The following is a 70427-nucleotide window of genomic DNA, read 5'->3' as shown; positions in this document are numbered from 1 at the left end:
ACCCGTGTTAACACTGCTGCCTCACAGTGCCAGGCACCGGGTTTGCACTGCTGTCTCACAGTGCCAGGGACCCGGGTTAACACAGCTGCCTCACAGTGCCAGGGACCCGGGTTAACACTGCTGCCTCAGTGCCAGGGACCCGGGTTAACACTGCTGCCTCACAGTGCCAGGGACCTGTGTTAACACTGCTGCCTCGCAGTGCCAGGGACCCGGGTTAACACTGCTGTCTCGCCGTGCCAGGGACCCGGGTTAACACTGCTGTCTCACAGTGCCAGGGATCCGGGTTAACACTGCTGTCTCACAGTGCCAGGGACCCGGGTTAGCACTGCTGTCTCACAGTGCCAGGGGCCCGGGTTAGCACTGCTGTCTCACAGTGCCAGGGACCCGGGTTAACACTGCTGCCTCGCAGTGCCAGGGACCCGGGTTAACACTGCGGTCTCACAGTGCCAGGGACCTGGGTTAGCACTGCTGTCTCACAGTGCCAGCGACCCGGGTTATCACTGCTGTCTCACAGTGCCAGGGACCCGGGTTATCACTGCTGTCTCACAGAGCCAGGGACCCGGGTTATCACTGCTGTCTCACAGTGCCAGGGACCCGGGTTAGCACTGCTGTCTCACAGTGCCAGGGACCCGGGTTAACACTGCGGTCTCACAGTGCCAGGGAGCTGGGTTAGCACTGCTGTCTCACAGTGCCAGGGACCCGGGTTAACACTGCTGCCTCGCAGTGCCATGGACCCGGGTTAACACTGCTGTCTCGCAGTGCCAGGGACCCGGGTTAACACTGCTGTCACAGTGCCAGGGACCTGGGTTAACACAGCTGTCTCACAGTGCCAGGGACCCGGGTTAACACTGCTGTCTCACACTGCCAGGGACCCGGGTTAACACTGCTGTCTCACAGTGCCAGGGACCCGGGTTAACACTGCTGCCTCACAGTGCCAGGGACCCGGGCTAACACTGCTGTCTCACCGTGCCAGGCACCCGGGTTAGCACTGCTGTCTCACAGTGCCAGGGACCCGGGTTAACACTGCTGCCTCACAGTGCCAGGGACCCGGGTTAACACTGCTGTCTCACAGTGCCAGGGACCCGGGTTAACACTGCTGTCTCACAGTGCCAGGGACCCGGGTTAACACTGCTGTCTCACAGTGCCAGGTACCCGGGTTAACACTGCTGTCTCGCAGTGCCAGGGACCTGAGTTAACACTGCTGTCTCACAGTGCCAGGGACCTGGGTTAACACTGCTGTCTCACAGAGCCAGGGACCCGGGTTAACACTGCGGCCTCACAGTGCCAGGGACCCGGGTTAACACTGCTGTCTCACAGTGCCAGGTACCCGGGTTAACACTGCTGTCTCGCAGTGCCAGGGACCTGAGTTAACACTGCTGTCTCACAGTGTCAGGGACCTGGGTTAACACTGCTGTCTCACAGAGCCAGTGACCCGGGTTAACACTGCGGCCTCACAGTGCCAGGGACCCGGGTTAACACTGCTGTCTCACGGTGCCAGGGACCCGGGTTAACACTGCTGCCTCACGGTGCCAGGGACCCGGGTTAACACTGCTGTCTCACAGAGCCAGGGACTCTGGTTAACACTGCTGTCTCACAGAGTCAGGGACCCGGGTTAACACTGCTGTCTCACAGAGCCAGGGACTCTGCTTAACACTGTTGCCTCACGGTGCCAGGGACCCGGGTTAACACTGCTGTCTCACAGTGCCAGGGACACGGGTTAACACTGCTGCCTCACAGTGCCAGGGACCCGGGTTAACACTGCTGTCTCACAGTGCCAGGGACCCGGGTTAACACTGCTGCCTCACGGTGCCAGGGACCCGGGTTAACACTGCTCTCTCATAGTGCCAGGGACCCGGGTTAACACTGCTGTCTCACAGTGCCAGGGACCCGGGTTAGCACTGCTGTCTCACAGTGCCAGGGACCTGGGTTAACACTGCTGCCTCACGGTGCCAGGGACCCGGGTTAACACTGCTGTCTCACAGTGCCAGAGACCCGGGTTAACACTGCTGTCTCGCAGCGCCAGGGGCCCGGGTTAACACTGCTGTCTCACAGTGCCAGGGACCCGGGTTAACACTGCTGTCTCACAATGCCAGGGAGCCGGGTTAACACTGCTGTCTCGCAGCGCCAGGTACCCGGGTTAACACTGCTGCCTCACAGTGCCAGGGAGCCGGGTTAACACTGCTGTCTCACAGCGCCAGGTACCCGGGTTAACACTGCTGCCTCACAGTGCCAGGGACCCGGGTTAACACTGCTGTCTCACAGTGCCAGGGACCCGGGTTAGCACTGCTGTCTCACAGTGCCAGGGACCCGGGTTAGCACTGCTGTCTCACAGTGCCAGGGACCCGGGTTAACACTGCTGTCTCACAGTGCCAGGGACCCGGGTTAACACTGCTGCCTCACAGTGCCAGGGACTCGGGTTAACACTGCTGTCTCACAGTGACAGGGACCCGGGTTAGCACTGCTGTCTCACAGCGCCAGGTACCCGGGTTAACACTGCTGTCTCACAGTGCCAGGGACCCGGGTTAACACTGCTGCCTCACAGTGCCAGGGACCCGGGTTAACACTGCTGCCTCACAGTGTCAGGGACCCGGGTTGACACTGCTGCCTCACAGTGCCAGGGACCCGGGTTAACACTGCTGTCTCACAGTGCCAGGGACCCGGGTTAACACTGCTGTCTCACAGTGCCAGGGACCCGGGTTAACACTGCTGTCTCACAGTGCCAGGAACCCGGGTTAACACTGCTGTCTCCCAGTGCCAGGGACCCGGGTTAACACTGCTGCCTCACGGTGCCAGCGACCCGGGTTAACACTGCTGTCTCACAGTGCCAGGGACCCGGGTTAACACTGCGGCCTCACAGTGCCAGGGACCCGGGGTTAACACTGCTGTCTCACAGTGCCAGGGACCGGGTTAACACTGCGGTCTCACAGTGCCAGGGACCCGGGTTAACACTGCGGTCTCACAGTGCAAGGGGCCCGGGTTAACACTGCGGCCTCACAGTGCCAGGGACCCGGGGTAACACTGCTGTCTCACAGTGCCAGGGACCCGGGTAAACACTGCTGTCTCACAGTGCCAGGACCCGGGTTAACACTGCTGTCTCACAGTGCCAGGGATCCGGGTTAACACTGCTGTCTCACAGTGACAGGGACCCGGGTTAACACTGCTGTCTCACAGCGCCAGGGACCCGCGTTAACACTGCTGTGTCACAGTGCCAGGGACCCGGGTTAACACTGCGGCCTCACAGTGCCAGGGACCCAGGTTAACACTGCTGTCTCAGTGACAGGGACCCGGGTTAACACTGCTGTCTCACAGCGCCAGGGACCCGCGTTAACACTGCTGTGTCACAGTGCCAGGGACCCGGGTTAACACTGCTGCCTCGCAGTGCCAGGGACCCGGGTAAACAATGCTGCCTCGCAGTGCCAAGGACCCGGGTTAACACTGCTGTCTCATAGCCAGCGACACGGGTTAACACTGCGGCCTCACAGTGCCAGGGATCCGGTCTTAACACTGCTGCCTCAGAGTGCCAGGGACCCGGGTTAACACTGCTGTCTCACAGTGCCAGGGACCCGGGTTAACACTGCTACCTCGATGTGCCAGCGACCCGGGTTAACACTGCTGTCTCACAGTGCCAGGGACCCGGGTGAACCCTGCTCCCTCACAGTGCCAGGGGCCCGGGTTAACACTGCTGCCTCACAGTGCCAGGTACCCGGGTTAACACTGCAGTCTCACAGCGCCAGGTACCCGGGTTAACACTGCTGTCTCACAATGCCAGGGGCCCGGGTTAACACTGCTGTCTCACAGTGCCAGGGGCCCGCGTTAACACTGCTGTCTCACAATGCTAGGGGCCCGAGTTAACACTGCGGTCTCACAGTGCCAGGGAAACGGGTTAACACTGCTGTCTCACAGTGCCAGGGACCCGGGTTAACACTGCTGTCTCACAGTGCCAGGGACCCGGGTTAACCCTGCTGCCTCAGTGCCAGTGGACCGGGTTAGCACTGCTGTCTCACAGTGCCAGGGACCCGGGTTAACACTGCTGCCTCGCAGTGCCAGGGACCCGGGTTAACACTGCTGCCTCGCAGAGCCAGGGACCCGGGTTAACACTGCTGTCTCACAGTGACAGGGACCCGGGTTAACACTGCTGCCTCACAGTGCCAGGGACCCGGGTTAACACTGCTGTCTCAGTGCCAGGGACCCGGGTTAACACTGCTGCCTCGCTGTGCCAGGGACCCGGGTTAACACTGCTGCCTCGCAGTGCCAGGGTCCCGGGTTAACACTGCTGCCTCACAGTGCCAGGGACCCGGTCTTAACACTGCTGCCTCAGTGCCAGGGACCCGGGTTAACACTGCTGACTCACAGTGCCAGGGACCCGGTCTTAACACTGCTGCCTCAGTGCCAGGGGCCCCGGTTAACACTGCTGACTCACAGTGCCAGGGACCAGGGTTAACACTGCTGTCTCACAGTGCCAGGGACCCGGGTTAACACTGCTGTCTCACAGTGCCAGAGACCCGAGTTAACACTGCTGTCTCAGTGCCAGGGGCCCGGGTTAACACTGCTGTCTCACAATGCCAGGGGCCCGGGTTAACACTGCGGTCTCACAGTGCCAGGGAAACGGGTTAACACTGCTGTCTCGCAGTGCCAGGGACCCGGGTTAACACTGCTGTCTCACAGTGCCAGGGACCCGGGATAACACTGCTGCCTCGCAGTGCCAGGGACCCGGGTTAACACTGCTGTCTCACAGTGCCAGGGACCCGGGTTAGCACTGCTGTCTCACAGTGCCAGGGACCCGGGTTAACCCTGTAACACTGCTGCCTCGCAGTGCCAGGGACCCGGGATAACACTGCTGTCTCACAGTGCCAGGGACCCGGGTTAACACTGCTGCCTCACAGTGCCAGGGACCCGGGTTAACACTGCTGCCTCGCAGTGCCAGGGACCCGGGTTAACACTGCTGTCTCACAGTGCCAGGGACCCGGGTTAGCACTGCTGTCTCACAGTGCCAGGGGCCCGGGTTAACACTGCTGTCTCACAGTGCAAGGGACCCGGGTTAACACTGCTGCCTCGCAGTGCCAGGGACCCGGGTTAACACTGCTGCCTCGCAGAGCCAGGGACCCGGGTTAACACTGCTGCCTCGCAGTGCCAGGGACCCGGGTTAACACTGCTGCCTCACAGTGCCAGGGACCCGGTCTTAACACTGCTGCCTCAGTGCCAGGGACCCGGGTTAACACAGCTGTCTCACAGTGACAGGGACCCGGTCTTAACACTGCTGCCTCAGTGCCAGGGGCCCCGGTTAACACTGCTGTCTCACAGTGCCAGGCAGCGGGTTAACACTGCTGTCTCACTGTGCCAGGGACCTGGGTTAACACTGCTGCCTCAGTGCCAGGGATCCGGGTTAACACTGCTGCCTCACAGTGCCAGGCACCGGGTTAGCACTGCTGTCTCACAGTGCCAGGGACCTGGGTTAACACAGCTGCCTCACAGTGCCAGGGACCCGGGTTAACACTGCTGCCTCAGTGCCAGGGACCCGGGTTAACACTGCTGCCTCACAGTGCCAGGGACCTGGGTTAATACTGCTGCCTCGCAGTGCCAGGGACCCGGGTTAACACTGCTGTCTCGCCGTGCCAGGGACCCTGGTTAACACTGCTGTCTCACAGTGCCAGGGATCCGGGTTAACACTGCTGTCTCACAGTGCCAGGGACCCGGGTTAGCACTGCTGTCTCACAGTGCCAGGGGCCCGGGTTAGCACTGCTGTCTCACAGTGCCAGGGACCCGGGTTAACAATGCTGCCTCGCAGTGCCAGGGACCCGGGTTATCACTGCTGTCTCACAGTGCCAGGGACCCGGGTTATCACTGCTGTCTCACAGAGCCAGGGACCCGGGTTATCACTGCTGTCTCACAGTGCCAGGGACCCGGGTTAGCACTGCTGTCTCACAGTGCCAGGGACCCGGGTTAGCACTGCTGTCTCACAGTGCCAGGGACCCGGGTTAGCACTGCTGTCTCAGTGCCAGGGACCCGGGTTAACGCTGCTGTCTCAGTGCCAGGGACCCGGGTTAACGCTGCTGTCTCAGTGCCAGGGACCCGGGGTAACACTGCTGCCTCGCAGTGCCAGGGACCCGGGTTAACACTGCTGCCTCGCAGTGCCATGGACCCGGGTTAACACTGCTGTCTCGCTGTGCCAGGGACCCGGGTTAACACTGCTGTCACAGTGCAAGGGACCTGGGTTAACACAGCTGTCTCACAGTGCCAGGGACCTGGGTTAACACTGCTGCCTCACAGTGCCAGGGAGCCGGGTTAACATTGCTGTCTCACAGTGCCAGGGACCCGGGTTCACACTGCTGCCTCACAGTGCCAGGGACCCGGGTTAACACTGCTGTCTCACTGTGCCAGGGACCCGGGTTAACACTGCTGTCTCACAGTGCCAGGGAACCGGGTTAACACTGCTGTCTCACAGTGCCAGGGGCCCGGGTTAATACTACTGTCTCACAGTGCCAGGGACCCGGGTTAACACTGCTGTCTCACAGTGCCAGGGACCCGGGTTAACACTGCTGTCTCACAGTGCCAGGAACCCGGGTTAACACTGCTGTCTCACTGTGCCAGGGACCCGGGTTAACACTGCTGTCTCACAGTGCCAGGGGCCCAGGTTAACACTGCTGTCTCACAGTGCCAGGGGCCCGGGTTAATACTGCTGTCTCACAGTGCCAGGGACCCGGGTTAACACTGCTGTCTCACAGTGCCAGGGACCCGGGTTAACACTGCTGTCTCACAGTGCCAGGGGACCGGGTTAGCACTGCTGTCTCACAGTGCCAGGGACCCGGGTTAACACTGCTGTCTCACAGTGCCAGGGACCCGGGTTAACACTGCTGTCTCACAGTGCCAGGGGCCCGGGTTAACACTGCTGTCTCACAGTGCCAGGGGACAGGGTTAGCACTGCTGTCTCAGTGCCAGGGTCACGGGTTAACACTGCTGTCTCTCAGTGCCAGCGACCCGGGTTAACACTGCTGTCTCACAGTGCCAGGGTCTTGGGTTAACACTGCTGTCTCACAGTGCCAGGGACCCGGGTTAACACTGCTGTCTCACAGTGCCAGGGACCCGGGTTAACACTGCTGCCTCACAGTGCCAGGCACCGGGTTAACACTGCTGCCTCACAGTGCCAGGGACCCGGGTTAACACTGCTGCCTCACAGTGCCAGGGACCCGGGTTAACACTGCTGTCTCACAGTGCCAGGGACCCGGGTTAACACTGCTGTCTCACAGTGCCAGGGACCCGGGTTAACACTGCTGTCTCACAGTGCCAGGGACCCGGGTTAACACTGCTGCCTCACAATGCTAGGGACCCGGGTTAACACTGCTGCCTCACAGTGCCAGGGATCTGGGTTACCACTGCTGTCTCAGTGCCAGGGACCCGGGTTAACACTGCTGCCTCGCAGTGCCATGGACCCGGGTTAACACTGCTGTCTCGCTGTGCCAGGGACCCGGGTTAACACTGCTGTCACAGTGCAAGGGACCTGGGTTAACACAGCTGTCTCACAGTGCCAGGGACCTGGGTTAACACTGCTGCCTCACAGTGCCAGGGAGCCGGGTTAACATTGCTGTCTCACAATGCCAGGGACCCGGGTTCACACTGCTGCCTCACAGTGCTAGGGACCCGGGTTAACACTGCTGTCTCACTGTGCCAGGGACCCGGGTTAACACTGCTGTCTCACAGTGCCAGGGAACCGGGTTAACACTGCTGTCTCACAGTGCCAGGGGCCCGGGTTAATACTACTGTCTCACAGTGCCAGGGACCCGGGTTAACACTGCTGTCTCACAGTGCCAGGGACCCGGGTTAACACTGCTGTCTCACAGTGCCAGGAACCCGGGTTAACACTGCTGTCTCACTGTGCCAGGGACCCGGGTTAACACTGCTGTCTCACAGTGCCAGGGGCCCAGGGTAACACTGCTGTCTCACAGTGCCAGGGGCCCGGGTTAATACTGCTGTCTCACAGTGCCAGGGACCCGGGTTAACACTGCTGTCTCACAGTGCCAGGGACCCGGGTTAACACTGCTGTCTCACAGTGCCAGGGGACCGGGTTAGCACTGCTGTCTCACAGTGCCAGGGACCCGGGTTAACACTGCTGTCTCACAGTGCCAGGGACCCGGTTTAACACTGCTGTCTCACAGTGCCAGGGGCCCGGGTTAACACTGCTGTCTCACAGTGCCAGGGGACAGGGTTAGCACTGCTGTCTCAGTGCCAGGGTCACGGGTTAACACTGCTGTCTCTCAGTGCCAGCGACCCGGGTTAACACTGCTGTCTCACAGTGCCAGGGTCTTGGGTTAACACTGCTGTCTCACAGTGCCAGGGACCCGGGTTAACACTGCTGTCTCACAGTGCCAGGGACCCGGGTTAACACTGCTGCCTCACAGTGCCAGGCACCGGGTTAACACTGCTGCCTCACAGTGCCAGGGACCCGGGTTAACACTGCTGCCTCACAGTGCCAGGGACCCGGGTTAACACTGCTGTCTCACAGTGCCAGGGACCCGGGTTAACACTGCTGTCTCACAGTGCCAGGGACCCGGGTTAACACTGCTGTCTCACAGTGCCAGGGACCCGGGTTAACACTGCTGCCTCACAATGCTAAGGACCCGGGTTAACACTGCTGCCTCACAGTGCCAGGGATCTGGGTTACCACTGCTGTCTCAGTGCCAGGGACCCGGGTTAACACTGCGGTCTCACAGTGCCAGGGACCCGGATTAACACTGCTGTCTAACAGGTCCAGGGTCTCGGGTTAACACTGCTGTCTCACAGTGCCAGGGACCCGGGTTAACACTGCTGTCTCACAGTGCCATGGACCCGGGTTAACACTGCTGTCTCGCTGTGCCAGGGACCCGGGTTAACACTGCTGTCACAGTGCAAGGGACCTGGGTTAACACAGCTGTCTCACAGTGCCAGGGACCTGGGTTAACACTGCTGCCTCACAGTGCCAGGGAGCCGGGTTAACATTGCTGTCTCACAGTGCCAGGGACCCGGGTTCACACTGCTGCCTCACAGTGCCAGGGACCCGGGTTAACACTGCTGTCTCACTGTGCCAGGGACCCGGGTTAACACTGCTGTCTCACAGTGCCAGGGAACCGGGTTAACACTGCTGTCTCACAGTGCCAGGGGCCCGGGTTAATACTACTGTCTCACAGTGCCAGGGACCCGGGTTAACACTGCTGTCTCACAGTGCCAGGGACCCGGGTTAACACTGCTGTCTCACAGTGCCAGGAACCCGGGTTAACACTGCTGTCTCACTGTGCCAGGGACCCGGGTTAACACTGCTGTCTCACAGTGCCAGGGGCCCAGGTTAACACTGCTGTCTCACAGTGCCAGGGGCCCGGGTTAATACTGCTGTCTCACAGTGCCAGGGACCCGGGTTAACACTGCTGTCTCACAGTGCCAGGGACCCGGGTTAACACTGCTGTCTCACAGTGCCAGGGGACCGGGTTAGCACTGCTGTCTCACAGTGCCAGGGACCCGGGTTAACACTGCCGTCTCACAGTGCCAGGGACCCGGGTTAACACTGCTGTCTCACAGTGCCAGGGGCCCGGGTTAACACTGCTGTCTCACAGTGCCAGGGGACAGGGTTAGCACTGCTGTCTCAGTGCCAGGGTCACGGGTTAACACTGCTGTCTCTCAGTGCCAGCGACCCGGGTTAACACTGCTGTCTCACAGTGCCAGGGTCTTGGGTTAACACTGCTGTCTCACAGTGCCAGGGACCCGGGTTAACACTGCTGTCTCACAGTGCCAGGGACCCGGGTTAACACTGCTGCCTCACAGTGCCAGGCACCGGGTTAACACTGCTGCCTCACAGTGCCAGGGACCCGGGTTAACACTGCTGCCTCACAGTGCCAGGGACCCGGGTTAACACTGCTGTCTCACAGTGCCAGGGACCCGGGTTAACACTGCTGTCTCACAGTGCCAGGGACCCGGGTTAACACTGCTGTCTCACAGTGCCAGGGACCCGGGTTAACACTGCTGCCTCACAATGCTAGGGACCCGGGTTAACACTGCTGCCTCACAGTGCCAGGGATCTGGGTTACCACTGCTGTCTCAGTGCCAGGGACCCGGGTTAACACTGCGGTCTCACAGTGCCAGGGACCCGGATTAACACTGCTGTCTAACAGTGCCAGGGTCTCGGGTTAACACTGCTGTCTCACAGTGCCAGGGACCCGGGTTAACACTGCTGTCTCACAGTGCCAGGGACACGGGTTAACACTGCTGTCTCACAGTGCCAGGGACCCGGGTTAACACTGCTGCCTCACAGAGCCAGGGACCCGGGTTAACACTGCTGTCTCACAGTGCCAGGGACCCGGGTTAACACTGCTGTCTCACAGTGCCAGGGACCCGGGTTAACACTGCTGCCTCACAATGCTAGGGACCCGGGTTAACACTGCTGTCTCACAGTGCCAGGGACCCGGATTAACACTGCTGTCTCACAGTGCCAGGGTCTCGGGTTAACACTGCTGCCTCACAGTGCCAGGGACCCGGGTTAACACTGCTGTCTCACAGTGCCAGGGACCCGGGTTAACACTGCTGTCTCACAGTGCCAGGGACCCGGATTAACACTGCTGTCTCACAGTGCCAGGGGCCCGGGTTAACACTGCTGTCTCACAGTGCCAGGGACCTGGGTTACCACTGCTGTCTCACAGTGCCAGGGACCCGGGTTAACACTGCTGTCTCACAGTGCCAGGGACCCTGGTTAACACTGCTGCCTCGCTGTGCCAGGGACCCGGGTTAACACTGCTGTCTCACAGTGCCAGGGAACCGGGTTAACACTGCTGCCTCACAGTGCCAGGGACCCGGGTTAACACTGCTGCCTCACAGTGCCAGGGACCCGGGTTAACACTGCTGCCTCGCAGTGCCAGGGACCCGGGTTAACACTGCTGCCTCACAGTGCCAGGGACCCGGTCTTAACACTGCTGCCTCAGTGCCAGGGACCCGGGTTAACAATGCTGTCTCACAGTGCCAGGGACCCGGGTGAACACGGCTGCCTCACAGTGCCAGGGATCTGGGTTAACACTGCTGTCTCACAGTGCCAGGGACCCGGGTTAGCACTGCTGTCTCACAAAGCCAGGGACCCGGGTTAACACTGCTGTCTCACAGTGCCAGGTACCCGGGTTAACACTGCTGTCTCACTGTGCCAGGGACCCGGGTTAACACTGCTGACTCACAGTGCCAGGTACCCGGGTTAACACTGCTGTCTCGCAGCGCCAGGGACCCGGGTTAACACTGCTGTCTCACAGTGCCAGGGACCCGGGTTAACACTGCTGTCTCACAGTGCCATGGACCCGGGTTAACACTGCTGTCTCGCAGCGCCAGGTACCCGGGTTAACACTGCTGTCTCACAGTGCCAGGGTCCCGGGTTAACACTGCTGTCTCACAGTGCCAGGGACCCGGGTTAACACTGCTGTCTCACAGTGCCAGGGATCCGGGTTAACACTGCTGTCTCACAGTGCCAGGGACCCGGGTTAACACTGCTGCCTCGCAGTGCCAGGGACCCGGGTTAACACTGCTGTCTCACAGTGCCAGGGACCTGGGTTAACACTGCTGCCTCACAGTGCCAGGGACCCGGGTTAACACTGCTGCCTCGCAGTGCCAGGGACTCGGGTTAACAATGCTGCCTCGCAGTGCCAGGGAGCCGGGTTAACACTGCTGCCTCACAGTGTCAGGCACCGGGTTAACACTGCTGCCTCACAGTGCCAGGGACCCGGGTTAACACTGCTGTCTCACAGTGCCAGGGACCTGGGTTAACACTGCTGTCTCACAGTGCCAGGGACCCGGGTTAACACTGCTGTCTCACAGTGCCAGGGGACCGGGTTAACACTGCTGTCTCACAGTGCCAGGGATTCGGGTTAACACTGCGGCCTCACAGTGCCAGGGACCCGCGTTAACGCTGCTGTGTCACAGTGCCAGGGACCCGGGTTAACACTGCTGCCTCGCAGTGCCAGGGACCCGGGTTAACACTGCTGTCTCACAGTGCCAGGGACCCGGGTTAACACTGCTGTCTCACAATGCCAGGGGCCCGAGTTAACACTGCTGTCTCACAGTGCCAGGGACCCGGGTTAACACTGCTGTCTCACAGTGCCAGGGACCCGGGTTAACACTGCTGCCTCGCAGTGCCAGGGACCCGGGTTAACACTGCTGTCTCACAGTGCCAGGGACCCGGGTTAACACTGCGGTCTCACAGTGCCAGGGACCCGGGTTAACACTGCTGTCTCACAGTGCCAGGGACCCGGGTTAACACTGCTGTCTCACAGTGCCAGTGGACCGGGTTAGCACTGCTGTCTCACAGTGCAAGGGACCCGGGTTAACACTGCTGCCTCGCAGTGCCAGGGACCCGGGTTAACACTGCTGCCTCGCAGAGCCAGGGACCTGGGTTAACACTGCTGCCTCACAGTGCCAGGGACCCGGGTTAACACTGCTGTCTCACAGTGCCAGGGACCCGGGTTAACACTGCTGTCTCACAGTGCCAGGGACCCGGGTTAACACAGCTGCCTCACAGTGCCAGGGACCCGGGTTAACACTGCTGTTTCACTGTGCCAGGGACCTGGGTTAACACTGCTGCCTCAGTGCCAGGGACCCGGGTTAACACTGCTGCCTCACAGTGCCAGGCACAGGGTTAGCACTGCTGTCTCACAGTGCCAGGGACCCGGGTTAACACAGCTGCCTCACAGTGCCAGGGACCCGGGTTAACACTGCTGCCTCAGTGCCAGGGACCCGGGTTAACACTGCTGCCTCACAGTGCCAGGGACCTGTGTTAACACTGCTGCCTCGCAGTGCCAGGGACCCGGGTTAACACTGCTGTCTCGCCGTGCCAGGTACCCGGGTTAACACTGCTGTCTCACTGTGCCAGGGATCCGGGTTAACACTGCTGTCTCACAGTGCCAGGGACCCGGGTTAGCACTGCTGTCTCACAGTGCCAGGGGCCCGGGTTAGCACTGCTGTCTCACAGTGCCAGGGACCCGGGTTAACACTGCTGCCTCGCAGTGCCAGGGACCCGGGTTAACACTGCGGTCTCACAGTGCCAGGGACCTGGGTTAGCACTGCTGTCTCACAGTGCCAGGGACCCGGGTTATCACTGCTGTCTCACAGTGCCAGGGACCCGGGTTATCACTGCTGTCTCACAGAGCCAGGGACCCGGGTTATCACTGCAGTCTCACAGTGCCAGGGACCCGGGTTATCACTGCTGTCTCACAGAGCCAGAGACCCGGGTTATCACTGCTGTCTCACAGTGCCAGGGACCCGGTTTAGCACTGCTGTCTCACAGTGCCAGGGACCCGGGTTAGCACTGCTGTCTCAGTGCCAGGGACCCGGGTTAACGCTGCTGTCTCATTGCCAGGGACCCGGGTTAACACTGCTGCCTCGCAGTGCCAGGGACCCGGGTTAACACTGCTGCCTCGCAGTGCCATGGACCCGGGTTAACACTGCTGTCTCGCAGTGCCAGGGACCCGGTTTAACACTGCTGTCACAGTGCCAGGGACCTGGGTTAACACAGCTGTCTCACAGTGCCAGGGACCTGGGTTAACACTGCTGCCTCACAGTGCCAGGGACCCGGGTTAACATTGCTGTCTCACAGTGCCAGGGACCCGGGTTAACACTGCTGCCTCACAGTGCCAGGGACCCGGGTTAACACTGCTGTCTCACTGTGCCAGGGACCCGGGTTAACACTGCTGTCTCACAGTGCCAGGTACCCGGGTTAACACTGCTGTCTCACAGTGCCAGGGACCCGGGTTAACACTGCTGTCTCACAGTGCCAGGGACCCGGGTTAACACTGCTGCCTCACGGTGCCAGGGTCCCGGGTTAACACTGCTGTCTCACAGTGCCAGGGACCCGGGTTAACACTGCTGTCTCACAGTGCCAGGGATCCGGGTTAACACTGCTGTCTCACACTGCCAGGGACCCGGGTTAACACTGCTGCCTCGCAGTGCCAGGGACCCGGGTTAACACTGCTGTCTCACAGTGCCAGGGACCTGGGTTAACACTGCTGCCTCACAGTGCCAGGGACCCGGGTTAACACTGCTGCCTCGCAGTGCCAGGGACTCGGGTTAACAATGCTGCCTCGCAGTGCCCGGGAGCCGGGTTAACACTGCTGCCTCACAGTGCCAGGCACCGGGTTAACACTGCTGCCTCACAGTGCCAGGGACCCGGGTTAACACTGCTGTCTCACAGTGCCAGGGACCTGGGTTAACACTGCTGTCTCACAGTGCCAGGGACCCGGGTTAACACTGCTGTCTCACAGTGCCAGGGGACCGGGTTAACACTGCTGTCTCACAGTGCCAGCTGCCGGGTTAACACTGCGGTCTCACAGTGCCAGGGACCCGGGTTAACACTGCTGTCTCACAGTGCCAGGGACCCGGGTTAACACAGCTGCCTCACAGTGCCAGGGGCCCGGGTTAACACTGCTGTCTCACAGTGCCAGGGACCCGGGTTAACACTGCTGTCTCACAGTGCCAGGGGCCCGGGTTAACACTGCGGCCTCACAGTGCCAGGGACCCGCGTTAACGCTGCTGTGTCACAGTGCCAGGGACCCGGGTTAACACTGCTGCCTCGCAGTGCCAGGGACCCGGGTTAACACTGCTGCCTCGCAGTGCCAGGAACCCGGGTTAACACTGCTGTCTCATAGCCAGGGACACGGGTTAACACTGCTGCCTCACAGTGCCAGGGATCCGGCCTTAACACTGCTGCCTCAGTGCCAGGGGCCCCGGTTAACACTGCTGACTCACAGTGCCAGGGACCAGGGTTAACACTGTTGTCTCACAGTGCCAGGGACCCGGGTTAACACTGCTGTCTCACAGTACCAGGGACCCGGGTTAACACAGCTGCCTCACAGTGCCAGGGACCCGGGTTAACACTGCTGTTTCACTGTGCCAGGGACCTGGGTTAACACTGCTGCCTCAGTGCCAGGGACCCGGGTTAACACTGCTGCCTCACAGTGCCAGGCACCGGGTTAGCACTGCTGTCTCACAGTGCCAGGGACCCGGGTTAACACAGCTGCCTCACAGTGCCAGGGACCCGGGTTAACACTGCTGCCTCAGTGCCAGGGACCCGGGTTAACACTGCTGCCTCGCAGTGCCAGGGACCCGGGTTAACACTGCTGTCTCGCCGTGCCAGGGACCCGGGATAACACTGCTGTCTCACAGTGCCAGGGATCCGGGTTAACACTGCTGTCTCACAGTGCCAGGGACCCGGGTTAGCACTGCTGTCTCACAGTGCCAGGGGCCCGGGTTAGCACTGCTGTCTCACAGTGCCAGGGACCCGGGTTAACACTGCTGTCTCACAGAGCCAGGGACCCGGGTTAACACTGCTGTCTCACAGTGCCAGGGACCCGGGTTATCACTGCTGTCTCACAGTGCCAGGGACCCGGGTTATCACTGCTGTCTCACAGAGCCAGGGACCCGGGTTATCACTGCTGTCTCACAGAGCCAGGGACCCGGGTTATCACTGCTGTCTCACAGTGCCAGGGACCCGGGTTAGCACTGCTGTCTCACAGTGCCAGGGACCCGGGTTAGCACTGCTGTCTCAGTGCCAGGGACCCGGGTTAACGCTGCTGTCTCAGTGCCAGGGACCCGGGTTAACACTGCTGCCTCGCAGTACCAGGGACCCGGGTTAACACTGCTGCCTCGCAGTGCCATGGACCCGGGTTAACACTGCTGTCTCGCAGTGCCAGGGACCCGGTTTAACACTGCTGTCACAGTGCCAGGGACCTGGGTTAACACAGCTGTCTCACAGTGACAGGGACCTGGGTTAACACTGCTGCCTCACAGTGCCAGGGACCCGGGTGAACATTGCTGTCTCACAGTGCCAGGGACCCGGGTTAACACTGCTGCCTCACAGTGCCAGGGACCCGGGTTAACACTGCTGTCTCACTGTGCCAGGGACCCGGGTTAACACTGCTGTCTCACAGTGCCAGGGACCCGGGTTAACACTGCTGTCTCACAGTGCCAGGGACCCGGGTTAACACTGCTGTCTCACAGTGCCAGGGACCTGGGTTAACACTGCCGCCTCACGGTGCCAGGGTCCCGGGTTAACACTGCTGTCTCACAGTGCCAGGGACCCGGGTTAACACTGCTGTCTCACAGTGCCAGGGACCCGGGTTAACACTGCTGTCTCACAGTGCCAGGGATCCGGGTTAACACTGCTGCCTCGCAGTGCCAGGGACCCGGGTTAACACTGCTGTCTCACAGTGCCAGGGACCTGGGTTAACACTGCTGCCTCACAGTGCCAGGGACCCGGGTTAACACTGCTGCCTCACAGTGCCAGGCACTCGGGTTAACAATGCTGCCTCGCAGTGCCAGGGAGCCGGGTTAACACTGCTGCCTCACAGTGCCAGGCACCGGGTTAACACTGCTGCCTCACAGTGCCAGGGACCCGGGTTAACACTGCTGTCTCACAGTGCCAGGGACCTGGGTTAACACTGCTGTCTCACAGTGCCAGGGACCCGGGTTAACACTGCTGTCTCACTGTGCCAGGGGACCGGGTTAACACTGCTGTCTCACAGTGCCAGGGGCCGGGTTAACACTGCGGTCTCACAGTGCCAGGGACCCGGGTTAACACTGCTGTCTCACAGTGCCAGGGGCCCGGGTTAACACTGCGGCCTCACAGTGCCAGGGACCCGCGTTAACACTGCTGTGTCACAGTTCCAGGGACCCGGGTTAACACTGCTGCCTCGCAGTGCCAGGGACCCGGGTTAACACTGCTGCCTCGCAGTGCCAGGAACCCGGGTTAACACTGCTGTCTCATAGCCAGGGACACGGGTTAACACTGCTGTCTCACAGCGCCAGGGACCCGGGTTAACACTGCTGTCTCACAGTGCCAGGGCCACGGGTTAACACTGCTGCCTCACAGTGCCAGGGACCCGGGTTAACACTGCTGTCTCACAGTGCCAGGGACCCGGGTTAACACTGCTGCCTCACAGTGCCAGGGACCCGGGTTAACACTGCTGCCTCACAGTGCCAGGGATCCGGCCTTAACACTGCTGCCTCAGAGTGCCAGGGACCCGGGTTAACACTGCTGTCTCACAGTGCCAGGGACCCGGGTTAACACTGCTGCCTCGCTGTGCCAGCGACCCGGGTTAACACTGCTGTCTCACAGTGCCAGGGACCCGGGTTAACCCTGCTGTCTCACAGTGCCAGGGACCCGGGTTAACACTGCTGTCTCACAATGCTAGGGGCCCGAGTTAACACTGCGGTCTCACAGTGCCAGGGAAACGGGTTAACACTGCTGTCTCACAGTGCCAGGGGCCCGGGTTAACACTGCTGTCTCACAGAGCCAGGGACCCGGGTTAACACTGCTGTCTCACAGTGCCAGGGACCCTGGTTATCACTGCTGTCTCACAGTGCCAGGGACCCGGGTTATCACTGCTGTCTCACAGAGCCAGGGACCCGGGTTATCACTGCAGTCTCACAGTGCCAGGGACCCGGGTTATCACTGCTGTCTCACAGAGCCAGGGACCCGGGTTATCACTGCTGTCTCACAGTGCCAGGGACCCGGGTTAGCACTGCTGTCTCACAGTGCCAGGGACCCGGGTTAGCACTGCTGTCTCAGTGCCAGGGACCCGGGTTAACGCTGCTGTCTCAGTGCCAGGGACCCGGGTTAACACTGCTGCCTCGCAGTGCCAGGGACCCGGGTTAACACTGCTGCCTCGCAGTGCCATGGACCCGGGTTAACACTGCTGTCTCGCAGTGCCAGGGACCCGGTTTAACACTGCTGTCACAGTGCCAGGGACCTGGGTTAACACAGCTGTCTCACAGTGCCAGGGACCCGGGTTAACACTGCTGCCTCACAGTGCCAGGGACCCGGGTTAACATTGCTGTCTCACAGTGCCAGGGACCCGGGTTAACACTGCTGCCTCACAGTGCCAGGGACCCGGGTTAACACTGCTGTCTCACTGTGCCAGGGACCCGGGTTAACACTGCTGTCTCACAGTGCCAGGGACCCGGGTTAACACTGCTGTCTCACAGTGCCAGGGACCCGGGTTAACACTGCTGTCTCACAGTGCCAGGGACCCGGGTTAACACTGCCGCCTCACGGTGCCAGGGTCCCGGGTTAACACTGCTGTCTCACAGTTCCAGGGACCCGGGTTAACACTGCTGTCTCACAGTGCCAGGGACCCGGGTTAACACTGCTGTCTCACAGTGCCAGGGATCCGGGTTAACACTGATGCCTCGCAGTGCCAGGGACCCGGGTTAACACTGCTGTCTCACAGTGCCAGGGACCTGGGTTAACACTGCTGCCTCACAGTGCCAGGTACCCGGGTTAACACTGCTGCCTCGCAGTGCCAGGCACTCGGGTTAACAATGCTGCCTCGCAGTGCCAGGGAGCCGGGTTAACACTGCTGCCTCACAGTGCCAGGCACCGGGTTAACACTGCTGCCTCACAGTGCCAGGGACCCGGGTTAACACTGCTATCTCACAGTGCCAGGGTCCTGGGTTAACACTGCTGTCTCACAGTGCCAGGGACCCGGGTTAACACTGCTGTCTCACAGTGCCAGGGGACCGGGTTAACACTGCTGTCTCACAGTGCCAGGGGCCGGGTTAACACTGCTGTCTCACAGTGCCAGGGACCCGGGTTAACACTGCGGCCTCACAGTGCCAGGGACCCGCGTTAACACTGCTGTGTCACAGTGCCAGGGACCCGGGTTAACACTGCTGCCTCGCAGTGCCAGGGACCCGGGTTAACACTGCTGCCTCGCAGTGCCAGGAACCCGGGTTAACACTGCTGTCTCATAGCCAGGGACACGGGTTAACACTGCTGCCTCACAGTGCCAGGGATCCGGCCTTAACACTGCTGCCTCAGAGTGCCAGGGACCCGGGTTAACACTGCTGTCTCACAGTGCCAGGGACCCGGGTTAACACTGCTGCCTCGCTGTGCCAGCGACACGGATTAACACTGCTGTCTCACAGTGCCAGGGACCCGGGTTAACCCTGCTGTCTCACAGTGCCAGGGACCCGGGTTAACACTGCTGTCTCACAATGCCAGGGGCCCGAGTTAACACTGCGGTCTCACAGTGCCAGGGACCCGGGTTAGCACTGCTGTCTCACAGTGCCAGGGACCCGGGTTAGCACTGCTGTCTCAGTGCCAGGGACCCGGGTTAACGCTGCTGTCTCAGTGCCAGGGACCCGGGTTAACACTGCTGTCTCACAGTGCCAAGGGCCCGGGTTAACACTGCGGCCTCACAGTGCCAGGGACCCGCGTTAACACTGCTGTGTCACAGTGCCAGGGACCCGGGTTAACACTGCTGCCTCGCAGTGCCAGGGACCCGGGTTAACACTGCTGCCTCGCAGTGCCAGGAACCCGGGTTAACACTGCTGTCTCATAGCCAGGGACACGGGTTAACACTGCTGCCTCACAGTGCCAGGGATCCGGCCTTAACACTGCTGCCTCAGAGTGCCAGGGACCCGGGTTAACACTGCTGTCTCACAGTGCCAGGGACCCGGGTTAACACTGCTGCCTCGCTGTGCCAGCGACACGGGTTAACACTGCTGTCTCACAGTGCCAGGGACCCGGGTTAACCCTGCTGTCTCACAGTGCCAGGGACCCGGGTTAACACTGCTGTCTCACAATGCCAGGGGCCCGAGTTAACACTGCGGTCTCACAGTGCCAGGGACCCGGGTTAGCACTGCTGTCTCACAGTGCCAGGGACCCGGGTTAGCACTGCTGTCTCAGTGCCAGGGACCCGGGTTAACGCTGCTGTCTCAGTGCCAGGGACCCGGGTTAACACTGCTGCCTCGCAGTACCAGGGACCCGGGTTAACACTGCTGCCTCGCAGTGCCATGGACCCGGGTTAACACTGCTGTCTCGCAGTGCCAGGGACCCGGTTTAACACTGCTGTCACAGTGCCAGGGACCTGGGTTAACACAGCTGTCTCACAGTGACAGGGACCTGGGTTAACACTGCTGCCTCACAGTGCCAGGGACCCGGGTGAACATTGCGGTCTCACAGTGCCAGGGACCCGGGTTAACACTGCTGCCTCACAGTGCCAGGGACCCGGGTTAACACTGCTGTCTCACTGTGCCAGGGACCCGGGTTAACACTGCTGTCTCACAGTGCCAGGGACCCGGGTTAACACTGCTGTCTCACAGTGCCAGGGACCCGGGTTAACACTGCTGTCTCACAGTGCCAGGGACCTGGGTTAACACTGCCGCCTCACGGTGCCAGGGTCCCGGGTTAACACTGCTGTCTCACAGTGCCAGGGACCCGGGTTAACACTGCTGTCTCACAGTGCCAGGGACCCGGGTTAACACTGCTGTCTCACAGTGCCAGGGATCCGGGTTAACACTGCTGCCTCGCAGTGCCAGGGACCCGGGTTAACACTGCTGTCTCACAGTGCCAGGGACCTGGGTTAACACTGCTGCCTCACAGTGCCAGGGACCCGGGTTAACACTGCTGCCTCACAGTGCCAGGCACTCGGGTTAACAATGCTGCCTCGCAGTGCCAGGGAGCCGGGTTAACACTGCTGCCTCACAGTGCCAGGCACCGGGTTAACACTGCTGCCTCACAGTGCCAGGGACCCGGGTTAACACTGCTGTCTCACAGTGCCAGGGACCTGGGTTAACACTGCTGTCTCACAGTGCCAGGGACCCGGGTTAACACTGCTGTCTCACTGTGCCAGGGGACCGGGTTAACACTGCTGTCTCACAGTGCCAGGGGCCGGGTTAACACTGCGGTCTCACAGTGCCAGGGACCCGGGTTAACACTGCTGTCTCACAGTGCCAGGGGCCCGGGTTAACACTGCGGCCTCACAGTGCCAGGGACCCGCGTTAACACTGCTGTGTCACAGTGCCAGGGACCCGGGTTAACACTGCTGCCTCGCAGTGCCAGGGACCCGGGTTAACACTGCTGCCTCGCAGTGCCAGGAACCCGGGTTAACACTGCTGTCTCATAGCCAGGGACACGGGTTAACACTGCTGTCTCACAGCGCCAGGGACCCGGGTTAACACTGCTGTCTCACAGTGCCAGGGCCACGGGTTAACACTGCTGCCTCACAGTGCCAGGGACCCGGGTTAACACTGCTGTCTCACAGTGCCAGGGACCCGGGTTAACACTGCTGCCTCACAGTGCCAGGGACCCGGGTTAACACTGCTGCCTCACAGTGCCAGGGATCCGGCCTTAACACTGCTGCCTCAGAGTGCCAGGGACCTGGGTTAACACTGCTGTCTCACAGTGCCAGGGACCCGGGTTAACACTGCTGCCTCGCTGTGCCAGCGACCCGGGTTAACACTGCTGTCTCACAGTGCCAGGGACCCGGGTTAACCCTGCTGTCTCACAGTGCCAGGGACCCGGGTTAACACTGCTGTCTCACAATGCTAGGGGCCCGAGTTAACACTGCGGTCTCACAGTGCCAGGGAAACGGGTTAACACTGCTGTCTCACAGTGCCAGGGGCCCGGGTTAACACTGCTGTCTCACAGAGCCAGGGACCCGGGTTAACACTGCTGTCTCACAGTGCCAGGGACCCGGGTTATCACTGCTGTCTCACAGTGCCAGGGACCCGGGTTATCACTGCTGTCTCACAGAGCCAGGGACCCGGGTTATCACTGCAGTCTCACAGTGCCAGGGACCCGGGTTATCACTGCTGTCTCACAGAGCCAGGGACCCGGGTTATCACTGCTGTCTCACAGTGCCAGGGACCCGGGTTAGCACTGCTGTCTCACAGTGCCAGGGACCCGGGTTAGCACTGCTGTCTCAGTGCCAGGGACCCGGGTTAACGCTGCTGTCTCAGTGCCAGGGACCCGGGTTAACACTGCTGCCTCGCAGTGCCAGGGACCCGGGTTAACACTGCTGCCTCGCAGTGCCATGGACCCGGGTTAACACTGCTGTCTCGCAGTGCCAGGGACCCGGTTTAACACTGCTGTCACAGTGCCAGGGACCTGGGTTAACACAGCTGTCTCACAGTGCCAGGGACCCGGGTTAACACTGCTGCCTCACAGTGCCAGGGACCCGGGTTAACATTGCTGTCTCACAGTGCCAGGGACCCGGGTTAACACTGCTGCCTCACAGTGCCAGGGACCCGGGTTAACACTGCTGTCTCACTGTGCCAGGGACCCGGGTTAACACTGCTGTCTCACAGTGCCAGGGACCCGGGTTAACACTGCTGTCTCACAGTGCCAGGGACCCGGGTTAACACTGCTGTCTCACAGTGCCAGGGACCCGGGTTAACACTGCCGCCTCACGGTGCCAGGGTCCCGGGTTAACACTGCTGTCTCACAGTGCCAGGGACCCGGGTTAACACTGCTGTCTCACAGTGCCAGGGACCCGGGTTAACACTGCTGTCTCACAGTGCCAGGGATCCGGGTTAACACTGATGCCTCGCAGTGCCAGGGACCCGGGTTAACACTGCTGTCTCACAGTGCCAGGGACCTGGGTTAACACTGCTGCCTCACAGTGCCAGGTACCCGGGTTAACACTGCTGCCTCGCAGTGCCAGGCACTCGGGTTAACAATGCTGCCTCGCAGTGCCAGGGAGCCGGGTTAACACTGCTGCCTCACAGTGCCAGGCACCGGGTTAACACTGCTGCCTCACAGTGCCAGGGACCCGGGTTAACACTGCTATCTCACAGTGCCAGGGTCCTGGGTTAACACTGCTGTCTCACAGTGCCAGGGACCCGGGTTAACACTGCTGTCTCACAGTGCCAGGGGACCGGGTTAACACTGCTGTCTCACAGTGCCAGGGGCCGGGTTAACACTGCTGCCTCATAGTGCCAGGGACCCGGGTTAACACTGCTGTCTCACAGTGCCAAGGGCCCGGGTTAACACTGCGGCCTCACAGTGCCAGGGACCCGCGTTAACACTGCTGTGTCACAGTGCCAGGGACCCGGGTTAACACTGCTGCCTCGCAGTGCCAGGGACCCGGGTTAACACTGCTGCCTCGCAGTGCCAGGAACCCGGGTTAACACTGCTGTCTCATAGCCAGGGACACGGGTTAACACTGCTGCCTCACAGTGCCAGGGATCCGGCCTTAACACTGCTGCCTCAGAGTGCCAGGGACCCGGGTTAACACTGCTGTCTCACAGTGCCAGGGACCCGTGTTAACACTGCTGTCTCATAGCCAGGGACACGGGTTAACACTGCTGCCTCACAGTGCCAGGGATCCGGCCTTAACACTGCTGTCTCACAGTGCCAGGGACCCGGGTTAACACTGCTGTCTCACAATGCCAGGGGCCCGAGTTAACACTGCGGTCTCACAGTGCCAGGGAAACGGGTTAACACTGCTGTCTCACAGTGCCAGGGGCCCGAGTTAACACTGCGGTCTCACAGTGCCAGGGAAACGGGTTAACCCTGCTGCCTCACAGTGCCAGTGGACCGGATTAGCACTGCTGTATCACAGTGCCAGGGACCCGGGTTAACACTGCTGTCTCACAGTGCCAGGGACCCGGGTTAACACTGCTGCCTCGCTGGGCCAGGGACCCGGGTTAACACTGCTGCCTCGCAGTGCCAGGGACCCGGGTTAACACTGCTGACTCACAGTGCCAGGGACCCGGTCTTAACACTGCTGCCTCAGTGCCAGGGGCCCCGGTTAACACTGCTGACTCACAGTGCCAGGGACCAGGGTTAACACTGCTGTCTCACAGTGCCAGGGACCCGGGTTAACACTGCTGTCTCACAGTGCTAGGGACCCGGGTTAACACAGCTGCCTCACAGTGCCAGGGACCCGGGTTAACACTGCTGTTTCACTGTGCCAGGGACCTGGGTTAACACTGCTGCCTCAGTGCCAGGGACCCGTGTTAACACTGCTGCCTCACAGTGCCAGGCACCGGGTTAGCACTGCTGTCTCACAGTGCCAGGGACCCGGGTTAACACAGCTGCCTCACAGTGCCAGGGACCCGGGTTAACACTGCTGCCTCTGTGCCAGGGACCCGGGTTAACACTGCTGCCTCACAGTGCCAGGGACCTGTGTTAACACTGCTGCCTCGCAGTGCCAGGGACCCGGGTTAACACTGCTGTCTCGCCGTGCCAGGGACCCGGGTTAACACTGCTGTCTCACAGTGCCAGGGATCCGGGTTAACACTGCTGTCTCACAGTGCCAGGGACCCGGGTTAACACTGCGGTCTCACAGTGCCAGGGACCTGGGTTAGCACTGCTGTCTCACAGTGCCAGGGACCCGGGTTATCACTGCTGTCTCACAGTGCCAGGGACCCGGGTTATCACTGCTGTCTCACAGAGCCAGGGACCCGGGTTATCACTGCTGTCTCACAGTGCCAGGGACCCGGCTTAGCACTGCTGTCTCACAGTGCCAGGGACCCGGGTTAACACTGCGGTCTCACAGTGCCAGGGACCTGGGTTAGCACTGCTGTCTCAGTGCCAGGGACCCGGGTTAGCACTGCTGTCTCACAGTGCCAGGGTCCCGGGTTGGCACTGCTGTCTCAGTGCCAGGGATCCGGGTTAACGCTGCTGTCTCAGTGCCAGGGACCCGGGTTAACACTGCTGCCTCGCAGTGCCAGGGACCCGGGTTAACACTGCTGCCTCGCAGTGCCATGGACCCGGGTTAACACTGCTGTCTCGCAGTGCCAGGGACCCGGGTTAACACTGCTGTCACAGTGCCAGGGACCTGGGTTAACACAGCTGTCTCACAGTGCCAGGGACCCGGGTTAACACTGCTGTCTCACAGTGCCAGGGACCCGGGTTAACACTGCTTCCTCACAGTGCCAGGGACCCGGGTTAACACTGCTGTCTCACAGTGCCAGGGACCCGGGTTAACACTGCTGTCTCACAGTGCCAGGGACCCGGGTTAACACTGCTGTCTCACAGTGCCAGGTACCCGGGTTAACACTGCTCTCTCGCAGTGCCAGGGACCTGAGTTAACACTGCTGTCTCACAGTGCCAGGGACCTGGGTTAACACTGCTGTCTCACAGAGCCAGGGACCCGGGTTAACACTGCGGCCTCACAGTGCCAGGGACCCGGGTTAACACTGCTGTCTCACAGTGCCAGGTACCCGGGTTAACACTGCTGTCTCGCAGTGCCAGGGACCTGAGTTAACACTGCTGTCTCACAGTGCCAGGGACCTGGGTTAACACTGCTGTCTCACAGAGCCAGTGACCCGGGTTAACACTGCGGCCTCACAGTGCCAGGGACCCGGGTTAACACTGCTGTCTCACGGTGCCAGGGACCCGGGTTAACACTGCTGCCTCACGGTGCCAGGGACCCGGGTTAACACTGCTGTCTCACAGAGCCAGGGACTCTGGTTAACACTGCTGTCTCACAGAGTCAGGGACCCGGGTTAACACTGCTGTCTCACAGAGCCAGGGACTCTGCTTAACACTGCTGCCTCACGGTGCCAGGGACCCGGGTTAACACTGCTGTCTCACAGTGCCAGGGACACGGGTTAACACTGCTGCCTCACAGTGCCAGGGACCCGGGTTAACACTGCTGTCTCACAGTGCCAGGGACCCGGGTTAACACTGCTGCCTCACGGTGCCAGGGACCCGGGTTAACACTGCTCTCTCATAGTGCCAGGGACCCGGGTTAGCACTGCTGTCTCACAGTGCCAGGGACCTGGGTTAACACTGCTGCCTCACGGTGCCAGGGACCCGGGTTAACACTGCTGTCTCACAGTGCCAGAGACCCGGGTTAACACTGCTGTCTCGCAGCGCCAGGGGCCCGGGTTAACACTGCTGTCTCACAGTGCCAGGGACCCGGGTTAACACTGCTGTCTCACAGTGCCAGGTAGCCGGGTTAACACTGCTGTCTCGCAGCGCCAGGTACCCGGGTTAACACTGCTGCCTCACAGTGCCAGGGAGCCGGGTTAACACTGCTGTCTCACAGCGCCAGGTACCCGGGTTAACACTGCTGCCTCACAGTGCCAGGGACCCGGGTTAACACTGCTGTCTCGCAGCGCCAGATACCCGGGTTAACACTGCTGTCTCACAGTGCCAGGGACCCGGGTTAGCACTGCTGTCTCACAGTGCCAGGGACCCGGGTTAACACTGCTGTCTCACAGTGCCAGGGACCCGGGTTAACACTGCTGTCTCACAGTGCCAGGGACCCGGGTTAACACTGCTGCCTCACAGTGCCAGGGACTCGGGTTAACACTGCTGTCTCACAGTGACAGGGACCCGGGTTAGCACTGCTGTCTCACAGCGCCAGGTACCCGGGTTAACACTGCTGTCTCACAGTGCCAGGGACCCGGGTTAACACTGCTGCCTCACAGTGCCAGGGACCCGGGTTAACACTGCTGCCTCACAGTGTCAGGGACCCGGGTTGACACTGCTGCCTCACAGTGCCAGGGACCCGGGTTAACACTGCTGTCTCACAGTGCCAGGGACCCGGGTTAACACTGCTGTCTCGCAGTGCCAGGGACCCGGGTTAACACTGCTGTCTCCCAGTGCCAGGGACCCGGGTTAACACTGCTGCCTCACGGTGCCAGGGACCCGGGTTAACACTGCTGTCTCACAGAGCCAGGGACCCGGTTAACACTGCTGCCTCACAGCGTCAGGGACCCGGGTTAACACTGCTGTCTCGCAGTGCCAGGGACCCGGGTTAACACTGCTGTCTCGCAGTGCCAGGGACCCGGGTTAACACTGCTGTCTCACAGTGCCAGGGACCCGGGTTAACACTGCTGTCTCACAGTGCCTGGTACCCTTGTTAACACTGCTGCCTCACAGTGCCAGGTACCCGGGTTAACACTGCTGTCTCACAGTGACAGGGACCCGGGTTAGCACTGCTGTCTCACAGCGCCAGGTACCCGGGTTAACACTGCTGTCTCACAGTGCCAGGTACCCTGGTTAACACTGCTGTCTCACAGTGCCAGGTACCCGGGTTAACACTGCTGTCTCACAGTGCCAGGGACCCGGGTTAACACTGCTGCCTCACGGTGCCAGGGACCCGGGTTAACACTGCTGTCTCACAGCGCCAGGTACCCGGGTTAACACTGCTGTCTCACAGTGCCAGGGACCCGGGTTAACACTGCTGTCTCACAGAGCCAGGGACCTGGGTTAACACTGCTGTCTCACAGTGCCAGGGACCCGGGTTAACACTGCTGTCTCACGGTGCCAGGGACCCGGGTTAACACTGCTGTCTCACAGTGCCAGGGACCCGGGTTAACACTGCTGTCTCACAGTGCCAGGGACCCGGGTTAACACTGCTGTCTCACAGAGCCAGGGACCTGGAAATATGGCCTAATTGCAAGATACACTGTGGCCTGATGGGAAATTAGGTCAAGTCGCAGAGATACCAGATAAATTTCAGAGTCTCTCTGGACACTTCCTGGAAATGTCGGTTCCACGATGGGAAGCAGGAGATTCCTGACCTCAGTGGAGATCATGATCAGCTCAAGGGACCAGCTGAACCAGGTGCAGGCAGCAGGCCGAGACAGGGTGGGAGGGAAACATGGTGATGGGCAGCACCTGGTGAAACATTGGCCGTTTCTCGGCTTTGACCAAACGGGAGGGTTTGCTGGGATCTGTCCGAAGAAATAGATCCTGTTCCCTGGATTCTGTAAAACACAAACCCGGCAGCCAGGGGGCAGTAAAACCCACATCGGAGAACCTTCGGAAAGCTGGATGGAATCGTCTGGAGGGGCCGGGATTCATAAACCCTGGGACCAACCATTGTTGAAGATTACTCCATGTCACGCGGCCTTCGAGCCGATGCCGTCCAGCTGTGCTGATCAGAGTGACATTTGAGTTTAATTTGCAAGTTGGTTAACAGTCATCATTTACTGAGTTCAAGTCCGTGGGAGTTTTATTAAGGGTTAAGTCTGCGTGACAATAATTAACTGTGTGAGGCATGTGATCAGAATGAAGGGACCCTGATTCTAGACTAGCTGTGAGTGGCTTGTGCGACCCGTCTGCTGTTGTCCCTGATCCTGGAGAGCCAACAGAGAAGCGTCACAGGTAGGCTCACATTAACGCTGCAATGACGTTACTGTGAAAAGCCCCTAGTCGCCACATTCCGGCGCCTGTTCGGGCACACGGAGGGGGAATTCAGAATGTCCAATTCACCCAACAGCACGTCTTTCGGGACTTGTGGGAGGAAACCGGAGCTCCCGGAGGAAACCCACGCAGGCACGGGGAGGACGCGCAGACTCCGCACAGACAGTGACCCAGCGGGGAATCGAACCCGGGGACCCCTGGAGCTGTGAAGCGACGGTGCTAACCGCTGTGCTGCCGTGTCTCGGCTACACTCGAACATGTCGGTGTCCAGATCGAGCGGGTGCCTTTGTGATTCCGAAAACGGGAACCGCCCGTGGCGAGGGAGGCACGTTGACCTTCACCTGAAAGGAATCGGAGTTCGCTTGACCTTAGCCGGTTTGGGTGAGGCGACATGTGGACCAATGAGATGGGCCTGGGCCTCCATATTTAAGGTCTCGAGGTTTAAGTAAAGATTAAGGGGCAGTGGAATAAGATTGGTTGATCTGCACGGGCTGGAAGTTCAAAGAATACGAGTTGAATTCGCTGAAAAACGGAAGGGGCCTTTGCAGGGCAGACGTCGAGTGTCGCCCTGGGTTACGGGGCCTGAGTCTGTCCTGTAACCAGCGGCGGCGGCTCAGACACAAGTGTCCTCCTCTGAGGGTCTGTGTTTGAGATTGTGGCCGTCCTCCTCCTGCCTGCTCTGATGTCCAGGCTCCCACCGCGTTGATCCAGGATTAGGCCAACATTTGCTGATCCCGGCAATCTCATTCTTTGCTTCGCGACGCTCCCGCCCAGTGGCGATGTTACCAGAAGCTGACGATTGGGGCAGTCCAGCCTCTCGCCCGCTGTTGATGCTGCAGTTTATTTGTTCCTTGTTAATCCGGGGGCCTCTCTGCTTTCCGAGCCAGTGTATAAAAAGGAGGTGGGATGGTTCTCTCCGGAAAACGGATTCTTCCCGACGCCACATCAGGGAGGCAGCACCGGTTCTGCAGCACAAGGTCTGGTAAAATCGCGGTTCCTGGCCCTCAGAAGCAATGGGTGTGGGGTTGTGTCCCCTGTGGGAGCGAGACACTGTTGGAGTGCAGGGGGGGGGGGGCGGGGCAGCATCACTGGACTGGTAACCACAGGCCCAGGCTGACCTTCAGGTGGCGCAAGGCCCAGGCCTCACCGCGGAAACCGGCGGGTTTAGAATTCAGCTGATAACTGTCGCGTAGAGTCTGCAATTGTCCCACTTTGGGGACATCGCGGAAAACAGCCACCCTCACCAGGCCTGGCCTGCCGGTCATGGCCTGCAGCCCCTGCCTGCCCAGAGAGAGGCATCAGAATGCTGCTCGGGGTTCAGGGCGATCCCAGGCTGTACCAGGGCCTGCACGGAGAGAGCTGCTCTCGCCCAGTGCACAGGGCGATCCCAGGCTGTACCAGGGCCTGCACGGAGAGAGCTGCTCTCGTCCAGCGCACAGGGCGATCCCAGGCCGTACCAGGGCCTGCACGGAGAGAGCTGCTCTCGCCCAGCGCACAGGGCGATCCCAGGCTGTACCAGGGCCTGCACGGAGAGAGCTGCTCTCGCCCAGCGCACAGGGCGATCCCAGGCTGTACCAGAGCCTGCACGGAGAGAGCTGCTCTCGCCCAGTGCACAGGGCGATCCCAGGCTGTACCAGGGCCTGCACGGAGAGAGCTGCTCTCGCCCAGCGCACAGGGCTATCCCAGGCTGTACCAGGGCCTGCACGGAGAGAGCTGCTCTCGCCCAGTGCACAGGGCGATCCCAGGCTGTACCAGAGCCTGCACGGAGAGAGCTGCTCTCGCCCAGTGCACAGGGCGATCCCAGGCTGTACCAGGGCCTGCACGGAGAGAGCTGCTCTCGCCCAGTGCACAGGGCGATCCCAGGCTGTACCAGGGCCTGCACGGAGAGAGCTGCTCTCGTCCAGCGCACAGGGCGATCCCAGGCTGTACCAGGGCCTGCACGGAGAGAGCTGCTCTCGCCCAGCGCACAGGGCGATCCCAGGCTGTACCAGGGCCTGCACGGAGAGAGCTGCTCTCGCCCAGCGCACAGGGCGATCCCAGGCTGTACCAGAGCCTGCACGGAGAGAGCTGCTCTCGCCCAGTGCACAGGGCGATCCCAGGCTGTACCAGGGCCTGCACGGAGAGAGCTGCTCTCGCCCAGCGCACAGGGCTATCCCAGGCTGTACCAGGGCCTGCACGGAGAGAGCTGCTCTCGCCCAGTGCACAGGGCGATCCCAGGCTGTACCAGAGCCTGCACGGAGAGAGCTGCTCTCGCCCAGTGCACAGGGCGATCCCAGGCTGTACCAGAGCCTGCACGGAGAGAGCTGCTCTCGCCCAGTGCACAGGGCGATCCCAGGCTGTACCAGGGCCTGCACGGAGAGAGCTGCTCTCGCCCAGTGCACAGGGAGATCCCAGGGTCAGCCCAATCTGGCGGACGTGACAGGAGAAGGAAGCTGGGGGGAGGGTGGGGGGGGGGGGGGGATGATCTGTCAGGTTACTGTCCAGGACTGAGGAGACGGGGAGGGGACGGGAGAGGAGGAGGCGACCAGGCGGGAGAGTCAGTGTGAGGGGGGAGTGTCAGTGTGAGGGGGGAGTGTCAGTGTGAGGGGGGAGTGTCAGTGTGAGGGGGGAGTGTCAGTGTGAGGGGGGAGTGTCAGTGTGAGGGGGGAGTGTCAGTGTGAGGGGGAGTGTCAGTGTGAGGGGGGAGTGTCAGTGTGAGGGGGGAGTGAGGGGGGAGTGTCAGTGTGAGGGGGGAGTGAGGGGGGAGTGTCAGTGTGAGGGGGGAGTGTCAGTGTGAGGGGGGAGTGTCAGTGTGAGGGGGGAGTGTCAGTGTGAGGGGGGAGTGTCAGTGAGGGGGGAGTGTCAGTGAGGGGGGAGTGTCAGTGTGAGGGGGGAGTGTCAGAGTGAGGGGGGAGTGTCATTGTGAGGGGGGAGTGAGGGGGGAGTGTCATTGTGAGGGGGGGAGTGTCAGTGTCAGGGGGGAGTGTCAGTGTGAGGGGGGAGTGTCAGTGTGAGGGGGGAGTGTCAGTGTGAGGGGGGAGTGTCAGTGTGAGGGGGGAGTGTCAGTGAGGGGGGAGTGTCAGTGTGAGGGGGGAGTGTCAGTGTGAGGGGGAGTGAGGGGGAGTGTCAGTGTGAAGGGGGAGAGTCAGTGTGAGGGGGAGTGTCAGTGTGAGGGGGGAGTGTCAGTGTGAGGGGGGAGTGTCAGTGTGAGGGGGGAGTGTCAGTGTGAGGGGGGAGTTAGATGGGAGTGAGGAGGGAGTGGAAGTGTGGGGGGGGAGAGGGGGGAGTGAGGGGCGAGTGTCAGTGTGAGGGGGAGTGTCAGTGTGAGTGGGAGTGAGGGGGGAGTGTCAGAGTGAGGTGGGAGTGTCAGTGTGAGGGGGGAGTGCCACTGTGAGGGGGGAGTGTCTGTGTGAGTGGGAGTGAGGGGGGAGTGTCAGAGTGAAGGAGTGTCAGAGTGAGGGGGGAGTGTCAGTGTGAGGGGGAGTGTCAGAGTGAGGGGGGAGTGTCAGAGTGAGGGGGGAGTGTCAGAGTGAGGGGGGAGTGTCAGAGTGAGGGGGGAGTGTCAGTGTGAGGGGGGAGTGTCAGTGTGAGTGGGAGTGAGGGGGGAGTGTCAGAGTGAGGGGGGAGTGTCAGAGTGAGGGGGGAGTGTCAGTGTGAGGGGGGAGTGTCAGTGTGAGGGGGGAGTGTCAGAGTGAGGGGGGAGTGTCAGTGTGAGGGGGGAGTGTCAGTGTGAGGGGGGAGTGTCAGTGTGAGGGGGGAGTGTCAGAGTGAGGGGGGAGTGTCAGAGTGAGGGGGGAGTGTCAGTGTGAGGGGGGAGTGTCAGAGTGAAGGGGGAGTGTCAGAGTGAGGGGGGAGTGTCAGTGTGAGGGGGAGTGTCAGTGTGAGTGGGAGTGAGGGGGGAGTGTCAGAGTGAGGGGGGAGTGTCAGAATGAGGGGGGAGTGTCAGAGTGAGGGGGGAGTGTCAGTGTGAGGGGGATGTCAGTGTGAGGGGGGAGTGTCAGTGTGAGGGGGGAGTGTCAGTGTGAGGGGGGAGTGTGAGGGGGGAGTGTCAGTGTGAGGGGGGAGTGTCAGAGTGAGGGGGGAGTGTCAGTGTGAGGGGGATGTCAGTGTGAGGGGGGAGTGAGGGGGGAGTGTCAGTGTGAGGGGCGAGTGTCAGTGTGAGGGGCGAGTGTCAGTGTGAGGGGGGAGTGTCAGTGTGAGGGGGGAGTGTCAGTGTGAGGGGGGAGTGTCAGTGTGAGGGGGGAGTGACAGTGTGAGGGGGGAGTGTCAGTGTGAGGGGGGAGTGTTAGTGTGAGGGGGGAGTGTTAGTGTGAGGGGGAGTGTCAGTGTGAGGGGGGAGTGTCAGTGTGAGGGGGAGTGTCAGTGTGAGGGGGAGTGTCAGTGTGAGGGGGAGAGTGTCAGTGTGAGGGGGGAGTGTCAGTGTGAGGGGGGAGTGTCAGTGTGAGGGGGGAGTTAGATGGGAGTGAGGAGGGAGTGGAAGTGTGGGGGGGAGTGAGGGGCGAGTGTCAGTGTGAGGGGGAGTGTCAGTGTGAGGGGGGAGTGAGGGGGGAGTGTCAGTGTGAGGGGGGAGTGTCAGTGTGAGGGGGGAGTGTCAGTGTGAGGGGGGAGTGTCAGTGTGAGGGGGGAGTGTCAGTGTGAGGGGGGAGTGTCAGTGTGAGGGGGGAGTGTGGGGGGAGTGTCAATGTGAGGGGGGAGTGTCAGTGAGGGGGGAGTGTCAGTGTGAGGGGGGAGTGTCAGTGTGAGGGGGGAGTGTCAGTGTGAGGGGGGAGTGAGGGGGGAGTGTCAGTGTGAGGGGGGAGTGAGGGGGAGTGTCAGTGTGAGGGGGGAGTGTCAGTGTGAGGGGGGAGTGTCAGTGTGAGGGGGGAGTGTCAGTGTGAGGGGGGAGTGTCAGTGAGGGGGGAGTGTCAGTGTGAGGGGGGAGTGAGGGGGGAGTGTCAGTGTGAGGGGGGAGTGAGGGGGGAGTGTCAGTGTGAGGGGGGGAGTGTCAGTGTGAGGGGGAGTCCGTGTGAGGGGGGAGTGTCAGTGTGAGGGGGGAGTGTCAGTGTGAGGGGGGAGTGTCAGTGTGAGGGGGGAGTGTCAGTGTGAGGGGGGAGTGCCAGTGTGAGGGGGGAGTGTCAGTGTGAGGGGGGGAGTGAGGGGGGAGTGTCAGTGTGAGGGGGGAGTGTCAGTGTGAGGGGGGAGTGAGGAGGGAGTATCAGTGTGAGGGGGGAGTGAGGGGGGAGTGTCAGTCTGAGGGGGGAGTGAGGGGGGAGCGTCAGTGTGAGGGGGGAGTGTCAGTGTGAGGGGGGAGTGTCAGTGTGAGGGGGGAGTGAGGAGGGAGTATCAGTGTGAGGGGGGAGTGAGGGGGGAGTGTCAGTGTGAGGGGGGAGTGAGGGGGGAGTGTCAGTGTGAGGGGGGAGTGTGAGTGTGAGGGGGGAGTGATGGGGGATTGTCAGTGTGAGGGGGATTGTCAGTGTGAGGGGGAGTGTCAGTGTGAGGGGGAGTGTCAGTGTGAGGGGGGAGCGTCAGTGTGAGGGGGGAGTGTCAGAGTGAGGGGGAGTGTCAGAGTGAGGGGGAGTGTCAGTGTGAGGGGGGAGTGTCATTGTGAGGGGGAGTCAGTGTGAGGGGGATTGTCAGTGTGAGGGGGAGTGTCAGTGTGAGGGGGAGTGTCAGTGTGAGGGGGAGTGTCAGTGTGAGGGGGGAGCGTCAGTGTGAGGGGGGAGTGTCAGAGTGAGGGGGAGTGTCAGTGTGAGGGGGAGTGTCAGTGTGAGGGGGGAGTGTCAGTGTGAGGGGGGAGTGTCATTGTGAGGGGGAGTCAGTGTGAGGGGGGAGTGTCAGTGTGAGGGGGGAGTGTCAGTGTGAGGGGGGAGTGTCAGTGTGAGGGGGCAGTGTCAGTGTGAGGGGGGAGTGTCAGTGTGAGGGGGGAGTGTCAGTGTGAGGGGGGAGTGAGGAGGGAGTATCAGTGTGAGGGGGGAGTGAGGGGGGAGTGTCAGTCTGAGGGGGGAGTGAGGGGGGAGTGTCAGTGTGAGGGGGGAGTGTCAGTGTGAGGGGGGAGTGAGGAGGGAGTATCAGTGTGAGGGGGGAGTGAGGGGGGAGTGTCAGTGTGAGGGGGGAGTGAGGGGGGAGTGTCAGTGTGAGGGGGGAGTGTCAGTGTGAGGGGGGAGTGATGGGGGAGTGTCAGTGTGAGGGGGGAGTGATGGGGGATTGTCAGTGTGAGGGGGATTGTCAGTGTGAGGGGGAGTGTCAGTGTGAGGGGGAGTGTCAGTGTGAGGGGGAGTGTCAGTGTGAGGGGGGAGCGTCAGTGTGAGGGGGGAGTGTCAGAGTGAGGGGGAGTGTCAGCGTGAGGGGGAGTGTCAGTGTGAGGGGGGAGTGTCAGTGTGAGGGGGGAGTGTCAGTGTGAGGGGTGTCAGTGTGAGGGGGGAGTGTCAGTGTGAGGGGGGAGTGTCAGTGTGAGGGGGGAGTGATGGGGAGTGTCAGTGTGAGGGGGGAGTGTCAGTGTGAGGGGGGAGTGTCAGAGTGAGGGGGGAGTGATGGGGGAGTGTCAGTGTGAGGGGGGAGTGAGGGGAGAGTCAGAGTGACGGGGTGTCAGTGTGAGGGGGGAGTGTCAGTGTGAGGGGGGAGTGTCAGTGTGAGGGGGGAGTGTCAGTGTGAGGGGGGAGTGTCAGTGTGAGGGGGGAGTGTCAGTGTGAGGGGGGAGTGTCAGTGTGAGGGGGGAGTGTCAGTGTGAGGGGGAGTGTCAGAGTGAGGGAGGAGTGAGGGGAGAGTCAGAGTGACGGGGTGTCAGTGTGAGGGTGGAGTGATGGGGGAGTGTCAGTGTGAGGGGGGAGTGTCAGAGTGAGGGAGGAGTGAGGGGAGAGTCAGAGTGACGGGGTGTCAGTGTGAGGGGGGAGTGTCAGTGTGAGGGGGGAGTGTCAGTGTGAGGGGGGAGTGTCAGTGTGAGGGGGGAGTGTCAGTGTGAGGGGGAGTCAGTGTGAGGGGGGAGTGTCAGTGTGAGGGGGGAGTGTCAGTGTGAGGGGGGAGTGTCAGTGTGAGGGGGGAGTGTCAGTGTGAGGGGGGAGTGTCAGTGTGAGGGGGGAGTGTCAGTGTGAGGGGGGAGTGTCAGTGTGAGGGGGGAGTTAGATGGGAGTGAGGAGGGAGTGGAAGTGTGGGGGGGAGTGAGGGGCGAGTGTCAGTGTGAGGGGGAGTGTCAGTGTGAGGGGGGAGTGAGGGGGGAGTGTCAGTGTGAGGGGGAGTGTCAGTGTGAGGGGGGAGTGTCAGTGTGAGGGGGGAGTGTCAGTGTGAGGGGGGAGTGTCAGTGTGAGGGGGGAGTGTCAGTGTGAGGGGGGAGTGTCAGTGTGAGGGGGGAGTGCGGGGGGAGTGTCAATGTGAGGGGGGAGTGTCAGTGAGGGGGGAGTGTCAGTGTGAGGGGGGAGTGTCAGTGTGAGGGGGGAGTGTCAGTGTGAGGGGGGAGTGTCAGTGTGAGGGGGGAGTGAGGGGGGAGTGTCAGTGTGAGGGGGGAGTGAGGGGGAGTGTCAGTGTGAGGGGGGAGTGTCAGTGTGAGGGGGGAGTGTCAGTGTGAGGGGGGAGTGTCAGTGTGAGGGGGGAGTGTCAGTGAGGGGGGAGTGTCAGTGTGAGGGGGGAGTGAGGGGGGAGTGTCAGTGTGAGGGGGGAGTGAGGGGGGAGTGTCAGTGTGAGGGGGGAGTGAGGGGGGAGTGTCAGTGTGAGGGGGGGAGTGTCAGTGTGAGGGGGAGTCAGTGTGAGGGGGGAGTGTCAGTGTGAGGGGGGAGTGTCAGTGTGAGGGGGGAGTGTCAGTGTGAGGGGGGAGTGCCAGTGTGAGGGGGGAGTGTCAGTGTGAGGGGGGGAGTGAGGTGGGAGTGTCAGTGTGAGGGGGGAGTGTCAGTGTGAGGGGGGAGTGAGGAGGGAGTATCAGTGTGAGGGGGGAGTGAGGGGGGAGTGAGGGGGGAGTGTCAGTCTGAGGGGGGAGTGAGGGGGAGCGTCAGTGTGAGGGGGGAGTGTCAGTGTGAGGGGGGGAGTGTCAGTGTGAGGGGGGGAGTGAGGAGGGAGTATCAGTGTGAGGGGGGAGTGAGGGGGGAGTGTCAGTGTGAGGGGGGAGTGAGGGGGGAGTGTCAGTGTGAGGGGGGAGTGTGAGTGTGAGGGGGGAGTGATGGGGGATTGTCAGTGTGAGGGGGATTGTCAGTGTGAGGGGGAGTGTCAGTGTGAGGGGGAGTGTCAGTGTGAGGGGGGAGCGTCAGTGTGAGGGGGGAGTGTCAGAGTGAGGGGGAGTGTCAGAGTGAGGGGGAGTGTCAGTGTGAGGGGGAGTGTCAGTGTGAGGGGGGAGTGTCATTGTGAGGGGGAGTCAGTGTGAGGGGGATTGTCAGTGTGAGGGGGAGTGTCAGTGTGAGGGGGAGTGTCAGTGTGAGGGGGAGTGTCAGTGTGAGGGGGGAGCGTCAGTGTGAGGGGGGAGTGTCAGAGTGAGGGGGAGTGTCAGTGTGAGGGGGAGTGTCAGTGTGAGGGGGGAGTGTCAGTGTGAGGGGGGAGTGTCATTGTGAGGGGGAGTCAGTGTGAGGGGGGAGTGTCCGTGTGAGGGGGGAGTGTCAGTGTGAGGGGGGAGTGTCAGTGTGAGGGGGCAGTGTCAGTGTGAGGGGGGAGTGTCAGTGTGAGGGGGGAGTGTCAGTCTGAGGGGGGAGTGAGGGGGGAGTGTCAGTGTGAGGGGGGAGTGTCAGTGTGAGGGGGGAGTGAGGAGGGAGTATCAGTGTGAGGGGGGAGTGTCAGTGTGAGGGGGGAGTGAGGGGGGAGTGTCAGTGTGAGGGGGGAGTGTCAGTGTGAGGGGGGAGTGATGGGGGAGTGTCAGTGTGAGGGGGGAGTGATGGGGGATTGTCAGTGTGAGGGGGATTGTCTGTGTGAGGGGGAGTGTCAGTGTGAGGGGGAGTGTCAGTGTGAGGGGGAGTGTCAGTGTGAGGGGGGAGCGTCAGTGTGAGGGGGGAGTGTCAGAGTGAGGGGGAGTGTCAGCGTGAGGGGGAGTGTCAGTGTGAGGGGGGAGTGTCAGTGTGAGGGGGGAGTGTCAGTGTGAGGGGGGAGTGTCAGTGTGAGGGGGTGTCAGTGTGAGGGGGGAGTGTCAGTGTGAGGGGGGAGTGTCAGTGTGAGGGGGGAGTGATGGGGGAGTGTCAGTGTGAGGGGGGAGTGTCAGTGTGAGGGGGGAGTGTCAGAGTGAGGGGGAGTGATGGGGGAGTGTCAGTGTGAGGGGGGAGTGTCAGTGTGAGGGGGGAGTGTCAGTGTGAGGGGGGAGTGTCAGTGTGAGGGGGGAGTGTCAGTGTGAGGGGGGAGTGTCAGTGTGAGGGGGGAGTGTCAGTGTGAGGGGGGAGTGTCATTGTGAGGGGGAGTCAGTGTGAGGGGGGAGTGTCAGTGTGAGGGGGGAGTGTCAGTGTGAGGGGGGAGTGTCAGTGTGAGTGGGAGTGAGGGGGGAGTGTCAGAGTGAAGGGGGAGTGTCAGAGTGAGGGGGGAGTGTCAGTGTGAGGGGGCGAGTGTCAGTGTGAGGGGGGAGTGTCAGTGTGAGGGGGAGTGTCAGTGTGAGGGGGGAGTGAGGGGCGAGTGTCAGTGTGAGGGGCGAGTGTCAGTGTGAGGGGGGAGTGTCAGTGTGAGGGGGGAGTGTCAGTGTGAGGGGGGAGTGTCAGTGTGAGGGGGGAGTGTCATTGTGAGGGGGAGTCAGTGTGAGGGGGGAGTGTCAGTGTGAGGGGGGAGTGTCAGTGTGAGGGGGGAGTGTCAGTGTGAGGGGGCAGTGTCAGTGTGAGGGGGGAGTGTCAGTGTGAGGGGGGAGTGCCAGTGTGAGGGGGGAGTGTCAGTGTGAGGGGGGGAGTGAGGGGGGAGTGTCAGTGTGAGGGGGGAGTGTCAGTGTGAGGGGGGAGTGAGGAGGGAGTATCAGTGTGAGGGGGGAGTGAGGGGGGAGTGTCAGTGTGAGGGGGGAGTGTCAGTGTGAGGGGGGAGTGTCAGTGTGAGGGGGGAGTGAGGAGGGAGTATCAGTGTGAGGGGGGAGTGAGGGGGGAGTGTCAGTGTGAGGGGGGAGTGAGGGGGGAGTGTCAGTGTGAGGGGGGAGTGTCAGTGTGAGGGGGGAGTGATGGGGGTGTGTCAGTGTGAGGGGGGAGTGATGGGGGATTGTCAGTGTGAGGGGGAGTGTCAGTGTGAGGGGGAGTGTCAGTGTGAGGGGGAGTGTCAGTGTGAGGGGGGAGCGTCAGTGTGAGGGGGGAGTGTCAGAGTGAGGGGGAGTGTCAGTGTGAGGGGGAGTGTCAGTGTGAGGAGGGAGTGTCAGTGTGAGGGGGTGTCAGTGTGAGGGGGGAGTGTCAGTGTGAGGGGGGAGTGTCAGTGTGAGGGGGGAGTGATGGGGGAGTGTCAGTGTGAGGGGGGAGTGTCAGTGTGAGGGGGGAGTGATGGGGGAGTGTCAGTGTGAAGGGGAGTGTCAGTGTGAGGGGGAGTGTCAGTGTGAGGGGGGAGTGTCAGAGTGAGGGGGGAGTGATGGGGGAGTGTCAGAGTGAGGGGGGAGTGATGGGGGAGTGTCAGTGTGAGGGGGGAGTGAGGGGAGAGTCAGAGTGACGGGGTGTCAGTGTGAGGGGGGAGTGTCAGTGTGAGGGGGGAGTGTCAGTGTGAGGGGGGAGTGTCAGTGTGAGGGGGGAGTGTCAGTGTGAGGGGGGAGTGATGGGGGAGTGTCAGTGTGAGGGGGGAGTGATGGGGGATTGTCAGTGTGAGGGGGATTGTCAGTGTGAGGGGGAGTGTCAGTGTGAGGGGGGAGCGTCAGTGTGAGGGGGGAGTGTCAGAGTGAGGGGGAGTGTCAGTGTGAGGGGGAGTGTCAGTGTGAGGGGGGAGTGTCAGTGTGAGGGGGGAGTGTCAGTGTGAGGGGGGAGTGATGGGGGAGTGTCAGTGTGAGGGGGGAGTGTCAGTGTGAGGGGGGAGTGTCAGAGTGAGGGGGGAGTGATGGGGGAGTGTCAGAGTGAGGGGGGAGTGAGGGGAGAGTCAGAGTGACGGGGTGTCAGTGTGAGGGGGGAGTGTCAGTGTGAGGGGGGAGTGTCAGTGTGAGGGGGGAGTGTCAGTGTGAGGGGGGAGTGTCAGTGTGAGGGGGGGAGTGTCAGTGTGAGGGGGGAGTGTCAGAGTGAGGGGGGAGTGTCAGAGTGAGGGAGGAGTGAGGGGAGAGTCAGAGTGACGGGGTGTCAGTGTGAGGGTGGAGTGATGGGGGAGTGTCAGTGTGAGGGGGGAGTGTCAGAGTGAGGGAGGAGTGAGGGGAGAGTCAGAGTGACGGGGGTGTCAGTGTGAGGGGGGAGTGTCAGTGTGAGGGGGGAGTGTCAGTGTGAGGGGGGAGTGTCAGTGTGAGGGGGGAGTGTCAGTGTGAGGGGGGAGTGTCAGTGTGAGGGGGGAGTGTCATTGTGAGGGGGAGTCAGTGTGAGGGGGGAGTGTCAGTGTGAGGGGGGAGTGTCAGTGTGAGGGGGGAGTGTCAGTGTGAGTGGGAGTGAGGGGGGAGTGTCAGAGTGAAGGGGGAGTGTCAGAGTGAGGGGGGAGTGTCAGTGTGAGGTGGGTGTCAGTATGAGGGGGGAGTGAGGGGGGAGTGTCAGTGTGAGGGGCGAGTGTCAGTGTGAGGGGCGAGTGTCAGTGTGAGGGGGGAGTGTCAGTGTGAGGGGGGAGTGTCAGTGTGAGGGGGGAGTGTCAGTGTGAGGGGGGAGTGTCATTGTGAGGGGGGAGTGTCAGTGTGAGGGGGGAGTGTCATTGTGAGGGGGGAGTGTCAGTGAGGGGGGAGTGAGGGGGGAGTGTCAGTGAGGGGGGAGTGTCAGTGTGAGGGGGGAGTGTCAGTGTGAGGGGGGAGTGAGGGGGAGTGTCAGTGTGAGGGGGGAGTGAGGGGGGAGTGTCAGTGTGAGGGGGGAGTGTCAGTGTGAGGGGGGAGTGTCAGTGTGAGGGGGCAGTGTCAGTGTGAGGGGGGAGTGTCAGTGTGAGGGGGGAGTGTCAGTGTGAGGGGGGAGTGCCAGTGTGAGGGGGGAGTGTCAGTGTGAGGGGGGGAGTGAGGGGGAGTGTCAGTGTGAGGGGGGAGTGTCAGTGTGAGGGGGGAGTGAGGAGGGAGTATCAGTGTGAGGGGGGAGTGAGGGGGGAGTGTCAGTGTGAGGGGGAGTGAGGGGGGAGTGTCAGTGTGAGGGGGGAGTGTCAGTGTGAGGGGGGAGTGAGGAGGGAGTATCAGTGTGAGGGGGGAGTGTCAGTGTGAGGGGGGAGTGAGGGGGGAGTGTCAGTGTGAGGGGGGAGTGTCAGTGTGAGGGGGGAGTGATGGGGGTGTGTCAGTGTGAGGGGGGAGTGATGGGGGATTGTCAGTGTGAGGGGGAGTGTCAGTGTGAGGGGGAGTGTCAGTGTGAGGGGGAGTGTCAGTGTGAGGGGGGAGCGTCAGTGTGAGGGGGGAGTGTCAGAGTGAGGGGGAGTGTCAGTGTGAGGGGGAGTGTCAGTGTGAGGAGGGAGTGTCAGTGTGAGGGGGTGTCAGTGTGAGGGGGGAGTGTCAGTGTGAGGGGGAGTGTCAGTGTGAGGGGGGAGTGATGGGGGAGTGTCAGTGTGAGGGGGGAGTGTCAGTGTGAGGGGGGAGTGTCAGAGTGAGGGGGGAGTGATGGGGGAGTGTCAGTGTGAGGGGGGAGTGAGGGGAGAGTCAGAGTGACGGGGTGTCAGTGTGAGGGGGGAGTGTCAGTGTGAGGGGGGAGTGTCAGTGTGAGGGGGGAGTGTCAGTGTGAGGGGGGAGTGTCAGTGTGAGGGGGGAGTGTCAGTGTGAGGGGGAGTGTCAGAGTGAGGGGGGAGTGTCAGAGTGAGGGAGGAGTGAGGGGAGAGTCAGAGTGACGGGGTGTCAGTGTGAGGGTGGAGTGATGGGGGAGTGTCAGTGTGAGGGGGGAGTGTCAGAGTGAGGGAGGAGTGAGGGGAGAGTCAGAGTGACGGGGTGTCAGTGTGAGGGGGGAGTGTCAGTGTGAGGGGGGAGTGTCAGTGTGAGGGGGGAGTGTCAGTGTGAGGGGGAGTGTCAGTGTGAGGGGGGAGTGTCACTGTGATGGGGGAGTGTCAGTGTGAGGGGGAGTGTCAGTGTGAGGGAGGAGTGAGGGGAGAGTCAGAGTGACGGGGAGTGTCAGTGTGAGGGGGGAGTGTCAGTGTGAGGGTGGAGTGATGGGGGAGTGTCAGTGTGAGGGGGGAGTGTCAGAGTGAGGGAGGAGTGAGGGGAGAGTCAGAGTGACGGGGTGTCAGTGTGAGGGGGGAGTGAGGGGGGAGTGTCAGTGTGAAGGGGGAGTGTCAGTGTGAGGGGGGAGTGTCAGTGTGAGGGGGGAGTGTCAGTGTGAGGGGGGAGTGAGGGGGGAGTGTCAGTGTGAGGGGGGGAGTGTCAGTGTGAGGGTGGAGTGATGGGGAGTGTCAGTGTGAGGGGGGAGTGTCAGAGTGAGGGAGGAGTGAGGGGAGAGTCAGAGTGACGGGGTGTCAGTGTGAGGGTGGAGTGATGGGGGAGTGTCACTGAGGGAGGAGTGTCAGTGTGAGGGGGAGCGTCAGAGTGAGTGGGTGTCAGTGTGAGGGGTGAGTGGCAGATTGAGGGAGGAGTGAGGGGAGAGTCAGAGTGAGGAGGTGTCAGTGTGAGGATGGAGTGATGGGGGAAGTGTCAGAGTGAGGGCGTGTCAGTGTGAGGGGGGTGGCAGTGTGCGGTGGAGCAGTGAGTGAATACCTCCACTCACTCAGCACCCTCGGTCCCTCCCCAGACGATGCCTCGGTGAAGTTGGTAAATGATGATGTTCTTTTTCAGCTCGGAGACTGAACGATGGCAGAAACAGAGAGCAAAACTGATGGGAAACATTCCGACAGGAAGACTGGTCAGGTGGAAATGGCACCTTACAAGGTCAGTCTGTCCCAGGGTCGCCAACTCACACTCTCCTCTAGGTGCTGCATGTCTATCCCGGTATCCTCCTCTCACACTCTCCCCTAGGTGCTGAATGTCTCCCGGTGTCCTCCTCTCACACTCTCCTCTAGGTGCTGACTGTCTGTCCCAGTGTCCTTCTCTCACACTCTCCTCTAGGTGCTGCATGTCTATCCCGGTATCCTCCTCTCACACTCTCCTCTAGGTGCTGAATGTCTATCCCGGTGTCCTCCTATAACACTCTCTAGGTGCTGAATGTCTCCCGGTGTCCTCCTCTCACTCTCCTCAAGGTGCTGACTGTCTGTCCCAGTGTCCTCCTCGCACACTCTCCTCTAGGTGCTGCCTGTCCCAGTATCCCCCACTCACACTCTCCTCTAGGTGCTGACTGTCCCAGTGTCCCCCACTCACACTCTCCTCTAGGTGCTGACTGTCCCGGTGTCCGCCTCACACGCTCTCGTCTCCGTGCTGACTGACTGTCCCAGTGTCCTCCTCTCACACTCTCCTCTAGGTGCTGACTGTCTGTCCCGGTTTCTCCCTCTCACACTCTCCTCTAGGTGCTGCTGACTAACTGCCCCAGTGACCCCCTCTCACACTCTCCTCTAGGTGCTGTCTGTCTGTCCCAGTGTCCTTCTCTCACACTCTCCTCTAGGTGCTGAATGTCTCCCGGTGTCCTCCTCTCACACTCTCCTCTAGGTGCTGACTGTCTGTCCCAGTGTCCTTCTCTCACACTCTCCTCTAGGTGCTGCATGTCTATCCCGGTATCCTCCTCTCACACTCTCCTCTAGGTGCTGAATGTCTATCCCGGTGTCCTCCTATAACACTCTCCTCTAGGTGCTGAATGTCTCCCGGTGTCCTCCTCTCACACTCTCCTCTAGGTGCTGCCTGTACCAGTGTCCTCCACTCACACTCTCCTCTAGGTGCTGACTGTCTGTTCCAGTGTCCCCCTCCCATACTCTCCTCCAGGTGCTGCAGTCTGTTCCAGTGTCCTCCTCTCTCACTCTCCTCTAGGTACTGACTGTCTGTCCCAGTGTCCTTCTCTCATACTCTCCTCTAGGTGCTGACTGTCTGTCCCAGTGTCCTCCTCGCACACTCTCCTCTCGGTGCTGCCTGTCCAAGTATCCCCCACTCACACTCTCCTCTAGGTGCTGACTGTCCCGGTGTCCGCCTCACACGCTGTTGTCTCCGTGCTGACTGACTGTCCCAGTGTCCTCCTCTCACACTCTCCTCTAGGTGCTATCTGTTTGTCCCATGTCCTCCTCTCACACTCTCCTCTAGGTGCTGACTGTCTGTCCCGGTTTCGCCCTTTCACACTCTCCTCTAGGTGCTGCTGACTAACTGCCCCAGTGACCCCCTCTCACACTCTCCTCTAGGTGCTGTCTGTCTGTCCCAGTGTTCTCCTCTCACACTCTCCTCTAGGTGCTGTCTGTCTGTCCCAGTGTTCTCCTCTCACACTCTCCTCTAGGTGCTGACTGTCTGTCCCGGTGTCCCCCTCTCACACTCTCCTCTAGGTGCTGACTGTCTGTCCCGGTGTCCCCCTCTCACACTCTCCTCTCGGTGCTGACTGTCGCAGTATCTGCCTCACACACCCACCTCTAGGTGCTGACTGTCCCGGTGTCCCCCTCTCACACTCTCCTCTAGGTGCTGTCTGTCTGTCCCAGTGTTCTCCTCTCACACTCTCCTCTAGGTGCTGACTGTCTGTCCCGGTGTCCCCCTCTCACACTCTCCTCTAGGTGCTGTCTGTCTGTCATATTATCTTCCTCTCACACTCTCCACTAGGTGCTGACTGTCTGTCCCGGTGTCGCCCTCTCACACTCTCCTCTAGGTGCTGCTGACTAACTGTCCCAGTGTCCCCCTCTCACACTCTCCTCTAGGTGCTGTCTGTCTGTCCCAGTGTTCTCCTCTCACACTCTCCACTAGGTGCTGACTGTCTGTCCCGGTGTCGCCCTCTCACACTCTCCTCTAGGTGCTGCTGACTAACTGTCCCAGTGTCCCCCTCTCACACTCTCCTCTAGGTGCTGTCTGTCTGTCCCAGTGTTCTCCTCTCACACTCTCCTCTAGGTGCTGACTGTCTGTCCCGGTGTCGCACTCTCACACTCTCCTCTAGGTGCTGCTGACTAACTGTCCCAGTGTCCCCCTCTCACACTCTCCTCTAGGTGCTGACTGTCTGTCCCGGTGTCCCCCTCTCACACTCTCCTCTAGGTGCTGACTGCCTGTCCCGGTGTCCCCCTCTCACACTCTCCTCTCGGTGCTGACTGTCACAGTATCTGCCTCTCACACCCACCTCTAGGTGCTGACTGTCCCGGTGTCCGCCTCACACGCTCTCGTCTCCGTGCTGACTGACTGTCTCAGTGTCCTCCTCTCACACTCTCCTCTATGTACTGACTGACTGTCCCAGTGTCCTCCTCTCACACTCTCCTCTAGGTGCTATCTGTTTGTCCCATGTCCTTCTCACACACTCTCCTCTAGGTGCTGACTGTCTGTCCCGGTGTCGCCCTCTCACACTCTGCTCTAGGTGCTGCTGACTAACTGTCCCAGTGTCCCCCTCTCACACTCTCCTCTAGGTGCTGTCTCTCTGTCCCAGTGTTCTCCTCTCACACTCTCCTCTAGGTGCTGACTGTCTGTCCCGGTGTCGCACTCTCACACTCTCCTCTAGGTGCTGCTGACTAACTGTCCCAGTGTCCCCCTCTCACACTCTCCTCTAGGTGCTGTCTGTCTGTCCCAGTGTTCTGCTCTCACACTCTCCTCTAGGTGCTGACTGTCTGTCCCGGTGTCTCACTCTCACACTCTCCTCTAGGTGCTGCTGACTAACTGTCCCAGTGTCCCCCTCTCACACTCTCCTCTAGGTACTCACTGTCTGTCCCGGTGTCCCCCTCTCACACTCTCCTCTAAGTGCTGACTGTCTGTCCCGGTGTCCCCCTCTCACACTCTCCTCTCGGTGCTGACTGTCACAGTATCTGCCTCACACACCCACCTCTAGGTGCTGACTGTCCCGGTGTCCCCCTCTCACACTCTCCTCTAGGTGCTGTCTGTCTGTCCCAGTGTTCTCCTCTCACACTCTCCTCTAGGTGCTGACTGTCTATCCCGGTGTCCCCCTCTCACACTCTCCTCTAGGTGCTGTCTGTCTGTCACAGTATCTTCCTCTCACACTCTCCACTAGGTGCTGACTGTCTGTCCCGGTGTCGCCCTCTCACACTCTCCTCTAGGTGCTGCTGACTAACTGTCCCAGTGTCCCCCTCTCACACTCTCCTCTAGGTGCTGTCTGTCTGTCCCAGTGTTCTCCTCTCACACTCTCCACTAGGTGCTGACTGTCTGTCCCGGTGTCGCCCTCTCACACTCTCCTCTAGGTGCTGCTGACTAACTGTCCCAGTGTCCCCCTCTCACACGCTCCTCTAGGTGCTGTCTGTCTGTCCCAGTGTTCTGCTCTCACACTCTCCTCTAGGTGCTGACCGTCTGTCCCGGTGTCGCACTCTCACACTCTCCTCTAGGTGCTGCTGACTAACTGTCCCAGTGTCCCCCTCTCACATTCTCCTCTAGGTGCTGTCTGTCTGTCCCAGTGTCCTCCTCTCAAACTCTCCTCTAAGTGCTGAGTGTCTGTCCCAGTGTCCTCCTCTCTCTCACTCTCCTCTAGGTGCTGACTGTCTGTCCCAGTGTCCTCCTCTCACAGGAGGAGGCCCCATTCAAACCCTTCTCCAGCCTGTTACATAGCAACTGGAGGAGGCCCCATTCAGCCCCTTCTCTAGCCTGTTACACAGGAACAGGAGGAGGCCCCATTCAGCCCCTTCTCCAGCCTGTGACAAAGGAAGAGGAGGAGGCCCCATTCAGCCCCTTCTCCAGCCCGTTACACAGGAACAGGAGGAGGCCCCATTCAGCCCCTTCTCCAGCCTGTTGCACAGGAAGAGGAGGAGGCGCCATTCAGCCCCTTCTCCAGCCGGTTACACAGGAACAGGAGGAGGCCCCATTCAGCCCCTTCTCCAGCCTGTTGCACAGGAAGAGGAGGAGGCCCCATTCAGCCCCTTCTCCAGCCCGTTACACAGGAACAGGAGGAGGCCCCATTCAGCCCCTTCTCCAGCCTGTTACACAGGAACAGGAGGAGGCCCCATTCAGCCCCTTCTCCAGCCTGATACACAGGAACAGGAGGAGGCCCCATTCAGCCCCTTCTCCAGCCCGTTACACGGGAACAGGAGGAGGCCCCATTCAGCCCCTTCTCCAGCCTGTTACACAGGAACAGGAGGAGGCCCCATTCAGCCCCTTCTCCAGCCTGTTACACAGGAACAGGAGGAGGCCCCATTCAGCCCCTTCTCCAGCCCGTTACACAGGAACAGGAGGAGGCCCCATTCAGCCCATTCTCCAGCCTGTTACACAGGAACAGGAGGAGGCCCCATTCAGCCCCTTCTCCAGCCTGTTGCACAGGAATAGGAGGAGGCCCCATTCAGCCCCTTTTCCAGCCTGTTACACAGGAACAGGAGGAGGCCCCATTCAGCCCCTTCTCCAGCCTGTTGCACAGGAATAGGAGGAGGCCCCATTCAGCCCCTTTTCCAGCCTGTTACACAGGAACAGGAGGAGGCCCCATTCAGCCCCTTTTCCAGCCTGTTACACAGGAACAGGAGGAGGCCCCATTCAGCCCCTTTTCCAGCCTGTTACACAGGAACAGGAGGAGGCCCCATTCAGCCCCTTCTCCAGCCTGTTACACGGGAACAGGAGGAGGCCCCATTCAGCCCCTTCTCCAGCCTGTTACACGGGAACAGGAGGAGGCCCCATTCAGCCCCTTCGCCAGCCTGTTACACAGGAACAGGAGGAGGCCCCATTCAGCTCCTTCTCCAGCCTGTTACACAGGAACAGGAGGAGGCCCCACTCAGCCCTTCCCCAGCCTGTTAAACAGGAACAGGAGGAGGCCCCATTCAGCCCCTTCTCCAGCCTGTTACACAGGAAGAGGAGGAGGCTCCATTCAGCCCCTTCTCCAGCCTGTTACACAGGAGCAGGAGGAGGCCCCATTCAGCCCCTACTCCAGCCTGTTACACAGGAACAGGAGGAGGCCCCATTCAGCCCCTTCTCCAGCCTGTTACACAGGAAGAGGAGGAGGCTCCATTCAGCCCCTACTCCAGCCTGTTACACAGGAACAGGAGGAGGCCCCATTCAGCCCCTTCTCCAGCCTGTTACACAGGAAGAGGAGGAGGCTCCATTCAGCCCCTTCTCCAGCCTGTTACACAGGAACAGGAGGAGGCCCCATTCAGCCCCTTCTCCAGCCTGTTACACAGGAAAAGGAGGCCCCATTCAGCCCCTTCTCTAGCCTGTTACACAGGAACAGGAGGAGGCCCCATTCAGCCCCTTCTCCAGCCTGTTACACAGGAACAGGAGGAGGCCCCATTCAGCCCCTTCTCCAGCCTGTTACACAGGAACAGGAGGCCCCATTCAGCCCCTTCTCCAGCCTGTTACACAGGAACAGGAGGAGGCCCCATTCAGCCCCTTCTCCAGCCCGTTACACAGGAACCGGAGGAGGCCCCATTCAGCCCCTTCTCCAGCCTGTTACACAGGAACAGGAGGAGGCCCCATTCAGCCCCTTCTCCAGCCTGTTACACAGGAACAGGAGGAGGCCCCATTCAGCCCCTTCTCCAGCCTGTTACACAGGAACAGGAGGAGGCCAACAGGACTAGCCGATACTCTCTGAGACACACACTGTTTTGGGGCTGGACTTTGCTCTCAAACCTCCCTGATGAACGTTCTGTACTTTGTTTTCAACAGATGTTCATCTTTGAGCAGGAGAATTTCCGAGGCCGGTGTTTGGAGGTTACTGGCGAGTGCATGAATGTCTGTGATATGGGCTTCGAGCGGATTGGCTCCATGCGAGTAGAGTGTGGACCGTAAGTCAATGTTGTGGTCAATGGGGCAGGTTGGAATCGGAATGGGCTGAGGAGCAATGTGGACAAGGCTGTAGAATCTCCATTATAAAGATGCTTCCCGATACTCTGATCTCTTGCAACAGAGTCAGACAGTGCGGCACTCCCTCAGTACTGACCCTCTGACAGTGCAGCACTCCCTGAGTACTGACCCTCTGACAGTGCGGCACTCCCCCAGTACTGACCCTCTGACAGTGCAGCACTCCCTCAGTACTGACCCTCTGACAGTGCGGCACTCCCTCAGTACTGACCCTCTGACAGTGCAGCGCTCCCTCAGTACTGACCCTCTGACAGTGCGGCACTCCCTGAGTACTGACCCTCTGACAGTGCGGCACTCCCCCAGTACTGACCCTCTGACAGTGCAGCACTCCCTCAGTACTGACCCTCTGACAGTGCGGCACTCCCTCAGTACTGACCCTCTCACAGTGCGGCACTCCCTCAGTACTGACCCTCTGACAGTGCGGCACTCCCTCAGTACTGACCCTCTGACAGTGCGGCACTCCCTCAGAACCTACCCTCTGACAGTGCAGCACTCCCTCAGTACTGACCCTCTCACAGTGCGGCACTCCCTCAGTACTGACCCTCTGACAGTGCGGCACTCCCTCAGTACTGACCCTCTGACAGTGCGGCACTCCCTCAGTACTGACCCTCTCACAGTGCGGCACTCCCTCAGTACTGGCCCTCTGACAGTGCGGCGCTCCCTCAGTACTGACCCTCTGACAGTGCGACACTCCCTCAGTACTGACCCTCTGACAGTGCGGCACTCCCTCAGTACTGACCCTCTGACAGTGCGGCACTCCCTCAGTATTGAGCCTCTGACAGTGCGACGCTCCCTCCGTACTGACCCTCTGACAGTGCGGCACTCCCTCAGTACTGACCCTCTGACAGTGCGGCACTCCCTCAGTACTGACCCTCTGCCAGTGCGGCACTCCCTCAGTACTGACCCTCTGACAGTGCGGCATTCCCTCAGTACTGACCTTCTGACAGTGCGGCATTCCCTCAGTACTGACCCTCTGACAGTGCAGCACTCCCTCAGTACTGACCCTCTGACAGTGCGGCACTCCCTCAGTACTGACCCTCTGACAGTGCGGCACTCCCTCAGTACTGACCCTCTGACAGTGCGGCACTCCCTCAGTACTGACCCTCTGACAGTGCGGCGCTCCCTCAGTACTGCCCCTCTGACAGTGCGGCACTCCCTCAGTACTGACCCTCTGACAGTGCAGCACTCCCTCAGTAGTGACCCCTGACAGTGCGGCGCTCCCTCAGTACTGACACCCTGACAGTGCAGCACTCCCTCAGTACTGACCCTCTGACAGTGCAGCACTCCCTCAGTACTGACCCTCTGACAGTGCGGCGCACCCTCAGTACTGACCCTCTGACAGTGCGGCGCTCCCTCCGTACTGCCCCTCTGACAGTGCGGCACTCCCTCAGTACTGACCCTCTGACAGTGCGGCGCTCCCTCAGTACTGACCCTCTGACAGTGCGGCACTCCCTCAGTACTGACCCTCTGACAGTGCAGCACTCCCTCAGTACTGACCCTCTGACAGTGCAGCACTCCCTCAGTACTGACCCTCTGACAGTGCAGCACTCCCTCAGTACCGACCCTCTGACAGTGCGGCACTCCCTCAGTACCGACCCTCTGACAGTGCTGCACTCTCTCAGTACTGACCCTCTGACAGTGCGGCACTCCCTCAGTACCGACCCTCTGACAGTGCGGCACTCCCTCAGTACCGACCCTCTGACAGTGCGGCACTCCCTCAGTACCGACCCTCTGACCGTGCGGCACTCCCTCAGTACCGACCCTCTGACAGTGCGGCACTCCCTCAGTACTGACCCTCTGACAGTGCAGCACTCCCTCAGTACTGACCCTCTGACAGTGCAGCACTCCCTCAGTACTGACCTGACAGTGCGGCACTCCCTCAGTACTGACCCTCTGACAGTGCGGTTCTCCCTCAGTACTGACCCTCGGACAGTGCGGCACTCCCTCAGTACTGACCCTCTGACAGTGCGGCACTCCCACAGTACTGACCCTCTGACAGTGCGGCACTCCCTCAGTATTGAGCCTCTGACAGTGCAACGCTCCCTCAGTACTGACCCTCTGACAGTGCGGCACTCCCTCAGTACTGACCCTCTGACAGTGCAGCACTCCCTCAGTACTGACCCTCTGACAGTGCGGCACTCCCTCAGTACTGACCCTCTGACAGTGCGGCACTCCCTCAGTACTGACCCTCTGACAGTGCGGCACTCCCTCAGTACTGACCCTCTGACAGTGCGGCACTCCCTCAGTACTGACCCTCTGACAGTGCAGCACTCCCTCAGCAATGACCCTCTGACAGTGTGGCACTCCCTCAGTACTGACCCTCTGACAGTGCAGCACTCCCCCAGTACTGACCCTCTGACAGTGCGGCACTCCCTCAGTACTGACCCTCTGACAGTGCAGCACTCCCTCAGTACTGACCCTCTGACAGTGCGGCACTCCCTCAGTACTGACCCTCTGACAGTGCGGCACTCCCTCAGTACTGACCCTCTGACAGTGCGGCACTCCCTCAGTACTGACCCTCTGACAGTGTAGCACTCCCTCAGCACTGACCCTCTGACAGTGAGGCACTCCCTCAGTACTGACCCTCTGACAGTGCGGCACTCCCTCAGTACTGACCCTCTGACAGTGCGGCACTCCCTCAGTACTGACCCTCTGACAGTGCAGCACTCCCTCAGTGCTGACCCTCTGACAGTGCAGCACTCCCTCAGTACTGACCCTCTGACAGTGCGGCACTCCCTCAGTACTGACCCTCTGACCGTGCAGCACTCCCTCAGTACTGACCCTCTGACAGTGCGGCACTCCCTCAGTACTGACCCTCTGACCGTGCAGCACTCCCTCAGTACTGACCCTCTGACAGTGCGGCACTCCCTCAGTACTGACCCTCTGACAGTGCAGCACTCCCTCAGTACTGACCCTCTGACTGTGCGGCACTCCCTCAGTACTGACCCTCTGACAGTGCGGCACTCCCTCAGTACTGACCCTCTGACAGTGCGGCACTCCCTCAGTACTGACCCTCTGATAGTGCGGCACTCCCTCAGTACTGACCCTCTGACAGATTGTTGGTGATGGTGGATGTATGAAGTGTGCGTGACATTGAGTGGGATTGAAGGCTATGGGGAGGAGGTGTTTAGTTCGAAGTGAGGGAGATTGGAGTTGGTGTGTGGGATTGAGGGGTATTTTGGAAAGATATTTTGTTGGGAGTGAGGGAGTTGGAAGATTGTAGTTCTTTGAAACTGAGCGCCATCCTCAGATCGCCGTTCGTTGGTAACATCCGAAATTGTGGAGAACGCGGTTTTTGGGATTCATGGATATGGAAGAAGGGGTTTTCGGGATTGTAGGGGATGGGAGATGCTGGCCATTTGGGATTGAGCAATACTGGGATAATGTATTTATTTGGGATTGAGGAAGTTGGTGAGTTGGGATTGAGGAAGTTGGTGAGTTGGGATCGAGGAAGGTGGTAAATTGGGATTGAGGAAGGTGGTAAATTGGGATTGAGGAAGGTGGTGAGTTGGGATTGAGGAAGGTGGTGAGTTGGGATTGAGGAAGGTGGTAATTGGGATTGAGGAAGGTGGTGAGTTGGGATTGAGGAAGGTGGTGAGTTGGGTTTGAGGAAGGTGGTGAGTTGGGATTGAGGAAGGTGGTGAGTTGGGTTTGAGGAAGGTGGTGAGTTGGGATTGAGGAAGGTGGTGAGTTGGGATTGAGGAAGGTGGTAATTGGGATTGAGGAAGGTGGTGAGTTGGGATTGAGGAAGGTGTTGAGTTGGGATTGAGGAAGGTGGTGAGTTGGGATTGAGGAAGGTGGTGAGTTGGGATTGAGGAAGGTGTTGAGTTGGGATTGAGGAAGGTGGTGAGTTGGGATTGAGGAAGGTGGTAATTGGGATTGAGGAAGGTGGTGAGTTGGGTTTGAGGAAGGTGGTGAGTTGGGATTGAGGAAGGTGGTGAGTTGGGATTGAGGAAGGTGGTGAGTTGGGATTGAGGAAGGTGGTGAGTTGGGATTGAGGAAGGTGGTGAGTTGGGATTGAGGAAGGTGGTAATTGGGATTGAGGAAGGTGGTGAGTTGGGATTGAGGAAGGTGGTGAGTTGGGATTGAGGAAGGTGGTGAGTTGGGATTGAGGAAGGTGGTAAATTGGGATTGAGGAAGGTGGTGAGTTGGGATTGAGGAAGGTGGTAAATTGGGATTGAGGCAGGTGGTGAGTTGGGATTGAGGAAGGTGGTAATTGGGATTGAGGAAGGTGGTGAGTTGGGATTGAGGAAGGTGGTAAATTGGGATTGAGGAAGGTGGTGAGTTGGGATTGAGGAAGGTGGTGAGTTGGGATTGAGGAAGGTGGTGAGTTGGGATTGAGGAAGGTGGTGAGTTGGGATTGAGGAAGGTGGTGAGTTGGGATTGAGGAAGGTGGTGAGTTGGGATTGAGGAAGGTGGTGAGTTGGGATTGAGGAAGGTGGTGAGTTGGGATTGAGGAAGGTGGTGAGTTGGGATTGAGGGTGCCGGGAGTGGACGGGTGTGAGAGATAAGGGGGTGTGAGGGACAGTTGGGGATATGGTGAAATTGTGGAAATGACGGATCCACGGAGAAAGTTGGGATTTGCGGAGAAGGGGAAAGAGGAACAAATTTGGAAAAGTGTGGGATTGCGGGAAAGAGGGATTGTAGGGATTGTCTAGGATAGGGGTTGGAGAGGTTTGGGAGAGATGAGAATGCGATGTACAGGGAGAAGCGGTGTTTGAATGGGATTGCTGGAAGATTTTTTACTGGAGTTAAGGTGTCTCCGGTTGTGGTCAAAGTTAATCTCATCCCATTCTCTGTTCCAGATGGGTCATCTACGACAAGTGCAATTTTTCGGGTGAAATGTTTATACTGGAGAAAGGGGAGTTTCCTCGCTGGGACGCCTGGTCGAATAGTTATAGAAATGATTACGTCATGTCCTTCCGGCCTGTTCACATGGTACGTGTCCCTCCGATCATTTCGCTTGGTTGAATGTTGATTCTAGACCTCTGCCCTCCCTCTGGGCTCTTGCTCTGTAATTCACTCAGTGGCTAGCACGCCAACAGTGACTCTGACCTTTAATCAGGCCTCACTCGCTCCTCTGCTTCATTTTTAGCTTTTCATTCACGGGGTGTGGACGTTGCTGGTGAGGCCAGCATTCACTGCCCGTCCCTATTTCCCCTTCAGAAGGTGGGGGTGAGCTGCCTTCTTGAACCGCTGCCGTCCCCGAGGTGTAGGTACACCCACTGTGCTGTTAGGGAGGGAGTTCCAGGCTGTTGCCCCGGCGACAGTGAAGGAACGGCCGATATATTTCCCAGTCGGGGTGGTGAGTGACTCGGAGGGGAGCCTCCAGGTGGGGGGGGTTCCCAGGTATCTGCTGCTCTTGTCCTTCTCGATGGAGGTGGGCGTGGGTTTGGAAGGTGCTGCCTGAGGAACCTCGATGAGTCGCTGGGGGGCATCTTGTAGATGGGACACACGGCTGACACTGTGCGTCGGGGTGGGGGAGAGTGAATGTTTGTGGAAGGGGAGCGATCAAGCGGGGCTGCTTTGTCCTGGATGGTGTCGAGCTTCTCGAGTGTTGTTGGAGCTGCGCTCATCCAGGCAAGTGGAGAGTTTCCCTCACACTCCTGACTTGTGCCTTGTCGATGGGGGACAGGCTTTGGGGGGTCAGGAGGTGAGTTCCTCTCCGCAGGATTCCCAGCCTCTGACCTGCCCTGGTAGCCACAGTATTAATGTGGCTGGGCCCAGTTCAGTTTCTGATCAATGGTTACCCCCAGGATGTGGATTGTGGGGGATTCAGCGATGGGAGCAGCGATGCATCAGACCAACTCAGCTGACCACACCTCCACTGGATCACCCACTGACCGCACCTCCACTGGATCACCCACTGACCGCACCTCCACTGGATCACCCACTGACCGCACCTCCACTGGATCACCCACTGACCGCACCTCCACTGGATCACCCACCGACCGCACCTCCACTGGATCGCCCACTGACCGCACCTCCACTGGATCACCCACTGACCGCACCTCCACTGGATCACCCACCGACCACACCTCCACTGGATCACCCACTGACCGCACCTCCACTGGATCACCCACTGACCGCACCTCCACTGGATCACCCACTGACCGCACCTCCACTGGATCACCCACCGACCACACCTCCACTGGATCACTCACCGACCGCACCTCCACTGGATCACCCACTGACCACACCTCCACTGGATCACCCACTGACCGCACCTCCACTGGATCACCCACCGACCGCACCTCCACTGGATCACCCACTGACCACACCTCCACTGGATCACCCACTGACCGCACCTCCAATGGATCACCCACTGACCGCACCTCACTGGATCCCCCACCGACCGCACCTCCACTGGATCACCCACTGACCGCACCTCCACTGGATCACCCACTGACCGCACCTCCACTGGATCACCCACTGACCGCACCTCCACTGGATCGCCCACCGACCGCACCTCCACTGGATCACCCACTGACCGCACCTCCACTGGATCACCCACTGACCGCACCTCCACTGGATCACCCACTGACCGCACCTCCACTGGATCACCCACTGACCGCGCCTCCACTGGATCACCCACTGACCACACCTCCACTGGACCACCCACTGACCACGCCTCCACTGGATCACCCACTGACCACACGTCCACTGGATCACCCACTGACCGCACCTCCACTGGATCACCCACTGACCTCACCTCCACTGGATCACCCACTGACTGCACCTTCACTGGATCATCCACTGACCACACCTCCACTGGATCACCCACTGACCGCGCCTCCACTGGATCACCCACTGACCGCGCCTCCACTGGATCACCCACTGACCGCATCTCCACTGGATCACCCACTGACCGCACCTCCACTGGATCACCCACTGACTGCACCTCCACTGGATCACCCACTGACCACACCTCCACTGGATCACCCACTGACCGCGCCTCCACTGGATCACCCACTGACCGTGCCTCCACTGGATCACCCACTGACCGCACCTCCACTGGATCACCCACTGACCGCACCTCCACTGGATCACCCACTGACCACATCTCCACTGGATCACCCACTGGCCACACCTCCACTGGATCGCCCACTGGCCACACCTCCACTGGATCGCCCACTGACCGCACCTCACTGGATCACTCACCGACCACACCTCCACTGGATCACCCACCGCTCAGCAAATGGAGTGATCAGTGAAATATTAAGGGTTATGTTGCTTTATTTCAGGATCCCCGTCAACACAAGGTGTGCCTGTATGAAATGGCCGGACTCAAAGGACGCAAGATGGAGATCGTGGACGATGATGTTCCCAGTCTGTATTCATACGGATTTACCAATCGAGTGGGGAGTATGTCTGTGAGCTGTGGGACGTAAGTATAAATGATCATCGTTCTCTCCAACGCTGTGTGCCCGGTGAGAAAGGAGAACATGAGGCAGGGGACCACTGCATAGAGAGGTGTCAGATTCCAGACCTCTGGAAATACAAGACCATTTGGCCTTTGAACCCGCTCCACCATTCACGCGGTCATGGTCGATGATGTGTGTAAACGCTCTCCTCACTCCCTTTGAAACATTAATGGTCGAGTAATCTCTCTGCATAAAGTCTCCATATTCCCAGAAGACCATCGGCTGCTCCTTCCCCCTTTGAGGGGGAGCTGACCGGTGGTGGTTTAACCCGAGGGTCACCTCAGACGAGGCACAAGGTTCATGAATAACCTCAGCCGGTACGGGGATTTGGTGCTGGCCTCGCCCTGCATCAGCTGTCCAGGCAACGGAGCTAATGTTAATCCTGCCTCAGATAAGGAGATGAAAACTGCCCACAATACCCCAGGTGTGATCTCACCCGGAGCCCTGTACAGCTGCAGTAAGACATCCTCGCTCCTGTACTCCAATCCTCTCGCAATGAAGGCCGACATACCATCTGTGTTCCTCACCGTTTGACGTACGCAGATGCTGCTTCCAGAGACTGGTGCACTCGGACACCCAGGTCCCTCTGCACACCAACATTTCCCAATCCATCACCATTTAAATAACACTCTCTCATTCTGATTCTCTGTCCCAAGTGGATACCTTCACATTTATCCACGATACACTGCACCTGCCACGTATTTACCCACTCACTCAACCTGTCCATATAACCTTGAAGCTTCTTAACATCCTCCTCGCCACTCGCATTCCCAACATCCTCCTCGCCACTCGCATTCCCAACATCCTCCTTGCCACTCACACTCCCAACATCCTCCTCACCACTCACATTACTAACATCCTCCTCGCCACTCACACTCCCAACATCCTCCTCGCCACTCACACTCCCAACATCCTCCTCGCCACTCACACTCCCAACATCCTCCTCGCCACTCACATTCCCAACATCCTCCTCGCCACTCATCCCCAACATCCTCCTCGCCACTCACATCCCCAACATCCTCCTCACCACTCACAACCCCAACATCCTCCTCGCCACTCACATCCCCAACATCCTCCTCGCCACTCACACTACCAACATCCTCCTTGCCACTCACATTCCCAACATCCTCCTCGCCACTCACATCCCCAACATCCTCCTCGCCACTCACATCCCCAACATCCTCCTCGCCACTCACATTCCAAACATCCTCCTCGCTACTCACACTACCAACATCCTCCTTGCCACTCAGTCCCAACATCCTCCTCGCCACTCACATCCCCAACATCCTCCTCGCCTCTCACACTCCCAACATCCTCCTCGCCACTCACATCCCCAACATCCTCCTCGCCACTCACATCCTCTTTACTTGCTGCTCCCTCTGTTGATCAGTGGAATATCATCACCTCTCTGATTATTTCCGAGGTTGCTCACCTCTTTAACCTTCCTCACTCCCTCAATTGGGAATTGAATCAGTAAGGCAGCTCCTTTTACATTTCAGATGTTTAAATTAATTTAAATTAAGCTAGAATTGTGCAGTGTAGGTTAACAAGGGCTGCCCCACCCACTCACATGACTGGTTGGCAGTTAAGTGTCAGTCACTTAAATCTACTTTGATCTAAAAGCAGGTGGGGAGGGGAGTCAATTCAGGACAGTTTAAAAAGAGCCACTTGTAAGCTCACTCCCAGTGAGTTCTCCCAGTGAGCCAGAGAAGACACAGCCAGAGTGAGACAGCAAAGAGCGAGTTTGGGAATTTGAATCGAGGTGGGAATTCGAAGCTGGGTGGGGAGGAAGTGCTTTTTGTGACTGGTAAGTAGTGTTTCTGTTTTTCTGTTTCTTTTCATTGGTATATTTATTTATTTTTTTCTTCGTTGTTTATTTATTTATTTAAATTTTGGGGGGGGAATTCAAATTGTTGAAGTTAACCAAAGGTTTAAGACATGGCAGGAGATCTCAGACCCGTGTCATGCTCCTCGTGTGAGATGTGGGAGCTCAGCGACACGTCCACTGTCCCTGGCTCCTTCACGTGCAAGAAGTGTGTCCAGTTGCAGGTCCTGTTAGACCGCTTGCCGGCTCTGGAGCTGCGAATGGACTAACTTTGGAGTGTCCGCGATGCTGAGGACGTTGTGGATAGCACGTTTAGCGAGTTGGTCACACCGCAGGTGAAAGGTACTGAGGGAGATAGAAAATGGGTGACCAAAAGACAGAGCAAGAGTAGGAAGGCAGTGCAGGTGTCCTCTGCGGTCATCTCCCTGCAAAACAGATATACCGCTTTGGATACTGTTGAGGGAGATGGCTCACCAGGGGAAGGCAGCAGCAGCCAGGTTCATGGCACCGTGGCTGGCTCTGCTGCGCAGCTGGGCAGGAAGAAGAATGGCAGGGCTACAGTGATAGGGGACTCAATTGTAAGGGGAATAGACAGGCGGTTCTGCGGACGCAATCGAGACTCCAGGATGGTATGTTGCCTCCCTGGTGCAAGGGTCAAGGGTGTCTCGGAGCGGCTGCAGGACATTCTGGGGGGGGGGGGGGGGTGAACAGCCAGCTGTCGTGGTGCACATAGGCACCAACGATATAGGTAAAAAACGGGATGAGGTCCTACAAGCTGAATTTAGGGAGCTAGGAGTTAAACTAAAAAGTAGGACCTCAAAGGTAGTAATCTCAGGATTGCTACCAGTGCCACGAGCTAGCCAGAGTAGGAATGTCAGGATAGAGAGGATGAATACGTGGCTCGAGAGATGGTGCAAGAGGGAGGGATTCAAATTCCTGGGACATTGGAACCGGTTCTGGGGGAGGTGGGACCAGTACAAACCTGACGGTCTGCCCCTGGGCAGGACTGGAACCGATGTCCTGGGGGGGGGGGAGGGGGGGGTGTTTGCTAGAGCTGTTGGGGAGAGTTTAAACTAATGTGGCAGGGAGATGGGAACTGATGCAGGAAGTTGGAATGTAGTAAAACAGGGACAGAAATAAAAGGCAGTACGGGGGAAAGTGTAAGGCAGAGAAGCCATAGTCAAAAATCAAAAAGGGCGACAGTACAAGGTACAGTGACTGAGGGGAGCTCAGTGAATAGGACCAGGAATACTAAAAGAAATAAAACGGGAAGTGAAAACATTAATGGTAAGCGACGCGGCAGGTTGTTACAGGAAGATATGGGTTCAACGACAAGGAAAATTAGGAGAAAGGTTAAGAGGAAATATAACTTAGGAGAGGTTACTGATCGAGGTGTTAAGATTCAAAACAGAGGTAAAAAAGCCAACATAAGTGTACTTTACCTGAATGCTCGTAGTATTCGGAATAAGGTGAATGAGTTGATGGCGCAAATCATCGTGAATGACTGTGATTTAGTGGCCATTACTGAAACATGGTTAAAGGATGGTCACGACTGGGAGTTAAATATCCGAGGGTATCAAACCTTTCAGAAGGACAGAGTGGATGGTAAGGGAGGTGGTGTAGCTCTGTTATTTAAGGATGACATCTGGGCAACAGTAAGGGATGACATCGGTGCTATGGAGGATAAGGTTGAATCCATTTGGGTGGAAATCAGGAATAGTAAGGCGAAAAAGTCACTGATAGGAGTAATCTATAGGCCACCAAATAGTCACATTATGGTGGGGCAGGCAATAAACAAAGAAATAACAGATGCATGTAGAAATGGTACAGCAGTCATCATGGGGGATTTTAATCTACATGTCGATTGGTTTAACCAAGTCGGTCAAGGCAGCCTTGAGGAGGAGTTTATAGAATGTAACCGCGATAGTTTCCTAGAACAGTATGTAATGGAACCTACGAGGGAACAAGCGGTCTTAGATCTGGTCCTGTGTAATGAGACAGGATTGTTTCAGGATCTCATAGTTAGGGATCCTCTCGGAAGGAGCGATCACAATATGGTGGAATTTAAAATACAGATGGAGGGTGAGAAGGTAAAATCAAGCACTAGAGTTTTGTGCTTAAACAAAGGAGATTACAATGGGATGAGAGAAGAACTAGCTAAGGTAGACTGGGAGCAAAGACTTTATAGTGAAACAGTTGAGAAACAGTGGAGAACCTTCCAAGTGATTTTTCACAGTGCTCAGCAAAGGTTTATACCAAAAAAAAGGAAGTGCGGTAAAAAGAGGGAAAATCGACCGTGGATATCTAAGGAAATAAGGGAGAGGATCAAATTGAAGGAAAAAGCATACAAAGTGGCAAAGATTAGTGGGAGACTAGAGGACTGGGAAATCTTTAGGGGGCAACAGAAAGCTACTAAAAAAGCTATAAAGAAGAGTAAGATAGATTATGAGAGTAAACTTGCTCAGAATATAAAAACAGATAGTAAAAGTTTCTACAAATACATAAAACAAAAAAGAGTGGCTAAGGTAAATATTGGTCCTTTAGAGGGTGAGAAGGGAGATTTAGTAATGGGAGATGAGGAAATGGCTGAGGGACTGAACAGGTTTTTTGGGTCGGTCTTCACAGAGGAAGACACAAATAACATGCCAGTGACTGATGGAAATGAGGCTATGACAGGTGAGGACCTTGAGAGGATTGTTATCACCAAGGAGGTAGTGATGGGCAAGCTAATGGGGCTAAAGGTAGACAAGTCTCCTGGCCCCGATGGAATGCATCCCAGAGTGCTAAAAGAGATGGTTGGGGAAATTGCAAATGCACTAGTGATAATTTACCAAAGTTCACTAGACTCTGGGGTGGTCACGGCGGATTGGAAATTAGCAAACGTGACACCACTGTTTAAAAAAGGAGGTAGGCAGAAAGTGGGTAATTATAGGCCAGTGAGCTTAACTTCGGTAGTAGGGAAGATGCTGGAATCTATCATCAAGGAAGAAATAGCGAGGCATCTGGATGGAAATTGTCCCATTGGACAGACGCAGCATGGGTTCATAAAGAGCAGGTCGTGCCTAACTAATTTAGTGGAATTTTTTGAGGACATTAACAGTGCGGTAGATAACGGGGAGCCAATGGACGTGGTATATCTGGATTTCCAGAAAGCCTTTGACAAGGTGCCACACAAAAGGTTGTTGCATAAGATAAAGATGCATGGCATCAAGGGGAAAGTAGTAGCATGTATAGAGGATTGGTTAATTAATAGAAAGCAAAGAGTGGGGATTAATGGGTGTTTCTCTGGTTGGCAATCAGTAGCTAGTGGTGTCCCTCAGGGATCAGTGTTGGGCCCACAACTGTTCACAATTTACATAGATGATTTGGAGTTGGGGACCAATGGCAATGTGTCCAAGTTTGCAGACGACACTAAGATAAGTGGCAAAGCAAAAAGTGCAGAGGATACTGGAAGTCTGCAGAGGGATTTGGAAAGGCTAAGTGAATGGGCTAGGGTCAGACAATTGGAATACAATGTTGACAAATGTGAGGTTATCCATTTTGGTAGGAATAACAGCAAAAGGGATTATTATTTAAATGATAAAATATTAAAACATGCTGCTGTGCAAAGAGACCTGGGTGTGCTAGTGCATGAGTCGCAAAAAGTTGGTTTTCAGGTGCAACAGATGATTAAGAAGGCAAATGGAATTTTGTCCTTCATTGTGAGAGGGATGGAGTTTAAGACTAGGGAGGTTATGCTGCAATTGTATAAGGTGTTAGTGAGGCCACACCTGGAGTATTGTGTTCAGTTTTGGTCTCCTTACTTGAGAAAGGACGTACTGGCACTGGAGGGTGTGCAGAGGAGATTCACTAGGTTAATCCCAGAGCTGAAGGGGTTGGATTACAAGGAGAGGTTGAGTAGACTGGGACTGTACTCGTTGGAATTTAGAAGGATGAGGGGGGATCTTATAGAAACATATATTATGAAGGGAATAGATAGGATAGATGCGGGCAGGTTGTTTCCACTGGCGGATGAAAGCAGAACTAGGGGGCATAGCCTCAAAATAAGGGGAAGTAGATTTAGGACTGAGTTTAGGAGGAACTTCTTCACCCAAAGGGTTGTGAATCTCTGGAATTCCTTGCCCAGTGATGCAGTAGAGGCTCCTTCATTAAATGTTTTTAAGATAAAGATAGATAGTTTTTTGAAGAATAAAGGGATTAAGGGTTATGGTGTTCGGGCCGGAAAGTGGAGCTGAGTCCACAAAAGATCAGCCATGATCTCATTGAATGGCGGAGGGGGCTCGAGGGGCCAGATGGCCGACTCCTGCTCCTCGTTCTTATGTTCTTATTCTGTCTCCCGGTAGGTGGGTGGGGTATGAATACCCCGGTTACCGAGGTTGCCAGTTCCTCCTGGAGAAGGGCGAGTACCAACATTGGAATGAGTGGGGTGCCCACCGTCCTCAGATCCAATCCATGCGGCGAATCCGGGACCAGCAGTGGAACACACAAGGCTGCTTCACCATCACCAACTAGCCGGCGACGGGCATGGGGGGGGGCACTGGGTTACCAGGGGCACAGTGGGGGGGGGGCGACAGGGTCATGGCCAGATGAGGGACACTGGGATGGCAGCGAGGTCACTGCTGGGATCTGCGAGGGTGAGCTGAGTTCTCGGGGCTGAAAGGTTCGTGTCAATCACCAGCCGACTACTCATGGGGTTGGTCTGGGTCATGGGGAGGAGTGAGGGGTTCAGTCGGGTCATGGGGAGGGATCAGGGGTTGTCAGGGTCATGGGAAGGGGTCAGAGTGCACAGTCTGGGTCATGGGGAGGAGTGAGGGGTTCAGTCAGGGTCATGGGAAGGGGTCAGAGTGCACAGTCTGGGTCATGGGGAGGGGTCAGAGTGCACAGTGTGGGTCATGGGGACGGGTCAGAGTGCACAGTCTGGGTCATGGGGAGAGGTCAGAGTGCACAGTCTGGGTCATGGGGAGGGGTCAGAGTGCACAGTCTGGGTCATGGGGAGGGGTCAGGGGCAGAGTCTGGGTCATGGGGAGGGGTCAGAGTGCACAGTCTGGGTCATGGGGAGGGATCAGTGGTTGTCAGGGTCATGGGAAGGGGTCAGAGTGCACAGTCTGGGTCATGGGGAGGAGTGAGGTGTTCAGTCAGGGTCATGGGAAGGGGTCAGAGTGCACAGTCTGGGTCATGGGGAGGGGTCAGAGTGCACAGTGTGGGTCATGGGGACGGGTCAGAGTGCACAGTCTGGGTCATGGGGAGAGGTCAGAGTGCACAGTCTGGGTCATGGGGAGGGGTCAGAGTGCACAGTCTGGGTCATGGGGAGGGGTCAGGGGCAGAGTCTGGGTCATGGGGAGGGGTCAGAGTGCACAGTCTGGGTCATGGGGAGGGGTCAGAGTGCAGTCTGGGTCATGGGGAGGGGTCACAGTGCACAGTCTACGTCATGGGGACAGGCAGTAGGCACGGCTCAGTACCTGGGGAGTGGGGGGTCAGCATTCGGGAGGGGGGTGGGGTGAAATTCTGGGTCTCAGGAGGGTAAGGGTCGAGGCTCCGGGAACTTGGCCGCTGCCTGAAGGCAGGCGACCAGTGGTGGGTGAACAGACCCTCAGCAAAGACCAGGGACAATCCACTACCGGAATCTTCGGGAACTATTTCCCTGCCATTTGAGCTCTGGCTGTCCTGGTAGCCCTGTACACGGAAATGTAACGTATCAGCTCATTCCGAAATAAAGGCTGTTTTAAAATACATTCTGAACTGGATGGATCGTTTGTCTTCTTAATATCTTGCTGCACCTGCATTGCAGCAATCTCTGTCCCTGTAAGGTACTCGAACCATATATCGACAGCCGCCCATTCTACCTCCGTCTCAGAATCTCCTGTACAATTCATCAGGACCTCAACTCCTGCACTCAAATCACCCGTGTGCTAAATGTCAACATACTGGTAGCCTTCGTGGATTGGATTGGATTTGGTTACTGTCCCGTGTACCGAGGTACAGTGAAAAGTATTTTTCTGCGATCAACAGATCATTAAATACATGGAAAGAAAATAAAAGAAAAGAAAATACATAATCGGGCAACACAACATATACAATATAACTACATAAGCACCGGCATCGGGTGAAGCATGCAGGGTGTGGTGTTAATGAAATCAGTCCATAAGAGGGTCGTTTAGGAGTCTGGTGACCGTGGGGAAGAAGCTGTTTTTGAGTCAGTTCGTGCGTGTTCTCAGACTTTGTAGATCTGCACATTTTAACCAAGTTTGTATTTGTAGAATAAAGGGGCAATGTGTCATGTCCAATCCAGCTACAATGCAAACTTTTGGGTTGTGGGTGAGACCACCCCCGGAGAGAACTCCACACAGTGGAGACCGGGCTCGAACACCGATTCTCAATGCCGTGAGGCAGCAGTGCTAACCACTGCACCACCTTGCCCACTGTCTAACCAGTTAAGAGCTACTCTGCATAACTATTCCTCCAACAAGACAGAGAGAGACAGAGAGAGACAGAAGGGAGGGAGCGAGAGAGACAGAGAGACAGAGACAGAGAGAGAGATAGAGAGAGAGGCTCACAATGCAGATACAGGGGTCAGATACAGACTAAAGCTCACTCTACACTGTCCCCATCAAACACTCCCAGGACAGGTACAGCACGGGGTTAGATACAGAGTAAAGCTCCCTCTACACTGTCCCCATCAAACACTCCCAGGACAGGTACAACACGGGGTTAGATACAGAGTAAAGCTCCCTCTACACTGTCCCCATCAAACACTCACAGGACAGGTACAACACGGGGTTAGATACAGAGTAAAGCTCCCTCTACACTGTCCCCATCAAACACTCCCAGGACAGGTACAGCACGGGGTTAGATACAGAGTAAAGCTCCCTCTACACTGTTCCCATCAAACTCTCCCAGGACAGGTACTGCACGGGGTTAGATACAGAGTAAAGCTCCCTCTACACTGTCCCCATCAAACACTCCCAGGACAGGTACAACACGGGGTTAGATAGAGTAAAGCTCCCTCTACACTGTCCCCATCAAACACTCCCAGGACAGGTACAGCACAGGGTTAGATACAGAGTAAAGCTCCCTCTACACTGTCCCCATCAAACACACCCAGGACAGGTACAGCACGGGGTTAGATACAGAGTAAAGCTCCCTCTACACTGTCCCAATCAAACACTCCCAGGACAGGTACAGCACAGGGTTAGATACAGAGTAAAGCTCCCTCTACACTGTCCCCATCAAACACTCCCAGGACAGGTACAGCACGGGGTTAGATACAGAGTAAAGCTCCCTCTACACTGTCCCCATCAAACACTCCCAGGACAGGTACAACACGGGGTTAGATAGAGTAAAGCTCCCTCTACACTGTCCCCATCAAACACTCCCAGAACAGGTGCAGCACGGGGTCAGATACAGAGTAAAGCTCCCTCTACACTGTCCCCATCAAACACTCCCAGGACAGGTACATAGGAAGGAAGTGGGCCATTTAAGATGCTCTGGTGATCGTCCATTTCAATCCCTTCATGTCATTGAGATTTAGAAATCAGTCAATCTCAGCTTTAAACTTAGTCAACCCCTTTACATCTTTGAGAGTGTAAAAATCTCCAAGAATGAGGAATTTGATCTCCAGGGTTAGGTTGGAGAAACAGAGCTCGTTCCCTTGAGGGGGGTTTGCTAGAGGTGTACAAGGTTAGAATAATAATAATATAATAATCGCTTATTGTCACAAGTAGGTTCCAATGGAGTTACTGTGAAAAGCACCTAGTCGCCACATTCCGGCGCCTGTTCGGGGAGGCTGGTACGGGAATTGAACCGTGCTGCTGGCCTGCCTTGGTCTGCTTTCAAAGCCAGCTGTTTAGCCCGTCTGACCAGTATCAACACTTTCTAAGAGCAATTTCACTATTCCCATTCCTTCACCCGCTCTCGGTAACACTGTCAATATTTTCCCTGCAGTTTCCTAACGATATGTATCTTGGAGGGGATGCGTGTGGTGAGTTGGTGGTTTAGACAAGCTCAGAGAGTGGGCAAAGACATGGCAGATGCAGTATAATGTGGAAATCACCATCCCTGGGTGTGAGTTCCACAGCGACACTATTCACCTCGATCTCTCCCTGTGGGAGCGAGTTCCACACCGACACTATTCACCTCCGTCACTCCCTGTATGAGCGGGTTCCACACCGACACTATTCACCTCCGTCACTCCCTGTGGGAGCGAGTTCCACACCGACACTATTCACCTCCGTCACTCCTTGTGGGAGCGAGTTCCACATCGACACTATTCACCTCCGTCACTCCCTGTGGGAGCGAGTTCCACATCCACACTATTCACCTCGATCACTCCCTGTGGGAGCGAGTTCCACATCGACACTACTCACCTCGATCACTCCCTGTGGGAGCGAGTTCCACACCGACACTATTCACCTCCGTCACTCTCTGTGGGAGCGGGTTCCACATCGACACTATTCACCTCCGTCACTCCCTGTGGGAGCGAGTTCCACACCGACACTATTCACCTCCGTCACTCCCTGTGGGAGCGAGTTCCACATCGACACTATTCACCTCCGTCACTCCTTGTGGGAGTGAGTTCCACACCGACACTATTCACCTCCGTCATTCCCTGTGGGAGCGAGTTCCACATCGACACTATTCACCTCCGACACTCCTTGTGGGAGTGAGCTCCACACCGACACTATTCACCTCCGTCATTCCCTGTGGGAGCGAGTTCCACATCGAAACTATTCACCTCCGTCACTCCCTGTGGGAGCGAGTTCCACATCGACACTACTCACCTCGATCACTCCCTGTGGGAGCGAGTTCCACATCGATACTATTCACTTCCGTCACTCCTTGTGGGAGTGAGTTCCACACCGACACTATTCACCTACGTCACTCCCTGTGGGAGCGAGTTCCACATCGACACTATTCACCTCTGTCACTCCGTGTGGGAGCGAGTTCCACATCGACACTACTCACCTCGATCACTCCCTGTGGGAGCGAGTTCCACACCGACACTATTCACCTCCGTCACTCTCTGTGGGAGCGAGTTCCACATCGACACTATTCACCTCCGTCACTCCCTGTGGGAGCGAGTTCCACAGACACTATTCACCTCCGTCACTCCCTGTGGGAGCGAGTTCCACATCGACACTATTCACCTCCGTCACTCCCTGCGGGAGCGAGTTCCACATCGATACTATTCACCTACGTCACTCCCTGTGGGAGCGAGTTCCACATCAACACTATTCACCTCCGTCACTCCCTGTGGGAGCGAGATCCACATCGACACTATTCACCTCCGTCACTCCCTGTGGGAGCGAGTTCCACATCCACACTATTCACCTCGATCACTCCCTGTGGGAGCGAGTTCCACATCGACACTACTCACCTCGATCACTCCCTGTGGGAGCGAGTTCCACACCGACACTATTCACCTCCGTCACTCTCTGTGGGAGCGAGTTCCACATCGACACTATTCACCTCCGTCACTCCCTGTGGGAGCGAGTTCCACACCGACACTATTCACCTCCGTCACTCCCTGTGGGAGCGAGTTCCACATCGACACTATTCACCTCCGTCACTCCTTGTGGGAGTGAGTTCCACACCGACACTATTCACCTCCGTCATTCCCTGTGGGATCGAGTTCCACATCGACACTATTCACCTCCGTCACTCCTTGTGGGAGTGAGTTCCACACCGACACTATTCACCTCCGTCATTCCCTGTGGGAGCGAGTTCCACATCGACACTATTCACCTCCATCACTCCCTGTGGGAGCGAGTTCCACACCGACACTATTCACCTCCGTCATTCCCTGTGGGAGCGAGTTCCACATCGACACTATTCACCTCCGTCACTCCCTGTGGGAGCGAGTTCCACACCGACACTATTCACCTCCGTCACTCCCTGTGGGGGCGAGTTCCACATCGACACTACTCACCTCGATCACTCCCTGTGGGAGCGAGTTCCACACCGACACTATTCACCTCCGTCACTCCCTGCGGGAGCGAGTTCCACATCGATACTATTCACCTCCGTCACTCCTTGTGGGAGTGAGTTCCACACCGACACTATTCACCTACGTCACTCCCTGTGGGAGCGAGTTCCACATCAACACTATTCACCTCCGTCACTCCCTGTGGGAGCGAGATCCACATCGACACTATTCACCTCCGTCACTCCCTGTGGGAGCGATTTCCACATCCACACTATTCACCTCGATCACTCCCTGTGGGAGCGAGTTCCACATCGACACTACTCACCTCGATCACTCCCTGTGGGAGCGAGTTCCACACCGACACTATTCACCTCCGTCATTCCCTGTGGGAGCGAGTTCCACATCGACAATTTTCACCTCCGTCACTCCTTGTGGGAGTGAGTTCCACACCGACACTATTCACCTCCGTCATTCCCTGTGGGAGCGAGTTCCACATCGACACTATTCACCTCCGTCACTCCCTGTGGGAGCGAGTTCCACATCGACACTATTCACCTACGTCACTCCCTGTGGGAGCGAGTTCCACATCGACACTATTCACCTCCGTCACTCCCTGTGGGAGCGAGTTCCACATCGACACTATTCACCTCCGTCACTCCCTGTGGTAGTGAGTTCCACACCGACACTATTCACCTCCGTCACTCCCTGCGGGAGCGAGTTCCACATCGATACTATTCACCTCCGTCACTCCTTGTGGGAGTGAGTTCCACACCGACACTATTCACCTACGTCACTCCCTGTGGGAGCGAGTTCCACATCGACACTATTCACCTCCGTCACTCCCTGTGGGAGCGAGATCCACATCGACACTATTCACCTCCGTCACTCCTCGTGGGAGTGAGATCCACACCGACACTATTCACCTCCGTCACTCCCTGTGGGAGCGAGTTCCACATCGACACTACTCACCTCGATCAGTCCCTGTGGGAGCGAGTTCCACACCGACACTATTCACCTCCGTCACTCTCTGTGGGAGCGAGTTCCACATCGACACTATTCACCTCCGTCACTCCCTGTGGGAGCGAGTTCCACACCGACACTATTCACCTCCGTCACTCCCTGCGGGAGCGAGTTCCACATCGATACTATTCACCTCCGTCACTCCTTGTGGGAGTGAGTTCCACACCGACACTATTCACCTACGTCACTCCCTGTGGGAGCGAGTTCCACATCGACACTATTCACCTCCGTCACTCCCTGTGGGAGCGAGATCCACATCGACACTATTCACCTCCGTCACTCCTCGTGGGAGTGAGTTCCACACCGACACTATTCACCTCCATCACTCCCTGTGGGAGCGAGTTCCACATCGACACTATTCACCTCCATCACTCCCTGTGGGAGTGAGTTCCACATCGACACTATTCACCTCCGTCACTCCCTGTGGGAGCGTGTTCCACATCGACACTATTCACCTCCGTCACTCTCTGTGGGAGCGAGTTCCACATCGACACTATTCACCTCCGTCACTCCCTGTGGGAGCGAGTTCCACAGACACTATTCACCTCCGTCACTCCCTGTGGGAGCGAGTTCCACACCGACACTATTCACCTCCGTCACTCCCTGCGGGAGCGAGTTCCACATCGATACTATTCACCTCCGTCACTCCCTGTGGGAGCGAGTTCCACATCCACACTATTCACCTCTTTCACTCCCTGTGGGAGCGAGTTCCACATCGACACTACTCACCTCGATCACTCCCTGTGGGAGCGAGTTCCACACCGACACTATTCACCTCCGTCACTCTCTGTGGGAGCGAGTTCCACATCGACACTATTCACCTCCGTCACTCCCTGTGGGAGCGAGTTCCACACCGACACTATTCACCTCCGTCACTCCCTGTGGGAGCGAGTTCCACATCGACACTATTCACCTCCGTCACTCCTTGTGGGAGTGAGTTCCACACCGACACTATTCACCTCCGTCATTCCCTGTGGGAGCGAGTTCCACATCGACACTATTCACCTCCGTCACTCCTTGTGGGAGTGAGTTCCACACCGACACTATTCACCTCCGTCATTCCCTGTGGGAGCGAGTTCCACATCGACACTATTCACCTCCGTCACTCCCTGTGGGAGCGAGTTCCACATCGACACTACTCACCTCGATCACTCCCTGTGGGAGCGAGTTCCACACCGACACTATTCACCTCCGTCACTCTCTGTGGGAGCGAGTTCCACATCGACACTATTCACCTCCGTCACTCCCTGTGGGAGCGAGTTCCACAGACACTATTCACCTCCGTCACTCCCTGTGGTAGTGAGTTCCACACCGACACTATTCACCTCCGTCACTCCCTGCGGGAGCGAGTTCCACATCGATACTATTCACCTCCGTCACTCCTTGTGGGAGTGAGTTCCACACCGACACTATTCACCTACGTCACTCCCTGCGGGAGCGAGTTCCACAGACACTATTCACCTCCGTCACTCCCTGTGGTAGTGAGTTCCACACCGACACTATTCACCTCCGTCACTCCCTGCGGGAGCGAGTTCCACATCGATACTATTCACCTCCGTCACTCCTTGTGGGAGTGAGTTCCACACCGACACTATTCACCTACGTCACTCCCTGTGGGAGTGAGTTCCACATCAACACTATTCACCTCCGTCACTCCCTGTGGGAGCGAGATCCACATCGACACTATTCACCTCCGTCACTCCCTGTGGGAGCGAGTTCCACATCCACACTATTCACCTCGATCACTCCCTGTGGGAGCGAGTTCCACATCGACACTACTCACCTCGATCACTCCCTGTGGGAGCGAGTTCCACACCGACACTATTCACCTCCGTCACTCTCTGTGGGAGCGAGTTCCACATCGACACTATTCACCTCCGTCACTCCTTGTGGGAGTGAGTTCCACACCGACACTATTCACCTCCGTCATTCCCTGTGGGAGCGAGTTCCACATCGACACTATTCACCTCCGTCACTCCTTGTGGGAGTGAGTTCCACACCGACACTATTCACCTCCGTCATTCCCTGTGGGAGCGAGTTCCACATCGACACTATTCACCTCCGTCACTCCCTGTGGGAGCGAGTTCCACAGACACTATTCACCTCCGTCACTCCCTGTGGTAGTGAGTTCCACACCGACACTATTCACCTCCGTCACTCCCTGCGGGAGCGAGTTCCACATCGATACTATTCACCTCCGTCACTCCTTGTGGGAGTGAGTTCCACACCGACACTATTCACCTACGTCACTCCCTGTGGGAGCGAGATCCACATCGACACTATTCACCTCCGTCACTCCTCGTGGGAGTGAGATCCACACCGACACTATTCACCTCCGTCATTCCCTGTGGGAGCGAGTTCCACATCGACACTATTCACCTTCGTCAATCCCCGTGGGAGCGAGTTCCACATCAACACTATACACCTCCGTCACTCCCTGTGGGAGCGAGTTCCACATCGACACTACTCACCTCGATCAGTCCCTGTGGGAGCGAGTTCCACACCGACACTATTCACCTCCGTCACTCTCTGTGGGAGCGAGTTCCACATCGACACTATTCACCTCCGTCACTCCCTGTGGGAGCGAGTTCCACAGACAC

At 58.3% G+C, this 70427-nt stretch overlaps 1 protein-coding gene across 1 annotated transcript; it reads left to right on the top strand.

The window, feature by feature from the left end:
• Positions 1-28741: 28741 nt before the first annotated feature.
• LOC140410093 (beta-crystallin B1-like) lies at positions 28742-61675 on the top strand. Its single transcript, XM_072498030.1, has 6 exons — positions 28742-28854; positions 41592-41684; positions 47442-47560; positions 52442-52574; positions 54881-55023; positions 61229-61675. The coding sequence occupies exons 2-6, from the start codon at positions 41607-41609 to the stop codon at positions 61395-61397; spliced, it is 642 nt and encodes a 213-aa protein (XP_072354131.1). The 5' UTR covers positions 28742-28854; positions 41592-41606; the 3' UTR covers positions 61398-61675.
• The last annotated feature ends 8752 nt before the right edge of the window (positions 61676-70427 follow it).

Source organism: Scyliorhinus torazame, chromosome 4, assembly GCF_047496885.1.
Source record: "Scyliorhinus torazame isolate Kashiwa2021f chromosome 4, sScyTor2.1, whole genome shotgun sequence".
NCBI lineage: Eukaryota > Metazoa > Chordata > Chondrichthyes > Carcharhiniformes > Scyliorhinidae > Scyliorhinus > Scyliorhinus torazame.
The sequence above is the reverse complement of the archived record's forward strand: the minus strand, read 5'-3'. Positions and strand labels throughout refer to the sequence as shown.

What these genes read in the sequence shown, in the direction of transcription:
- LOC140410093 (XM_072498030.1), top strand. Translation starts at nt 41,607, where the DNA reads ATGGCAGAAACAGAGAGCAAAACTGATGGGAAACATTCCGACAGGAAG. An exon ending in TGGAAATGGCACCTTACAAG is followed by an intron (nt 41,685 to 47,441) that starts GTCAGTCTGTCC and finishes TGTTTTCAACAG; the next exon opens with ATGTTCATCTTTGAGCAGGA. An exon ending in ATGCGAGTAGAGTGTGGACC is followed by an intron (nt 47,561 to 52,441) that starts GTAAGTCAATGT and finishes TCTCTGTTCCAG; the next exon opens with ATGGGTCATCTACGACAAGT.